We start from the raw sequence: 72,089 nt of genomic DNA on the forward strand, positions 1-72,089 counted from the left end.
GCCGCCCTTGCGCCCCCTTTCAAGGGTAACGCAACAATATGATAAATATTAGCTTTATTGCTTTGCACAGAGTGCAGTGCACCCACTGCCGGACAGGTTGCCACAGGTGCACTCTTACGGTTTCAGCGAATTACATTTTCAGCCATTAGTGCTTATAATAATCACAGTCTATGCTGTTTCAAATTCAAAATGTGCCTTTAGGACAAGAGAAAAGGATGTTATGTTAAGACAATTTGTAGAGCACTCATTCAAATAGGTTGCTTAGCTCTAGATTAACCGGAAGAAGATGGTGTCTGGGATAAAGCCTAGAGGAATAGCCAAGTGTTCAGAGCTTTGGAAAACTGTTCCTGTTCAATCCAGTGAAGAAAACTATTTGTTCAGGTCACGTTTTCTGAGTTTGGTATATATCCCAGAAGTGCGAGGGGGGTTTAGCCAGTGTGAAAAAAGTCTCAGGCTGTGCTCAGATTGGCTCCCTCTCTGATATCTCTGCTCTAAAAGTTGAGGTTTCCTGGGACCAACATTGGGCAGTTTGTTAGCTGCAGCATTTTGCGGATTAAAGTTTATAAATGTCTTATGCTACAAAGGGGTGCAGTAGGAGCCTGTATGGAGTTGCTAGAATGATTCCTGGTAGTGTGGTGTTTATGAATGCATGCATTGGTATTTTATAGTGTAAACGTAGCTGGTGGGCAAGGGAACAGCGAAAAGAAGGCATGAGCCCAAGATCCGAGTTCGGAGCAATTTAACAGGGGTTTCCGATCACAAAGGGGTGGTTCTGCTCAATAAAGTGAAGGATCAAACCCATTCTGAATCCCAAGAGGGAGATGGTTTTCTGATTAGGCCTTTGTGAAATTTAAATTACACTGATGTAATTTATGTAATTTCAGGGATTTCGTGTTATGCTTGTTAGACGAAATTCCTGAAATCACTCTACTTTCCATAATTATGTACAATTCGCAGTAAAAATTTACAGCGAATGAGCCAAATGCACAGAAAGAGCAGAAAACGAGCAGCTGATATTCCCATTGCTTTTGTTTCTTGCACTTTTTTAGCGTGAAATGCATTCTTGCGTAAAACATTGAGCAAAGGATGCCTTTTAACGCCAATCTAGAAAGCTAAACAACGGATTTGCATTTCATGCATTTACGTGTAACTTAGTGTTAATTTGCTAAAATTTCATGTGATTACGCAAAAACAAATGACGTAAATTTCACACACTCCCAGTCCTGCTATTGATGGAAATGTTGTTATAGATCCTGGGGCTTATTTATGAGCCCCTTGCGTCACTTTTATGCCACCAATCGGTCACTTTGTTGACGCACTAGTGCCGTACATAATACTCCACATTGTGCCATATTTACAAAGTGACGCATGTAGAAAGATGCGTCACTTTGTAAACCCCTACGCTACATTATACCTGCATCAGGTATAATGTATGCAGTGTGGGCGTTCCCCCACAAGAAAGCCTCGTAGAAGTGGCTTAGTGAAATCTATCAGATTTAACTGCGCCACTTCTATGACGCCACTGCGTCAAAACCTTATACCTGCCTCACAGCAGGCGTAAGGGTGACGCAGGCCCTTTCACATGGGGCTTGGCCCATGTGAAAGGACACATTGTCGGAGTTGCGTCTGTTTTCAGACACACCCCAGCAATGCATCCGTTATGCGCCTACGGATACGTCAGGATTCATGACATATTTGTAAATCCTTGCGACATGGAGCGCAGGACAGTAAATTTGGCGCATTCAAGGTGTCGCAAGGAGGACGCACTGAAAAGTGTTGCATCGCTGATTTCCCCCAACAATGCAACACTTTGTTGATGCACTGGTGGCATAAGTAATGCGCCACATTGCGCCATATTTACAAAGTGACGCATGTAGGCAGATACGTTACTTTGTAAACCCCTGCGCTACATTATACCTGCATCAAGTATAATGTATGCAGGGTGGGCATTTCCCCGGAAAGAAAGCCTCGTAGAAGTGGGTAGTGAAATCTATCAGATTTAACTGTGCGCTTCTATGCCGCCTTTGCGTCAAAACCTTACGCCTGCCTCACAGCAGGCGTAAGGGTGACGCAGGCCCTTTCACATGGGGCTTGCCCAATGTGAAAGGGCACATTGTGGGAGTTGCGTCTGTTTTCAGACACATCCCAGCAAAGCGTCACTTTTGGGCCTACAGATACATCAGGATTCCTGACATATTTGTAAATCCTTGCGAAATGGAACGCAGGACAGTAAATACGGCGCATCAAAGGTGTCTCAAGGAGGACGCACTGAAAAGTGTTGCATCGCTGATTTCCCCCAACAATGCAACACTTTTCATAAAAGAGGCCCCCGGGTGCAAAGTTGAAGAAGACTTGCCTTCTGGTCTCTTCTTTCCTGTACTTCTTCATTTCAGTTTGGCTGTACCCCAACTCCAGGTTTGGCTGTGTCCTCCAGAAGAGGTGGGTGCCTTTAGAGGTTGACTTTTATGTGCTGCAGCTGGTCTTGAATATGATGCTGGTTTGGAGGAGGGGGGTCAATGCAGTTCCTTCAGTGTTGAGTTAACTAATCTGAAGGCGGCTGAACCACGAAGCAGGCATTAATTATGATGTTGTTAAGGAATGGTCATCACTTGAAGGGTGGCAGTCTCTATGCTTAAGTGTGGTCTGAAGCTGGACTGGTAGAACTGCAAAATGTTATTCTTGTTAATTTGGCCCTGCAATTGGGTCAAAAGTGCTTTTTCAACGACCTTTCCTGCAAAAAGTAAATTGGTGCTAGGCAGTAGTTGGGTTTAATTTGCCATTTTAAGGTCGTTGGAGAAGGTTCTTAGGCTGAGGGAGGAATTGACTAGACTGAGGAGAGATTTGAGTGCATTTTCTTGTATGAACTTTACAATGGAGTGTATGCAAGCATTTGGTGGCATCTCCTCTTTCAAAACAAAATTTGAGGTCATATATAAGACAACTCGTCCTTTCTTGCCATTCAGAATGGCTTCCAGAGCTAGTCTGACAGATGAAACTGAAAACCTGCTATGGATAGAGAGGGAGTGTGAAATTCAAACCCTTGAAAAATATATTCAAACCTTAATAATTGTCTTTGTGGAACTCAATTAATGTAGGTCATTGCCATGTGAATAAAATGCCACTGTTCCAATGGTTCAGCCTTGGGCATCACTAATTTGATCTAGATCACTGATCGATACAGGGTTCTAATGGAATTTTCTCATACTTGGTAGTATGGTTCACTGCTGCAGGAGAAAACCCACCGCATGCATAAATATCACAAATTGCAAATATATGGTTTATCAATGGATAGCTACAGAGTAGGATAGGTTAGTGTTTTTGCTGGTAAGACTTTAATTTGTACCATCTTTTTATTGATATTGTAAGAAGGTGAATTATAATTTGTGGTGGAAGAGAGTGCACTAGAAGTAATACAGTCCCTACCCTGTTAGGTCCAGACAAAGGTTTCAGTAATTTAAATCTGAGCTTAGCAATTGGTAGCTATGAAACAGAGTAGAAAGGCTTAACTTAGAGAAAATGTGTAAAGCATTTAGAAGTAAGAAAACAATTAAAAAGTCAAAAACACAACACAATAAAAATCTCAATAAAATTCCTGAAGATACAGAAAAATCTAGAAAACGAAATGTCTCTAAAACACCAACAATCTAAAAAAGGGAAAGTAAGACACCATTTTTTAAAAAGTTTTAAGGCAAAATGTGCTCAGAAAAGTAAAGCACCTATCAATAGTCACTGTTTGTGGCGTGAATTAAGGCAGACAGGGATTGGAGCTGTTGGATACACCAACGGGTACTTCCTGTTCGAAGATTTTACCTACTGACTTTGGGGCATATATACAATAGAAGTGACGGAGCACGGCGTTAGACTTCTTGGCTTAACGCTGCACTCCGCCACTTCTAAAATACAGGGCTGCACCATATTTACAACAATTTAATAAATTTAGCTGCCTAGTTGCCCTAGTTGAGACGCAGATAGTGGCAGTATCTGCACAGACTTCGCAACAGGGGTAAACGCGTGCATCTTTTACTTTTATTCGAATCACAGCTTTTTAACTGATTTTATTTGGGGGCTATAAAAACGAGATTTGACTTTTACTTACTTGCACCTCAGTTCTTCTGCTTCTCCCGCCCTCGTACGCCGTGGCTGATAACACTGTTTGTGCAGAGGGCGGGGATCTGTTTTCACTCACTTCCGCTTCCCCACACGGAGCTGAAGTTGGCGCGCTAGCTTGGGGAGGCCCTACGCCTACTTAACACACATGCCTGAGTGGATGCGCGCAGCGGGCGTGCCGCTGGTGCGCCAAAGGCAAGCCCGTCTGCATCCGTCCGTGGTCGGCCGGGGCCAGGGGCCAGAACCCCTGCCCGTTACGCAGGAATTCGGAGATATGCTGCGGATCAATTACACAACTTATGCCCACCGATACGAGACAAATGTAAACACAATTTATCTATGGTTTTCAACTGCCCTGGAATGCATTCACTGCCCATATAAAATGAATGCTCACACGTTAGCGTCTGAGGCAAGACACAAGCTCAATCTATACTCATCAATTGTAGATCTCTCGATAAACACAAACATGAAATCCATGATTACATTGTAGACAATCAGCCAAATGCTCTATTTCTGACCGAAACCTGGATGAATGAGGACTCAGCCCCAGAGATACTCGAAGCCCTTCCACAGAATTATGGCATCCTCAGATTAGACCGCCAAATTAAACGTGGGGGTGGGGGGAATAGCCATTATCCATAAACTGTCCTTGCAATGCACCTTGGAGATGGCTAACATTGAGGCAAACTAAGCAGCCTTCTTTTTGATCACGGCGGCCATGAATTGCATTATAAAGGGATTCCTGATTTACAGGCCACCAGGTCCTGCTACTCAGTTCATGACCAGCCTAGTGGAGCAGCTGATTCAACCGGCACTCCGTTATAACAAAGTGCTGGTCTTGGGGGATCTGAATTTACACTTCGACGATCTGAGGAATTGTGAAGCCCAATCTCTCTGTCAGGAAATGGCCACTCTTCAGTTAATTCTGAAATCGACTCGCCCAACACACCAACATGGCCACATATTAGACCCGATCTTCGCCAACTGGGCTGAGCTGGAAACTGAACCTCCAATGTCACTCTCATGGTCAGACCATCATCTTATTCCCTTCACTGTCCCCATAGCTACCATTTCACCTATTGGTACTAAAGGTTCAGCAGGCCACATAGGAAAGGGGCGAAATTTACTCCTGCAAGCTTCAGTCACGCACTCCAGCAGAGTTGCCCTTCTATGGACAATGATATTGAGGTGGCTTGTAGCTCAGTAGATGAATGGATCACGGAAGCATTGGATAGAGTGGCCCCTTGGTCCTCCAGTGCTCCAAGCAGACAGTCAAAATGTGCTCCCTGGTTTAATGAAGAACTAAGAATAGCAAAGAAGTCCTGTAAGCATCTAGAGTGGTTATGGAGGAAAGATTTCTTAGTTCACAGAAAGGCCGAATACAATTAAATTTAAACACTACCACACAATTATAAGAAGAACTCGCGCTTCCTACTATAGTGATAGATTAGAGCAAGCTGTGAGCTCCTCCAAAGAACTTTTTGTCATTTTTAAAGACATCTCCTCACTTGCAAGAACTGTGCCTCCCACGGCGAGCTCAGTGGAGTCATGCAATCAAATAGCGGATTTCTTTGCGGAGAAGGTAGCAGAAATGTACACTACCTTTCCGGATGAGGCATGCACTGGGATCTCCTGCCAGGCGGAGAACCAACGTGGAGGAGGCATTCCGCCTCTCCAAATGTGATCCTCCCTCCTGTGAAGATCTCAAAGGCATAGCCTTAAGTATTAAATCCGGCTCTCCCAGAGACCCCACAACACCCAAAATCATGTGTGATGGCCTGGAGATCCTAATACCTCATATCAGGCAGCTCCTTGAACTCTCCTTTGCAGATGGGGTGATCCCAAAACGATGGAAACAAGCAGTTGTCCTAACATAAAAAAGAAGCCGGGTGCCAACTTGAGTCAGCTGTAGAACTTCTGCCCTATTTCGCCAAAATAGCCGGAAAAGTGGTTAATACTCAACTAACCACTCACATTAAACGGCATAGTTTACTTCACCCCACTCAATCGGGTTTCAAGGCTACGTACTCCACAGAGTCTGCGCTGCTCCTGACAAATGAGACAATACGCAAACAGGTAGATGAGGGCCAGACAGTAGGCCTGGTCCTTTTGGACCTCAGTGCGCCCTTCAACACTGTATCTCATAAAATGCTCTTACAGTGCTTCAGTGAAGGTGGGCTGGACATAATGGCACTAAAATGGATGGCTGCCTTCTTGCAAGACCGGAGCTTTCAGGTGGCCCAGGGACCACAGTATTCCAAAAGTATTGTGCTGTCCCAGGGGGTCCCTCAAGGCTCCATACTGAGCCCCACACAATTTAATCTTTATATTGCCCCTCTGGCAGAGACTATAGAAAGATATAGAGTCACCGTCGTGTCATACGTGGATGACACGCAACTGGTGGTCTCATTGTCACAGATCTCAGAGGCAGCAGCCACAAATTTCTCTACCTGCCTACAGGACTTATCATCTTGGATGACTAATAACTGCCTAAAACTAAATGGCAGCACAACAGAGATTTTAGCGGTGAGAAAATCTCTCTGTATCTGGTCATCGGCATGGTGGCCTCAAATACTGGGCCCCACCCCACCCCCTCCCCAAGCAATCAAGTTAAAAACTTGGGTGTGTGGTTAGACTCCAATCTCCCCTTTGAGGCTCACACCAAAAAGGTGGCGGGGAAGTGCTTCGGAGATTTGAGAAGTTTACGGAAAACTCTGGATGTGCTCCCCATCTCAGCTAGGAAAACCCTAGTCCATGCGTTTGTGACATCTCACCTAGACTACGGAAATGCTCTATACCTAAGCAGCTAATAAATGCCTTCATAGGCTTCAGAGCATTCAGAATGCGGCTGCTCACCTTGTTCTGATGCTTCCCAGGAGAACCTCTACCAGGAAAGCTCTCTCTGTCCTACACTCTCTACCACTTAAGGAGAGAATACCGTTCAAAACCTTGTGTATTAGCCACCGCATCTTGCAGGGGAAAGGGCCTACCTATTTACATAATCTACTTACTCCCTACACGCCAACTAGTCATCTTAGATCGACTGGAACCTACTTGGTAAGGTCCTGAGAGTAAAAAAAGCCAGAATGGGAGCGATTACTTGGCCTCTAAGCGCTGGAATGCACTTCCTCTCTTCCTACGTGCTGAATCATCGGAGTTACTCTGCCGGAGGAAACTGAAAACTTGTCTCTTCCGTGCATAAAGCCCTCTGTCATGCCCCTGAACCTTACACCTGACGAGTCTGTGTCTCAGCGCGGGGACACACCAGTGGGTGTAACCATGCACTTTACAAACTTGCCTATTATTATTATTAGTATTTAGCGCCAACGCAGGCACTCTTGCAACATAGTGCAAGGGTGTCTGCGGTGCAGTGAAAGATTGTTTATGTGCAGGAAGGTGTCCCTTCCTACATATAAACAATCTTTATATGTTGTTTTAAAGATTGTTTATGTGCATGAAGGGACACCTTCCTGTATATAAAAAATCAATGGTGTTTTGGTGTTTCCATGTGTGCTGCACAACGCAGCACACATGGAAACAGCAAAAACGAGGAGAAATTAAACCTTTCTCCTTTTTGCGCCAGGAGAAGAACAGATTTTTCCTGGTCTTAATTTTGGTGCTGCCCCATACATACACCACCTGGGTAAATATGGGGCAGTGTCAAAATCAATGGGTGTTGCGGTGGAACGACCACCACAAAACCCATTGCCCACCCTTTCACACTAAGTATAGCGTGAAAGGGTGCTTTATTTAGCGTTAAGCCCCATTAAGTGGCTTAACGTTGCCTTGTAAATAAGGCGAAGCCCCTATCGCCATCACCACGTCATGAAAAGTGACGTTGTAGTGGCAACAGGGGCTTGTAAATATGCCCCTTTGTCTCTGAAATGGAAGTTGAAATCCTCCAGCGGGGCAAAGTTGTAGGCTGTATCTGCTGTAGCCTTCGTGAAGCCAGATAACCGCTGGATGAGATCTCGCTGAACATGTTGATTTTGGTGGCAAAAGCTCAAAGTGGGAGAAATTCACGCACTTGCTTCATATTTACTGTTGCACTTCTCTGTTACAAGACCTCTTAATGTGTGTCCTTGCTGCTGTACACTTGGGTGTATATTTAGCATACTTCCACGCAGCACGACGCAGCAAGCTGCTTGCTGCCCTGCGTGAAAGAGAATGGGCAGGAATGCAGCGGATTTAACAAAATACGGCACATTGCTGTCTTTTCCTTGCGCTGGCCCACTTTTAGCTGCCTAGCGCCAATGCATGCACGCTGTAAGCAGGATTGTTTTTGTACAAGAAGGGATATCCTCAGAGGTTCTGCAGCACACATAGAAAGTGGAAATAATGAGGAGAAATAAAGATTTTTCTCCTTGTTATGCCTCCCCTGGGAAGGTATAGCATTTGGACGCATTCCCAGGTCTACCACTAATGGTAAATCTGGGAATGTGCAAAAATGCATTGGTGGATGCGTTGGAACACCCACGCTCCACCCATAGGACGCTTGCCTGGGGCAGAGTAACGAAAGGCAGCAATTTGCGTTGCTTTTTCTTACTCCAGATTTATCAAGCCATGGAGGGCTGCGCAAGGTAGGCTTGCGTGGCTTGATAAATCGGACTTTAGTGTTGTGTCGCTATTGTGCTCCCTTGTGTGGTACAAGGGTAACACAGCATTATGATAAATATGGTCTTTATTGTTTTGCACAGAGTGCTGTGCACCCACTGCCGGGCAGGTTGCCACAGATGCACTCTCACGGTTTAATCTATTGGCACTTTCAGCCATTAAGGGCTTATAAATATCGTACTCTATGCTTGTTTCAAATTCATAATGTGCCTATACTCTAGGACAAGAGAAAAGGATGTTTTCTTATATGTTATGTTAGGATAATTTGTAGAGCACTCATTCAAATAGCGTGAAATGCGTTCTTGCGTAAAACAGTGAGCCAAGGATGCATTTTTCGCTAAAATATAAAGCTAAACGACGGATTTGCATTTCATGTATTTACGTGTAATTTAGTGTTATTTTGCCAAAATTTCATGTAACTACGCAAAAACAAATGACGTTAATTACACATACTCCCATTTCTGCTATTGAAGGAAATGTTGTTATAGATCCTGGGGCTTTTTTATGAGCCCCTTGCCTTGCTTTTATGCCGCCGGCTCGTCACTTTGTTGATGCACTGGTGGCATAAGTAATGCGCCACATTGCGCCATATTTACAAAGTGACGCATGTAGGCAGATACGTTACTTTGTAAACCCCTGCGCTACATTATACCTGCATCTAGTATAATGTATGCAGGGTGGGCATTTCCCCGGAAAGAAAGCCTCGTAGAAGTGGGTAGTGAAATCTATCAGATTTAACTGTGCGCTTCTATGCCGCCATTGCGTCAAAACCTTACGCCTGCCTCACAGCAGGCGTAAGGGTGATGCAGGCCCTTTCACATGGGGCTTGCCCAATGTGAGAGGGCACATTGTGGGAGTTGCGTCTGTTTTCAGACACATCCCAGCAATACGTCACTTTTGCGCCTACAGATACATCAGGATTCCTGACATATTTGTAAATCCTTGCGACATGGACAGTAAATACGGCGCATCAAAGGTGTCTCAAGGAGGACGCACTGAAAAATGTTGCATCTCTGATCTCCCCCAACAATGCAACACTTTTCATAAATGAGGCCCCTGGGTGCAAAGTTAAGAAGACTTGCCTTCTGGTTTCTTCTCTCCTGTACTTCTTCATTTCAGTTTGGCTGTACCCCAACTCCAGGTTTGGCTGTGTCCTCCAGAAGAGGTGGGTGCCTTTAGAGGTTGACTTTTATGTGCTGCAGCTGGTCTTGAATATGATGCTGGTTTGGAGGAGGGGGGTCAATGCAGTTCCTTCAGTGTTGAGTTAACTAATCTGAAGGCTGCTGAACCACGAAGCAGGCATTAATTATGATGTTGTTAAGGAATGGTCATCACTTGAAGGGTGGCAGTCTCTATGCTTAAGTGTGGCCTGAAGCTGGACTGGTAGAACTGCAAAATGTTATTCTTGTTGATTTAACCCTGCGATTGGATCAAAAGTATTTTTTAACTACTTTTCCCATAAAAAGTAAATTGGTGACAGGCAGTGGTTGATTGAATTTGCCATTTTGAGGTCGTTGGTGAAGGTTCTTGGGCTGAAGGAGGGATTGCATATACTGAAGAGAGGTTTGAGTGCATCTCCGTGTATGAACTTTACAATGGAGTGTATGCAAGCATTTGGTGGCATCTCCTCTTTCAAAACAAAATTTGAGGTCATATATAAGACAACTCGTCCTTTCTTGCCATTCAGAATGGCTTCCAGAGCTAGTCTGACAGATGAAACTGAAAACCTGCTATGGATAGAGAGGGAGTGTGAAATTCAAACCCTTGAAAAATATATTCAAACCTTAATAATTGTCTTTGTGGAACTCAATTAATGTAGGTCATTGCCATGTGAATAAAATGCCACTGTTCCAATGGTTCAGCCTTGGGCATCACTAATTTGATCTAGATCACTGATCGATACAGGATTCTAATGGAATTTTCTCATACTTGGTAGTATGGTTCACTGCTGCAGGAGAAAACCCACCGCATTACGCATGCATAAATATCACAAATTGCAAATATATGGTTTATCAATGGATAGCTACAGAGTAGGATAGGTTAGTGTTTTTGCTGGTAAGACTTTAATTTGTACCATCTTTTTATTGATATTGTAAGAAGGTGAATTATAATTTGTGGTGGAAGAGAGTGCACTAGAAGTAATACAGTCCCTACCCTGTTAGGTCCAGACAAAGGTTTCAGTAATTTAAATCTGAGCTTAGCAATTGGTAGCTATGAAACAGAGTAGAAAGGCTTAACTTAGAGAAAATGTGTAAAGCATTTAGAAGTAAGAAAACAATTAAAAAGTCAAAAACACAACACAATAAAAATCTCAATAAAATTCCTGAAGATACAGAAAAATCTAGAAAACGAAATGTCTCTAAAACACCAACAATCTAAAAAAGGGAAAGTAAGACACCATTTTTTAAAAAGTTTTAAGGCAAAATGTGCTCAGGAAAGTAAAGCACCTATCAATAGTCACTGTTTGTGGCGTGAATTAAGGCAGACAGGGATTGGAGCTGTTGGATACACCAACGGGTACTTCCTGTTCGAAGATTTTACCTACTGACTTTGGGGCATATATACAATAGAAGTGACGGAGCACGGCGTTAGACTTCTTGGCTTAACGCTGCACTCCGCCACTTCTAAAATACAGGGCTGCACCATATTTACAACAATTTAATAAATTTAGCTGCCTAGTTGCCCTAGTTGAGACGCAGATAGTGGCAGTATCTGCACAGACTTCGCAACAGGGGTAAACGCGTGCATCTTTTACTTTTATTCGAATCACAGCTTTTTAACTGATTTTATTTGGGGGCTATAAAAACGAGATTTGACTTTTACTTACTTGCACCTCAGTTCTTCTGCTTCTCCCGCCCTCGTACGCCGTGGCTGATAACACTGTTTGTGCAGAGGGCGGGGATCTGTTTTCACTCACTTCCGCTTCCCCACACGGAGCTGAAGTTGGCGCGCTAGCTTGGGGAGGCCCTACGCCTACTTAACACACATGCCTGAGTGGATGCGCGCAGCGGGCGTGCCGCTGGTGCGCCAAAGGCAAGCCCGTCTGCATCCGTCCGTGGTCGGCCGGGGCCAGGGGCCAGAACCCCTGCCCGTTACGCAGGAATTCGGAGATATGCTGCGGATCAATTACACAACTTATGCCCACCGATACGAGACAAATGTAAACACAATTTATCTATGGTTTCAACTGCCCTGGAATGCATTCACTGCCCATATAAAATGAATGCTCACACGTTAGCGTCTGAGGCAAGACACAAGCTCAATCTATACTCATCAATTGTAGATCTCTCGATAAACACAAACATGAAATCCATGATTACATTGTAGACAATCAGCCAAATGCTCTATTTCTGACCGAAACCTGGATGAATGAGGACTCAGCCCCAGAGATACTCGAAGCCCTTCCACAGAATTATGGCATCCTCAGATTAGACCGCCAAATTAAACGTGGGGGTGGGGGGAATAGCCATTATCCATAAACTGTCCTTGCAATGCACCTTGGAGGTGGCTAACATTGAGGCAAACTAAGCAGCCTTCTTTTTGATCACGGCGGCCATGAATTGCATTATAAAGGGATTCCTGATTTACAGGCCACCAGGTCCTGCTACTCAGTTCATGACCAGCCTAGTGGAGCAGCTGATTCAACCGGCACTCCGTTATAACAAAGTGCTGGTCTTGGGGGATCTGAATTTACACTTCGACGATCTGAGGAATTGTGAAGCCCAATCTCTCTGTCAGGAAATGGCCACTCTTCAGTTAATTCTGAAATCGACTCGCCCAACACACCAACATGGCCACATATTAGACCCGATCTTCGCCAACTGGGCTGAGCTGGAAACTGAACCTCCAATGTCACTCTCATGGTCAGACCATCATCTTATTCCCTTCACTGTCCCCATAGCTACCATTTCACCTATTGGTACTAAAGGTTCAGCAGGCCACATAGGAAAGGGGCGAAATTTACTCCTGCAAGCTTCAGTCACGCACTCCAGCAGAGTTGCCCTTCTATGGACAATGATATTGAGGTGGCTTGTAGCTCAGTAGATGAATGGATCACGGAAGCATTGGATAGAGTGGCCCCTTGGTCCTCCAGTGCTCCAAGCAGACAGTCAAAATGTGCTCCCTGGTTTAATGAAGAACTAAGAATAGCAAAGAAGTCCTGTAAGCATCTAGAGTGGTTATGGAGGAAAGATTTCTTAGTTCACAGAAAGGCCGAATACAATTAAATTTAAACACTACCACACAATTATAAGAAGAACTCGCGCTTCCTACTATAGTGATAGATTAGAGCAAGCTGTGAGCTCCTCCAAAGAACTTTTTGTCATTTTTAAAGACATCTCCTCACTTGCAAGAACTGTGCCTCCCACGGCGAGCTCAGTGGAGTCATGCAATCAAATAGCGGATTTCTTTGCGGAGAAGGTAGCAGAAATGTACACTACCTTTCCGGATGAGGCATGCACTGGGATCTCCTGCCAGGCGGAGAACCAACGTGGAGGAGGCATTCCGCCTCTCCAAATGTGATCCTCCCTCCTGTGAAGATCTCAAAGGCATAGCCTTAAGTATTAAATCCGGCTCTCCCAGAGACCCCACAACACCCAAAATCATGTGTGATGGCCTGGAGATCCTAATACCTCATATCAGGCAGCTCCTTGAACTCTCCTTTGCAGATGGGGTGATCCCAAAACGATGGAAACAAGCAGTTGTCCTAACATAAAAAAGAAGCCGGGTGCCAACTTGAGTCAGCTGTAGAACTTCTGCCCTATTTCGCCAAAATAGCCGGAAAAGTGGTTAATACTCAACTAACCACTCACATTAAACGGCATAGTTTACTTCACCCCACTCAATCGGGTTTCAAGGCTACGTACTCCACAGAGTCTGCGCTGCTCCTGACAAATGAGACAATACGCAAACAGGTAGATGAGGGCCAGACAGTAGGCCTGGTCCTTTTGGACCTCAGTGCGCCCTTCAACACTGTATCTCATAAAATGCTCTTACAGTGCTTCAGTGAAGGTGGGCTGGACATAATGGCACTAAAATGGATGGCTGCCTTCTTGCAAGACCGGAGCTTTCAGGTGGCCCAGGGACCACAGTATTCCAAAAGTATTGTGCTGTCCCAGGGGGTCCCTCAAGGCTCCATACTGAGCCCCACACAATTTAATCTTTATATTGCCCCTCTGGCAGAGACTATAGAAAGATATAGAGTCACCGTCGTGTCATACGTGGATGACACGCAACTGGTGGTCTCATTGTCACAGATCTCAGAGGCAGCAGCCACAAATTTCTCTACCTGCCTACAGGACTTATCATCTTGGATGACTAATAACTGCCTAAAACTAAATGGCAGCACAACAGAGATTTTAGCGGTGAGAAAATCTCTCTGTATCTGGTCATCGGCATGGTGGCCTCAAATACTGGGCCCCACCCCACCCCCTCCCCAAGCAATCAAGTTAAAAACTTGGGTGTGTGGTTAGACTCCAATCTCCCCTTTGAGGCTCACACCAAAAAGGTGGCGGGGAAGTGCTTCGGAGATTTGAGAAGTTTACGGAAAACTCTGGATGTGCTCCCCATCTCAGCTAGGAAAACCCTAGTCCATGCGTTTGTGACATCTCACCTAGACTACGGAAATGCTCTATACCTAAGCAGCTAATAAATGCCTTCATAGGCTTCAGAGCATTCAGAATGCGGCTGCTCACCTTCTTCTGATGCTTCCCAGGAGAACCTCTACCAGGAAAGCTCTCTCTGTCCTACACTCTCTACCACTTAAGGAGAGAATACCGTTCAAAACCTTGTGTATTAGCCACCGCATCTTGCAGGGGAAAGGGCCTACCTATTTACATAATCTACTTACTCCCTACACGCCAACTAGTCATCTTAGATCGACTGGAACCTACTTGGTAAGGTCCTGAGAGTAAAAAAAGCCAGAATGGGAGCGATTACTTGGCCTCTAAGCGCTGGAATGCACTTCCTCTCTTCCTACGTGCTGAATCATCGGAGTTACTCTGCCGGAGGAAACTGAAAACTTGTCTCTTCCGTGCATAAAGCCCTCTGTCATGCCCCTGAACCTTACACCTGACGAGTCTGTGTCTCAGCGCGGGGACACACCAGTGGGTGTAACCATGCACTTTACAAACTTGCCTATTATTATTATTAGTATTTAGCGCCAACGCAGGCACTCTTGCAACATAGTGCAAGGGTGTCTGCGGTGCAGTGAAAGATTGTTTATGTGCAGGAAGGTGTCCCTTCCTACATATAAACAATCTTTATATGTTGTTTTAAAGATTGTTTATGTGCATGAAGGGACACCTTCCTGTATATAAAAAATCAATGGTGTTTTGGTGTTTCCATGTGTGCTGCACAACGCAGCACACATGGAAACAGCAAAAACGAGGAGAAATTAAACCTTTCTCCTTTTTGCGCCAGGAGAAGAACAGATTTTTCCTGGTCTTAATTTTGGTGCTGCCCCATACATACACCACCTGGGTAAATATGGGGCAGTGTCAAAATCAATGGGTGTTGCGGTGGAACGACCACCACAAAACCCATTGCCCACCCTTTCACACTAAGTATAGCGTGAAAGGGTGCTTTATTTAGCGTTAAGCCCCATTAAGTGGCTTAACGTTGCCTTGTAAATAAGGCGAAGCCCCTATCGCCATCACCACGTCATGAAAAGTGACGTTGTAGTGGCAACAGGGGCTTGTAAATATGCCCCTTTGTCTCTGAAATGGAAGTTGAAATCCTCCAGCGGGGCAAAGTTGTAGGCTGTATCTGCTGTAGCCTTCGTGAAGCCAGATAACCGCTGGATGAGATCTCGCTGAACATGTTGATTTTGGTGGCAAAAGCTCAAAGTGGGAGAAATTCACGCACTTGCTTCATATTTACTGTTGCACTTCTCTGTTACAAGACCTCTTAATGTGTGTCCTTGCTGCTGTACACTTGGGTGTATATTTAGCATACTTCCACGCAGCACGACGCAGCAAGCTGCTTGCTGCCCTGCGTGAAAGAGAATGGGCAGGAATGCAGCGGATTTAACAAAATACGGCACATTGCTGTCTTTTCCTTGCGCTGGCCCACTTTTAGCTGCCTAGCGCCAATGCATGCACGCTGTAAGCAGGATTGTTTTTGTACAAGAAGGGATATCCTCAGAGGTTCTGCAGCACACATAGAAAGTGGAAAGAATGAGGAGAAATAAAGATTTTTCTCCTTGTTATGCCTCCCCTGGGAAGGTATAGCATTTGGACGCATTCCCAGGTCTACCACTAATGGTAAATCTGGGAATGTGCAAAAATGCATTGGTGGATGCGTTGGAACACCCACGCTCCACCCATAGGACGCTTGCCTGGGGCAGAGTAACGAAAGGCAGCAATTTGCGTTGCTTTTTCTTACTCCAGATTTATCAAGCCATGGAGGGCTGCGCAAGGTAGGCTTGCGTGGCTTGATAAATCGGACTTTAGTGTTGTGTCGCTATTGTGCTCCCTTGTGTGGTACAAGGGTAACACAGCATTATGATAAATATGGTCTTTATTGTTTTGCACAGAGTGCTGTGCACCCACTGCCGGGCAGGTTGCCACAGATGCACTCTCACGGTTTAATCTATTGGCACTTTCAGCCATTAAGGGCTTATAAATATCGTACTCTATGCTTGTTTCAAATTCATAATGTGCCTATACTCTAGGACAAGAGAAAAGGATGTTTTCTTATATGTTATGTTAGGATAATTTGTAGAGCACTCATTCAAATAGCGTGAAATGCGTTCTTGCGTAAAACAGTGAGCCAAGGATGCATTTTTCGCTAAAATATAAAGCTAAACGACGGATTTGCATTTCATGTATTTACGTGTAATTTAGTGTTATTTTGCCAAAATTTCATGTAACTACGCAAAAACAAATGACGTTAATTACACATACTCCCATTTCTGCTATTGAAGGAAATGTTGTTATAGATCCTGGGGCTTTTTTATGAGCCCCTTGCCTTGCTTTTATGCCGCCGGCTCGTCACTTTGTTGATGCACTGGTGGCATAAGTAATGCGCCACATTGCGCCATATTTACAAAGTGACGCATGTAGGCAGATACGTTACTTTGTAAACCCCTGCGCTACATTATACCTGCATCTAGTATAATGTATGCAGGGTGGGCATTTCCCCGGAAAGAAAGCCTCGTAGAAGTGGGTAGTGAAATCTATCAGATTTAACTGTGCGCTTCTATGCCGCCATTGCGTCAAAACCTTACGCCTGCCTCACAGCAGGCGTAAGGGTGATGCAGGCCCTTTCACATGGGGCTTGCCCAATGTGAGAGGGCACATTGTGGGAGTTGCGTCTGTTTTCAGACACATCCCAGCAATACGTCACTTTTGCGCCTACAGATACATCAGGATTCCTGACATATTTGTAAATCCTTGCGACATGGACAGTAAATACGGCGCATCAAAGGTGTCTCAAGGAGGACGCACTGAAAAATGTTGCATCTCTGATCTCCCCCAACAATGCAACACTTTTCATAAATGAGGCCCCTGGGTGCAAAGTTAAGAAGACTTGCCTTCTGGTTTCTTCTCTCCTGTACTTCTTCATTTCAGTTTGGCTGTACCCCAACTCCAGGTTTGGCTGTGTCCTCCAGAAGAGGTGGGTGCCTTTAGAGGTTGACTTTTATGTGCTGCAGCTGGTCTTGAATATGATGCTGGTTTGGAGGAGGGGGGTCAATGCAGTTCCTTCAGTGTTGAGTTAACTAATCTGAAGGCTGCTGAACCACGAAGCAGGCATTAATTATGATGTTGTTAAGGAATGGTCATCACTTGAAGGGTGGCAGTCTCTATGCTTAAGTGTGGCCTGAAGCTGGACTGGTAGAACTGCAAAATGTTATTCTTGTTGATTTAACCCTGCGATTGGATCAAAAGTATTTTTTAACTACTTTTCCCATAAAAAGTAAATTGGTGACAGGCAGTGGTTGATTGAATTTGCCATTTTGAGGTCGTTGGTGAAGGTTCTTGGGCTGAAGGAGGGATTGCATATACTGAAGAGAGGTTTGAGTGCATCTCCGTGTATGAACTTTACAATGGAGTGTATGCAAGCATTTGGTGGCATCTCCTCTTTCAAAACAAAATTTGAGGTCATATATAAGACAACTCGTCCTTTCTTGCCATTCAGAATGGCTTCCAGAGCTAGTCTGACAGATGAAACTGAAAACCTGCTATGGATAGAGAGGGAGTGTGAAATTCAAACCCTTGAAAAATATATTCAAACCTTAATAATTGTCTTTGTGGAACTCAATTAATGTAGGTCATTGCCATGTGAATAAAATGCCACTGTTCCAATGGTTCAGCCTTGGGCATCACTAATTTGATCTAGATCACTGATCGATACAGGGTTCTAATGGAATTTTCTCATACTTGGTAGTATGGTTCACTGCTGCAGGAGAAAACCCACCGCATTACGCATGCATAAATATCACAAATTGCAAATATATGGTTTATCAATGGATAGCTACAGAGTAGGATAGGTTAGTGTTTTTGCTGGTAAGACTTTAATTTGTACCATCTTTTTATTGATATTGTAAGAAGGTGAATTATAATTTGTGGTGGAAGAGAGTGCACTAGAAGTAATACAGTCCCTACCCTGTTAGGTCCAGACAAAGGTTTCAGTAATTTAAATCTGAGCTTAGCAATTGGTAGCTATGAAACAGAGTAGAAAGGCTTAACTTAGAGAAAATGTGTAAAGCATTTAGAAGTAAGAAAACAATTAAAAAGTCAAAAACACAACACAATAAAAATCTCAATAAAATTCCTGAAGATACAGAAAAATCTAGAAAACGAAATGTCTCTAAAACACCAACAATCTAAAAAAGGGAAAGTAAGACACCATTTTTTAAAAAGTTTTAAGGCAAAATGTGCTCAGAAAAGTAAAGCACCTATCAATAGTCACTGTTTGTGGCGTGAATTAAGGCAGACAGGGATTGGAGCTGTTGGATACACCAACGGGTACTTCCTGTTCGAAGATTTTACCTACTGACTTTGGGGCATATATACAATAGAAGTGACGGAGCACGGCGTTAGACTTCTTGGCTTAACGCTGCACTCCGCCACTTCTAAAATACAGGGCTGCACCATATTTACAACAATTTAATAAATTTAGCTGCCTAGTTGCCCTAGTTGAGACGCAGATAGTGGCAGTATCTGCACAGACTTCGCAACAGGGGTAAACGCGTGCATCTTTTACTTTTATTCGAATCACAGCTTTTTAACTGATTTTATTTGGGGGCTATAAAAACGAGATTTGACTTTTACTTACTTGCACCTCAGTTCTTCTGCTTCTCCCGCCCTCGTACGCCGTGGCTGATAACACTGTTTGTGCAGAGGGCGGGGATCTGTTTTCACTCACTTCCGCTTCCCCACACGGAGCTGAAGTTGGCGCGCTAGCTTGGGGAGGCCCTACGCCTACTTAACACATATGCCTGAGTGGATGCGCGCAGCGGGCGTGCCGCTGGTGCGCCAAAGGCAAGCCCGTCTGCATCCGTCCGTGGTCGGCCGGGGCCAGGGGCCAGAACCCCTGCCCGTTACGCAGGAATTCGGAGATATGCTGCGGATCAATTACACAACTTATGCCCACCGATACGAGACAAATGTAAACACAATTTATCTATGGTTTCAACTGCCCTGGAATGCATTCACTGCCCATATAAAATGAATGCTCACACGTTAGCGTCTGAGGCAAGACACAAGCTCAATCTATACTCATCAATTGTAGATCTCTCGATAAACACAAACATGAAATCCATGATTACATTGTAGACAATCAGCCAAATGCTCTATTTCTGACCGAAACCTGGATGAATGAGGACTCAGCCCCAGAGATACTCGAAGCCCTTCCACAGAATTATGGCATCCTCAGATTAGACCGCCAAATTAAACGTGGGGGTGGGGGGAATAACCATTATCCATAAACTGTCCTTGCAATGCACCTTGGAGATGGCTAACATTGAGGCAAACTAAGCAGCCTTCTTTTTGATCACGGCGGCCATGAATTGCATTATAAAGGGATTCCTGATTTACAGGCCACCAGGTCCTGCTACTCAGTTCATGACCAGCCTAGTGGAGCAGCTGATTCAACCGGCACTCCGTTATAACAAAGTGCTGGTCTTGGGGGATCTGAATTTACACTTCGACGATCTGAGGAATTGTGAAGCCCAATCTCTCTGTCAGGAAATGGCCACTCTTCAGTTAATTCTGAAATCGACTCGCCCAACACACCAACATGGCCACATATTAGACCCGATCTTCGCCAACTGGGCTGAGCTGGAAACTGAACCTCCAATGTCACTCTCATGGTCAGACCATCATCTTATTCCCTTCACTGTCCCCATAGCTACCATTTCACCTATTGGTACTAAAGGTTCAGCAGGCCACATAGGAAAGGGGCGAAATTTACTCCTGCAAGCTTCAGTCACGCACTCCAGCAGAGTTGCCCTTCTATGGACAATGATATTGAGGTGGCTTGTAGCTCAGTAGATGAATGGATCACGGAAGCATTGGATAGAGTGGCCCCTTGGTCCTCCAGTGCTCCAAGCAGACAGTCAAAATGTGCTCCCTGGTTTAATGAAGAACTAAGAATAGCAAAGAAGTCCTGTAAGCATCTAGAGTGGTTATGGAGGAAAGATTTCTTAGTTCACAGAAAGGCCGAATACAATTAAATTTAAACACTACCACACAATTATAAGAAGAACTCGCGCTTCCTACTATAGTGATAGATTAGAGCAAGCTGTGAGCTCCTCCAAAGAACTTTTTGTCATTTTTAAAGACATCTCCTCACTTGCAAGAACTGTGCCTCCCACGGCGAGCTCAGTGGAGTCATGCAATCAAATAGCGGATTTCTTTGCGGAGAAGGTAGCAGAAATGTACACTACCTTTCCGGAGGAGGCATGCACTGGGATCTCCTGCCAGGCGGAGAACCAACGTGGAGGAGGCATTCCGCCTCTCCAAATGTGATCCTCCCTCCTGTGAAGATCTCAAAGGCATAGCCTTAAGTATTAAATCCGGCTCTCCCAGAGACCCCACAACACCCAAAATCATGTGTGATGGCCTGGAGATCCTAATACCTCATATCAGGCAGCTCCTTGAACTCTCCTTTGCAGATGGGGTGATCCCAAAACGATGGAAACAAGCAGTTGTCCTAACATACAAAAGAAGCCGGGTGCCAACTTGAGTCAGCTGTAGAACTTCTGCCCTATTTCGCCAAAATAGCCGGAAAAGTGGTTAATACTCAACTAACCACTCACATTAAACGGCATAGTTTACTTCACCCCACTCAATCGGGTTTCAAGGCTACGTACTCCACAGAGTCTGCGCTGCTCCTGACAAATGAGACAATACGCAAACAGGTAGATGAGGGCCAGACAGTAGGCCTGGTCCTTTTGGACCTCAGTGCGCCCTTCAACACTGTATCTCATAAAATGCTCTTACAGTGCTTCAGTGAAGGTGGGCTGGACATAATGGCACTAAAATGGATGGCTGCCTTCTTGCAAGACCGGAGCTTTCAGGTGGCCCAGGGACCACAGTATTCCAAAAGTATTGTGCTGTCCCAGGGGGTCCCTCAAGGCTCCATACTGAGCCCCACACAATTTAATCTTTATATTGCCCCTCTGGCAGAGACTATAGAAAGATATAGAGTCACCGTCGTGTCATACGTGGATGACACGCAACTGGTGGTCTCATTGTCACAGATCTCAGAGGCAGCAGCCACAAATTTCTCTACCTGCCTACAGGACTTATCATCTTGGATGACTAATAACTGCCTAAAACTAAATGGCAGCACAACAGAGATTTTAGCGGTGAGAAAATCTCTCTGTATCTGGTCATCGGCATGGTGGCCTCAAATACTGGGCCCCACCCCACCCCCTCCCCAAGCAATCAAGTTAAAAACTTGGGTGTGTGGTTAGACTCCAATCTCCCCTTTGAGGCTCACACCAAAAAGGTGGCGGGGAAGTGCTTCGGAGATTTGAGAAGTTTACGGAAAACTCTGGATGTGCTCCCCATCTCAGCTAGGAAAACCCTAGTCCATGCGTTTGTGACATCTCACCTAGACTACGGAAATGCTCTATACCTAAGCAGCTAATAAATGCCTTCATAGGCTTCAGAGCATTCAGAATGCGGCTGCTCACCTTGTTCTGATGCTTCCCAGGAGAACCTCTACCAGGAAAGCTCTCTCTGTCCTACACTCTCTACCACTTAAGGAGAGAATACCGTTCAAAACCTTGTGTATTAGCCACCGCATCTTGCAGGGGAAAGGGCCTACCTATTTACATAATCTACTTACTCCCTACACGCCAACTAGTCATCTTAGATCGACTGGAACCTACTTGGTAAGGTCCTGAGAGTAAAAAAAGCCAGAATGGGAGCGATTACTTGGCCTCTAAGCGCTGGAATGCACTTCCTCTCTTCCTACGTGCTGAATCATCGGAGTTACTCTGCCGGAGGAAACTGAAAACTTGTCTCTTCCGTGCATAAAGCCCTCTGTCATGCCCCTGAACCTTACACCTGACGAGTCTGTGTCTCAGCGCGGGGACACACCAGTGGGTGTAACCATGCACTTTACAAACTTGCCTATTATTATTATTAGTATTTAGCGCCAACGCAGGCACTCTTGCAACATAGTGCAAGGGTGTCTGCGGTGCAGTGAAAGATTGTTTATGTGCAGGAAGGTGTCCCTTCCTACATATAAACAATCTTTATATGTTGTTTTAAAGATTGTTTATGTGCATGAAGGGACACCTTCCTGTATATAAAAAATCAATGGTGTTTTGGTGTTTCCATGTGTGCTGCACAACGCAGCACACATGGAAACAGCAAAAACGAGGAGAAATTAAACCTTTCTCCTTTTTGCGCCAGGAGAAGAACAGATTTTTCCTGGTCTTAATTTTGGTGCTGCCCCATACATACACCACCTGGGTAAATATGGGGCAGTGTCAAAATCAATGGGTGTTGCGGTGGAACGACCACCACAAAACCCATTGCCCACCCTTTCACACTAAGTATAGCGTGAAAGGGTGCTTTATTTAGCGTTAAGCCCCATTAAGTGGCTTAACGTTGCCTTGTAAATAAGGCGAAGCCCCTATCGCCATCACCACGTCATGAAAAGTGACGTTGTAGTGGCAACAGGGGCTTGTAAATATGCCCCTTTGTCTCTGAAATGGAAGTTGAAATCCTCCAGCGGGGCAAAGTTGTAGGCTGTATCTGCTGTAGCCTTCGTGAAGCCAGATAACCGCTGGATGAGATCTCGCTGAACATGTTGATTTTGGTGGCAAAAGCTCAAAGTGGGAGAAATTCACGCACTTGCTTCATATTTACTGTTGCACTTCTCTGTTACAAGACCTCTTAATGTGTGTCCTTGCTGCTGTACACTTGGGTGTATATTTAGCATACTTCCACGCAGCACGACGCAGCAAGCTGCTTGCTGCCCTGCGTGAAAGAGAATGGGCAGGAATGCAGCGGATTTAACAAAATACGGCACATTGCTGTCTTTTCCTTGCGCTGGCCCACTTTTAGCTGCCTAGCGCCAATGCATGCACGCTGTAAGCAGGATTGTTTTTGTACAAGAAGGGATATCCTCAGAGGTTCTGCAGCACACATAGAAAGTGGAAAGAATGAGGAGAAATAAAGATTTTTCTCCTTGTTATGCCTCCCCTGGGAAGGTATAGCATTTGGACGCATTCCCAGGTCTACCACTAATGGTAAATCTGGGAATGTGCAAAAATGCATTGGTGGATGCGTTGGAACACCCACGCTCCACCCATAGGACGCTTGCCTGGGGCAGAGTAACGAAAGGCAGCAATTTGCGTTGCTTTTTCTTACTCCAGATTTATCAAGCCATGGAGGGCTGCGCAAGGTAGGCTTGCGTGGCTTGATAAATCGGACTTTAGTGTTGTGTCGCTATTGTGCTCCCTTGTGTGGTACAAGGGTAACACAGCATTATGATAAATATGGTCTTTATTGTTTTGCACAGAGTGCTGTGCACCCACTGCCGGGCAGGTTGCCACAGATGCACTCTCACGGTTTAATCTATTGGCACTTTCAGCCATTAAGGGCTTATAAATATCGTACTCTATGCTTGTTTCAAATTCATAATGTGCCTATACTCTAGGACAAGAGAAAAGGATGTTTTCTTATATGTTATGTTAGGATAATTTGTAGAGCACTCATTCAAATAGCGTGAAATGCGTTCTTGCGTAAAACAGTGAGCCAAGGATGCATTTTTCGCTAAAATATAAAGCTAAACGACGGATTTGCATTTCATGTATTTACGTGTAATTTAGTGTTATTTTGCCAAAATTTCATGTAACTACGCAAAAACAAATGACGTTAATTACACATACTCCCATTTCTGCTATTGAAGGAAATGTTGTTATAGATCCTGGGGCTTTTTTATGAGCCCCTTGCCTTGCTTTTATGCCGCCGGCTCGTCACTTTGTTGATGCACTGGTGGCATAAGTAATGCGCCACATTGCGCCATATTTACAAAGTGACGCATGTAGGCAGATATGTTACTTTGTAAACCCCTGCGCTACATTATACCTGCATCTAGTATAATGTATGCAGGGTGGGCATTTCCCCGGAAAGAAAGCCTCGTAGAAGTGGGTAGTGAAATCTATCAGATTTAACTGTGCGCTTCTATGCCGCCATTGCGTCAAAACCTTACGCCTGCCTCACAGCAGGCGTAAGGGTGATGCAGGCCCTTTCACATGGGGCTTGCCCAATGTGAGAGGGCACATTGTGGGAGTTGCGTCTGTTTTCAGACACATCCCAGCAATACGTCACTTTTGCGCCTACAGATACATCAGGATTCCTGACATATTTGTAAATCCTTGCGACATGGACAGTAAATACGGCGCATCAAAGGTGTCTCAAGGAGGACGCACTGAAAAATGTTGCATCTCTGATCTCCCCCAACAATGCAACACTTTTCATAAATGAGGCCCCTGGGTGCAAAGTTAAGAAGACTTGCCTTCTGGTTTCTTCTCTCCTGTACTTCTTCATTTCAGTTTGGCTGTACCCCAACTCCAGGTTTGGCTGTGTCCTCCAGAAGAGGTGGGTGCCTTTAGAGGTTGACTTTTATGTGCTGCAGCTGGTCTTGAATATGATGCTGGTTTGGAGGAGGGGGGGTCAATGCAGTTCCTTCAGTGTTGAGTTAACTAATCTGAAGGCTGCTGAACCACGAAGCAGGCATTAATTATGATGTTGTTAAGGAATGGTCATCACTTGAAGGGTGGCAGTCTCTATGCTTAAGTGTGGCCTGAAGCTGGACTGGTAGAACTGCAAAATGTTATTCTTGTTGATTTAACCCTGCGATTGGATCAAAAGTATTTTTTAACTACTTTTCCCATAAAAAGTAAATTGGTGACAGGCAGTGGTTGATTGAATTTGCCATTTTGAGGTCGTTGGTGAAGGTTCTTGGGCTGAAGGAGGGATTGCATATACTGAAGAGAGGTTTGAGTGCATCTCCGTGTATGAACTTTACAATGGAGTGTATGCAAGCATTAGGTGGCATCTCATCTTCCAAAACAAAATGTGAGGCCACATGAAAGACAATTCATAGACCTTACTTGCCATTCAGAATGGCTTCCAGAGCTAGTTTGGCAGTGAAACTGAGAACCTGATATGGATAGAGAGGGAGTGCGAAATCCAAACCCATGAAAAATATATTCAAACCTTAATAATTGTCTTTATGGAACTCAATTAATGTGGGTCATTGGCATGTGAATTAAAGGCCACTGTTCCAATGGTTCAATCTTAGGCATCACTAATTTGATCTAGATCACTGATCGATCCAGGGTTCTAATGGAATTTTCCCATACCTGGTAGTGTGGTTCACCACTGCAGGACAAAACCCATCACATTACGCATGCATAAATATTACAAATTGCAAATATATGGTTTATCTGTGGATAGCTGCAGAGAAGGATAGGCTAGTGTTATTTGTTAGTAAGTCTTTAATTTGTGCAATCTTTTAATGATAGTGTAAGAAAGTGAATTATTATTTGTAGTGGAAGGGAGTGCACTGGAAGTAATACAGTCACTACCCTGTTAGGTCTAGACAAAGGTTTCAGTAATTTAAACCTGAACTCAGCCCTTGGTAGCTGTGGAACAGAGTAGAAAGGCTTAACTTAGAGAAAATGTGTAAAGTATTTAAAAGTAACAAAACATTTACACCTTAAAAACACAACACAATAAAAATCTGACTTCAATTTCTAAAGATACAGAAAAATCGAGAAAACAAAATGTCTGCAAAACGCCAAAATTCTAATAAAGAGAAACTAGGATATTTTTTTAAAGATTTAAGGCAAAAAGTGCTAAAAAAAGTAAAGCGCCTATCAATAGTCACTGTTTGTGGTTGACCAGGACCTAGGCGTGATTTGAGGCAGAGAGGGATGGGAGCAGTTGGATACACCAATGGGTTCTTTCTGTTTCAAAGATTTTACCTTCTGACTTTGTCTCTGAAATGGAAGTTGAAATCCTCCAGTGGGGCAAAGTTGTAGGCTGTACCTGCTTAAGTCTTCCTGAAGCCAGATAGCTGCTGGATGAGGTCTCGCTGAAGATATTGATTTTGGTGGGAAGAGCTCAAAGTGAGAGAAATTCAAATTTTGCGGCTGACATAATCCTCTTGTTGTACGTTAAAGCAAAGGGTAAACCCACAAATCACTGGGACCTGGGTAATAGAGCAGTATAAGGGAGAGGGTCCCAGGATATACAAACTTTTTAGAAAACAAACACAAGCTCAATCACAGAAAAATGCAAAAAGAATGCAAAGAAAAACTTACCAAAGTGTTATTTAATCACACTTTGGGAAGGTACACATTTACTAATAAATACAGTAGACTTTGATCAAATAGTGCGGGGTGCCAAGGAAGGGAAAGAGGTGGATGGTGATTTGAGTGAGGTATGGGGGGTAAGTGACATATAAATTATAAACACGTCACAATTTAATTGCAAGGCAGAACAATTTCAAGCCAAAACATCCAGATCAAATTCATTGGAATGAATAGCAAAATTATTTACAACAACCATGTACAAGCAAAAGCACAGTGTGCATTACACTGTTGGCAGTACTGGCAATGAAGTATTGTCGACGTTTCGACCCCTGGACATAGGTAGGTAAGTCAGCTCCTTACTAACGGGGTCTTCTTCAGGACAAAGACAATGTGACAAGGGGAGTGGCACCTAAAAAAATATATATATATTATTAAGAAAATTAATTCGAAATCCCAACTGGATTGAATCAAGGGGACTCAAAATGGGGCAAGTAACCATATTTACCCAAGACAAGGGTGAGCAAGTAATCGGTAACTTCTTGGCGTCAGAAGGCGCAGGGGCTGGAAAGCTCCAGAAGGGGGTAGAGTGAGTGACACCTAAAAGGAAATTATAAGGTGTCTGAGTAGAGATCCAAAAAGCACATATAGGATTCAAAAATTAATTCAGTGAAGAGAACTTACTTAATTGCCAGTCTCGAAAAAATCGGGGAATATGATATCTCCCGAATCAGACGCCATGGCGCATTCTCAAAGGCGACAGTGGAATTAATCACAGGAGAATCCAGTCTCTAAAGGTAAAAATAGAGGAGTAATAAAACTAAAGTCTTAAAAAACCCAGCCTAAAGGAAGTACAGCTAAAAGAGCAAAGAAGCCACGCCATGTCACCAAACGACATTGCTTTACAAAGTGTGCTAATAATCGGCCCCTAACAAAAGGGTATCAGCAGAGATGATAAAAGTTTATATAAGGTATTTGGCCAGCAAGTTACATGAGTAAAGTCAGGTAGGCTAAATCCACTGTTAGATGCTAAGCAGGTCAGCGGAGGCCGGAAGAGGTTAACTCAATAAACCGCGTAAAACGGGAATTAAATTGATTTAAAATAGCCCGTACGAGCAGGCAGCCGGACAAATGAAAAGTATCTCGGCAACTCGGCATACAGTAGCAGGGGAGGGGTATGACCCTTACCGTAGGACGCGGCAACACCGACTCGCCTCGTAATTCTTCGGAGGTCACAGAGAATGCACCGTTTGTGCATGGAAATAGGCAGACGCTCCGCGTGACGCTAGACGCGGCGCAGACGCTAGATGCCTGCGGTCTTCAATGTATTAGAAGAAAGACAACGGGAGTTGCTTTCTCAGGACGATTTCAGCTAAAGTCAATGTTACGGTGAACCAGGGGGGAAGGACACATTATTGATGATTTGATGTTCATGTACTCATCAATATTTATATTGTACACAATTAACACCTGAAATGAACAGTGTCAAACGAATCATTGGGACATATACATGACTAACCAAGATGGGTCTGATTAAAGAAACATCGTGCCAAAACATGCATTGGTAAACTTGAATTCACAATCAATTGTCATGTCAGTGAATAAACAGCAGTAATTGAACCTTGCCGGAAAGGGTACAAGGGTAAACATGAAATCGAAAACAGTTAACATAGTCAGCAATGTAAACACCGTTAGACTGAGTATATATAGAGACACATATTTGTATTTATGGCCCTCGAACAATGCCAGAGATAGTAAAAGGAGGAAACCATGGTTAACCACAATAGACATTTGTAGGTAATTGAATTAGTTGTTGAAAACCAAAATATATACACGAATCGATCATAGGTGAAATACACAGGGTTGTACAATGAGCGAGTACACAGACCTAAAGGGAAACCTTTAAGAGGTCTAACTCAGCATCAGGCTAATTTGCAGAAACCAAAGAGGCCCAGGAACCCAAGGTACCTAAGTGTTTAAAATAGCTAGCTGAGCATTGCTAAGGTCCTGCTCATTCAGACCCGAGTTAATTGTATCAAAACGAATCATCCATTTGCATTCCCTGACCGTAAGTATAGAGGATATATCTCCTCCCCTTGGCCCCAGTCTTGTTTTTTCTAATACAGTCCACTGCATTTGGTCTGGGCGGTGTCCCACCTGTTTGTAATGTTCGACTAGAGGTGCCCCAATGACCTGGCATCTTATTCTGCTTTGGTGCTGTAATATTCTCACTTTTATCTTCTGTTGTGTCTGGCCAATATACAGTTGGCCACACGGACAGAGGATCCCATAAATAACGTCAGTAGAGTTACAGTTAGTGTGGGAATCAAGTGTGACAACATGATGTTTGTATGCAAAAGTTTTAGCTTGAATCGTTGTTGGACAGGCCTTGCAAGATCCACATTTGAAATGGCCTATGATAGGTGGCAGGTTCCACAGTGACTGTATCGTTGGTTCCACTGGGTCTTCAAGAAATGAATGGACAACATGATCTTTAATACTCATTCCTTTTTTGAAAGAATGCATAGGTAACGATGGTTGATCAATTTCAGTGGACACAAGGCTCCACTGTTTGTTTAGGAAGAGGATAATAAACAAACACTGGAGCCTTGTGTCCACTGAAACAAACATCATGTTGTCACACTTGATTCCCACACTAACTGTAACTCTACTGACGTTATTTATGGGATCCTCTGTACAGCACCAAAGCAGAATAAGATGCCAGGTCATTGGGGCACCTCTAGTCGAACATTACAAACAGGTGGGACACCGCCCAGACCAAATGCAGTGGACTGTATTAGAAAAAACAAGACTGGGGCCAAGGGGAGGAGATATATCCTCTATACTTACGGTCAGGGAATGCAAATGGATGATTCGTTTTGATACAATTAACTCGGGTCTGAATGAGCAGGACCTTAGCAATGCTCAGCTAGCTATTTTAAACACTTAGGTACCTTGGGTTCCTGGGCCTCTTTGGTTTCTGCAAATTAGCCTGATGCTGAGTTAGACCTCTTAAAGGTTTCCCTTTAGGTCTGTGTACTCGCTCATTGTACAACCCTGTGTATTTCACCTATGATCGATTCGTGTATATATTTTGGTTTTCAACAACTAATTCAATTACCTACAAATGTCTATTGTGGTTAACCATGGTTTCCTCCTTTTACTATCTCTGGCATTGTTCGAGGGCCATAAATACAAATATGTGTCTCTATATATACTCAGTCTAACGGTGTTTACATTGCTGACTATGTTAACTGTTTTCGATTTCATGTTTACCCTTGTACCCTTTCCGGCAAGGTTCAATTACTGCTGTTTATTCACTGACATGACAATTGATTGTGAATTCAAGTTTACCAATGCATGTTTTGGCACGATGTTTCTTTAATCAGACCCATCTTGGTTAGTCATGTATATGTCCCAATGATTCGTTTGACACTGTTCATTTCAGGTGTTAATTGTGTACAATATAAATATTGATGAGTACATGAACATCAAATCATCAATAATGTGTCCTTCCCCCCTGGTTCACCGTAACATTGACTTTAGCTGAAATCGTCCTGAGAAAGCAACTCCCGTTGTCTTTCTTCTAATACATTGAAGACCGCAGGCATCTAGCGTCTGCGCCGCGTCTAGCGTCACGCGGAGCGTCTGCCTATTTCCATGCACAAACGGTGCATTCTCTGTGACCTCCGAAGAATTACGAGGCGAGTCGGTGTTGCCGCGTCCTACGGTAAGGGTCATACCCCTCCCCTGCTACTGTATGCCGAGTTGCCGAGATACTTTTCATTTGTCCGGCTGCCTGCTCGTACGGGCTATTTTAAATCAATTTAATTCCCGTTTTACGCGGTTTATTGAGTTAACCTCTTCCGGCCTCCGCTGACCTGCTTAGCATCTAACAGTGGATTTAGCCTACCTGACTTTACTCATGTAACTTGCTGGCCAAATACCTTATATAAACTTTTATCATCTCTGCTGATACCCTTTTGTTAGGGGCCGATTATTAGCACACTTTGTAAAGCAATGTCGTTTGGTGACATGGCGTGGCTTCTTTGCTCTTTTAGCTGTACTTCCTTTAGGCTGGGTTTTTTAAGACTTTAGTTTTATTACTCCTCTATTTTTACCTTTAGAGACTGGATTCTCCTGTGATTAATTCCACTGTCGCCTTTGAGAATGCGCCATGGCGTCTGATTCGGGAGATATCATATTCCCCGATTTTTTCGAGACTGGCAATTAAGTAAGTTCTCTTCACTGAATTAATTTTTGAATCCTATATGTGCTTTTTGGATCTCTACTCAGACACCTTATAATTTCCTTTTAGGTGTCACTCACTCTACCCCCTTCTGGAGCTTTCCAGCCCCTGCGCCTTCTGACGTCAAGAAGTTACCGATTACTTGCTCACCCTTGTCTTGGGTAAATATGGTTACTTGCCCCATTTTGAGTCCCCTTGATTCAATCCAGTTGGGATTTCGAATTAATTTTCTTAATAATATATATATATTTTTTTAGGTGCCACTCCCCTTGTCACATTGTCTTTGTCCTGAAGAAGACCCCGTTAGTAAGGAGCTGACTTACCTACCTATGTCCAGGGGTCGAAACGTCGACAATACTTCATTGCCAGTACTGCCAACAGTGTAATGCACACTGTGCTTTTGCTTGTACATGGTTGTTGTAAATAATTTTGCTATTCATTCCAATGAATTTGATCTGGATGTTTTGGCTTGAAATTGTTCTACCTTGCAATTAAATTGTGACGTGTTTATAATTTATATGTCACTTACCCCCCATACCTCACTCAAATCACCATCCACCTCTTTCCCTTCCTTGGCACCCCGCACTATTTGATCAAAGTCTACTGTATTTATTAGTAAATGTGTACCTTCCCAAAGTGTGATTAAATAACACTTTGGTAAGTTTTTCTTTGCATTCTTTTTGCATTTTTCTGTGATTGAGCTTGTGTTTGTTTTCTAAAAAGTTTGTATATCCTGGGACCCTCTCCCTTATAATAATCCTCTTGTTGGGCAGATGCTTTCCATGCTTTCTCCAAGTCAAAATGTCTACTTTTTAACTTAGGGCCTGATTTACAGTTTTGAAGATGAAGTTTACTCCATCAGAAGGGTGAAGGAGACTACCCTTGCCATGTCAAGGGAGCTCCGGCTGCCAAATATAGAGTTTTCGGCGACACTGTGAACAACTCTCTGCATTCATAGGAACCGCCATCATGACGATTCCTGTAAATATAGGAAAAGGTTGGCAGCCGGTATCACCCGCCATGACAGCCGTGCCATCAAAAGTTTTTTGTTTTTCTAAAAGAAAATTCCAGAGCAGGAGTTTTTTTAAAAAAAAACTAAAAATAATGGCCTTCACACCCTAAGAGTTTTGTCCAAGGGTGTGGTTGTCATTGTTTTTTTCCTGTCTCTTACTGCCAGGTTTTTGCTGGTGTTGATAGGCAGAAAAAAAGACTTTACATCGTCCACCCTAAATAGGGCAGATGGTGTGAAGTCCCTCCATCAGAAGAGGTATTCTATCAACAGAGCCAAAAGAGGCTTTGTCAATTAAATACTTATGGTTTCTATCGACTCTAAATGGGGTGGGCCGACCGTGGGTTTGGTGGATAGGGTACTCTGCTGAAAGCATGATGGAGTACCCTCTCTGCCCAACTCCACATCAGGCCCGTAGTTTTTTTTATGGAGCTCAAAATCCTCCAGCATGGAAAGCCCGAAACTGTATAAGACAAAGTCGCATCAAAATTGGACACCTTTGCTGTGATGTCCAGTTGCCCCACAGGATGTCTTGAAAGCCGAAAAAAATGTAAGTCTGAACTTTTCAGATACTATGGAGACCAGTTCCTCCTCGCCACTTCTATGGTTCCTAGGACCACAGGAACAGTACTTAGGAGCCAGACCTCACTCCAGCCAAGGTCCCCAGCAGAGTCTAGCCCAGTTGCTACTGATCAGCTGGCACTTCAGGAAAAGGCCTTTTACAGCGTGTTGTGTCCCTGCTACACAAGAGGTCAGCCAACTTACTCTTGGAATCCACTTCTTTGTCCTCAATACAAGTTGGAGCAGGTCCAGCCCTTCAGGTTTCACAGGTTTAAGACATCAGGTTCAGTCATCTTCTCTTCTTCAGCAGGTCCGGCAAGTGTTCTGAGTAGCTGGTGGTGAGATCCATTTTCATACAGTTTAGTAGCCAGTGGATAGTAGTGACTCTTGGACACTGCCTGAGCATTGTGGAAAATGTTCTCAGGGGCAACCCTACCCACTTTTACACCACATTTTTCGTGCCTTACTGAAAACTATCCTCAAGTGCACAATTCTAAAGGAAATCAATAATGGCACAAGCCCCTGGAAGGAACCTGTGGGTCAGCCAGGGGTGTATTGAGGGAAATGGGCAGTTCTCTCCTCCTCAGTTACACCAAACTCGTTCTGGGGTCAACTCCTGCTTTTACTTGGCTGGTGCCTAATTGTCTACAGAGAGCCTAAAGAACAAATGCCTTCCATTCCGCAGCTTTCCCTTTACCCCCTAACTGTGAATGGGCAGTTCTCACCCTTGCCTCTTTGAAGTATATTAAAATCCGGAACCCTCTGTCCACTCTTCCCAGGCTAATAGGTGGCCCATACCTTGCCACAGCCCACCCTGCCCACCAGGCCTAAACAACTGTCCTGTGCTGGGAGCAGTTTTCACAACTTTTTAAAATCAAGCACTGTCATGGGCAGCTGATGGAAGGCTAATGTAAATCAGACTCCAGGAGCTTTAGACTGGAAAACTTTCTAAAAGTTACCTTTTCTAAATATAAATTAAAAATCCAGCTTTGCCAGTGAATTGATGTTTTAGTAAATATTACAATAGTGGTTGAACCATTTCCCTTGCTTGTCCCAAACCAAAAAAATGAATAGATACATTTGCACTCTAGTTTTCCTCATAGGGCGAGCCTTCCACAGTGGAAATAACTTTTGGGGCCTTGTTGATGTAGGGACATGCCAGCATTTAATTTCTACATGTCCAACTTTTAAATACTAGGCACCCTATCTTTTGAGCTACAAGGCCTACTTAAAGGTTATTTGTTCAATTTAAAAGGAGGTTTTTCCCCTGTCAAATGGGTTATTTTGAGATGCCAGACTGCAGGTGTGAACTGCAGTAGTCAAGCTACATTGGTAGACCTTAAGCCATGTTTTACTTGCCACACTAGTGTATGACAGAATAAGTGCTGCCGACCAAATGTGACATTTCATTTTCCATGCTATGCATACAGTTTAGTTTCTACACCATATACTATGGCCTTATAGGAGAGTTAGATATGTCAATCTGGTATTTTGACATGTTTTAGGGGTCAGATCACATACACTGGGCAGCTCTGCCCTACTGTGCAATTTCTAAAAGAAACAGCAATAAAATTAAGCAAAAAATGGGACTGACCATGCAAAAAGTGGAATTTGTTTTCACAGATAGTACATGGCTTGCATTTGTGATAGTGGTGTTTTTTTTGCATGAGTGTGGCATACACATTTTGATCCATGCAACAGTATGTTTACTCATTACTTTACAATGAAGTAAAACAATGCTACAGCATGCCATAAATGCATTATCCTGTTGCCGCCTGCGTCCGAACAGGACCAGGGGCCAGGATCCCTGCTGTTGCGCCATGGGCCATGGCTCAGCCCGTGGCACAGCCCGCTTCATCATCGCAGGCCCAGGGCAGCCTGTGATGCCACGTGCGGCGTATCCTTTCTGTGCACGTCGCGGTGCTGCGCGGCTGCCTGCTGTTTCAACATCGCGCATACACTTCACAGCGCTTATGTCTAGTTGGGCACGGCGCAGCTCTACGTGGCGGCCCGTTAATGCTCATTAATACTCAGTAGGAACACCGCAGCTCCAATTCTAGTACTTCCATGGGGCATATTTTCACTCACCTTTTGTTTTGCACATTTCACTGTGGCTTCCAGTATATTCTCCTGGTGACATCTTGTTACTTCTTCTTTCCATGAGTCCTCAGTCTTGTTTCCTAGAGGGCATTGGCATGGTTCTTTATTTTACCCTTTCCAAGTTGGTGACTTTTCCTATTCCTTACGTTTCCTTTTCCCTATCCAAGATGGCAACTGCTTATTTCCTGTTACCTCAATTCCTGTTACATCACTTCCTGCCTATGGGTATTTAAGGGGCTGAATCCTTCATTGCCTTGCGTTTCAACACTTCTTGCCCCAACTGGTGTGTCCTCGCTCCTGCTGGTGACCTTTGCAGCTGCTTGGTGTATTTTTGCTTCCTGTTGGTGCACTTTTATTTCCAGTTGGCACTTCCTGTTCCAGTTTGGATTCCTTTAAACCTCCACTCCTATTTGGAATTCTTGCCTTCTATTCTCCTCTCCTTGCTGGTGTTTGCTCTTATTTATGGGTTCTTTCCTTCCTTTCCGCTCCTGGAGTGTTCGCCTTCAACAGAGGTTTTTCCCTATGAGTTTTTTCCTCTTGGGACTCCTTTTGGAAGGCACAGTCTGCTCTGGCTTTTCATTGTCAGCAGCACCGTGGCTACCAGAAAGGGTCGCCGTTACCTCGGACAGACCAGAACCCTCAGGAACTGAAGTCGAGAACCTCTCCAACACACCAGAACTGGTAAGAACATTACAAGTTGTGACACCTGCTCAAGTCAGTGCCCAGTGCCCGCATGCAGTATGACAGAGAGAGGCTGTTGGATTGGCACCCTAGTAAGGAAGCCTGCTGTAGTCATAGCTTCAAGCCATTGGATAGTTTCAAGGTCTGTGCTCATTGCAAGCTTCAGTTTATACCCATTATTAAGGTTAACAATTAGCCAGTTAATTTTTCCAACTAATATTTGATCTAATACCTTTAATTTTGCTAGTGTAAGTTGTCACTCCCTACCCAAACACAAATTGGAGATATTTGATTTAATCTTAGAACTCAGTTTGGATGCTCTGTGTTTTTTTAACTGAGACACAGCTTAATTCGCATTCCATATTGGAAATGCCACTGGCCCTCCCAGCTAGCGTTTTTATTACTAGACATGACTGCTTATATTGAAAGGGGAGTTTCCATTATTTATAAGTCTCACTATGTTTTTTCATATGACACCCCTTGCGGGCCAGGATTTTGAAAGTATGGAGCTCTCTCCAGTTGATTTATGGCCAGCTTGGCCGGAAAGCCAACTTCTGTGCTCAGTTGGCAAACAGTATCTCCAATTTTGCTATGAAATATGCCAAGTCCACCCTAGTGAGGGATTTTAACCTTCCTTTTGAAGACCCAAGAGATACCGTTTGGTAATCTTTTTCAGGATCTGGAGGCTCTTCAGTTTTATTCGCAAGGCAGGTCATACACATGATCTTGTCTTCTCCAGTCTTTCTATGCATTATGTGCAGGGCCCATTTCCTGTTTTCTGAACAGACCATTATGTTACCATTTTTAATATTGCTATTAAGCACAGTCCTCGTCCTTTTCGGCCATTGATGTTGCAATCGAGACCCTGGTGTAAATTTGACCCTGTCTCTTTTTGCACTACATTTCCTCCTTTGCTTCCTGCAGGGAGGACTCAGTAGTGTTACTTGACAAGAAGGTCAATTTTTCAGTACAATGTGCCTTGGATTAGACCCTGTTGCTTCCATGTGCCCCCAGATCTACAACATGTCCTCCAGCTCCATGGTTTAGTCAACGTCTTTTAGATTTTAAGAAAAGAAAAGATGTAAGCTCCTCCAACAAACCTGGCATAGATCCTATGATTTGGCTGCAAAGGTGTCTTATAAAAAGGCTAACAAACAGCATCACAAATCCATCAAGACAGTAAGAGTTGCTTATTATGCTCAGTAAATTGACGATTTCAACAAGTCTAGTAAGGAAATGCTCTTTCTTGTGAAGTCCTTGATGGATCCTACACATCAAATAAACATTTGGTCCCAAATACATAGAAGATATCAGCCCGCTGTGTTACTGAAATAGAAAGAAGTGAATTACAATGGGCAAAGAAGGTAAATAAAAGATTGGAAGACATTGCAGGAACTTTAAAATTAGAATTAAAAATAGGTGAAGTCTCACTCTATATAGCAGAAATAAAAATAGCCTGCAAAAAAGAATCTAGGTTGGCGGATTTGAAGTATGTGAGGAATAAACCCTCTGCAAAATACATGGTAGATTCATGGGAAAATATGAATGTATTTCCGTACTTATCTGCATTTCCAGATGCCCAGTCACGATTACTACTACTAAAGTTCCGGGTTGCTTTAAACATGCATTATGTAAGAGCTGAGAAATTTAAAGCCCTTCTAGAGCAAGAGAATAACTGCACATTTGGACTGCCGTCTCATAATTTTAATGTTCGTTTTAATTGATTGGTGCCACTTTTATAGGCTTCACTGTTTGATTTTAAAACCTCTTTTTAAAAATATTATATGTATTGCCAAAATGACGCACTAGCACTTTTGTTAAGTATGGAATTCTTTGATGTGGTTTACGCACTGGCTACATTTCTTTAAAAATGTTTGGATTAGTGTCTTATAGTGTTAGATATCAGGGGTTCGAAGATTTTAGCTGAAGTATGATAAATTGGTATTTATACAGTGTAATTATATATAAAATGTTATTGATTTTAAGGAATGTATGTTTTAAAGATGGTGTCTAAACAGTAATAAAGTATGAACTGAACGACACACCAATCTCCAATTCCTTCTTTTTCGGATGACGAATGCAATGAGCTAGCAGATTTCTTTTTCTTTTAAATTACTGACATATATTCGTCCTTTAAAGACAATCTGTGCAATGACTTTCCTGAGATTGCACGTGTGAATGTTTTTGCAGAGGAGCCTACCATTTGCGCTTCGGGGCGCAGTCAAATTAGAACCTTTAGCTATGTCCCTTAAATCTAGTTCCCCACTTGACCCCTCTCACCCGTGGATTAGGTGAGTTCTGTTTTATTTCCAGCATTTCTTAAGCTTTGGAACTTATCTATGACCACTGCGACAGTCCCTCAGGCCTAGAAGTATGCTATGCTTCTTCCATTATTGAAGAAGCCTACGCTTGATCCATTTAAACTTGAGAAGTATCGCCCGATTTCTCTACTTTCATTCATAGTGAAAATTCTTGCAAAATATCCAATTATGGATTATCTTGAGCATTATAGTCGTCTGCATGCTTCTTAACTAGGTTTTCGCCCAGGCCATAGCACTGAGTTTGCTCTTCTCAAGGTGACTGAAGAACTTAAAAGCCACCCCAGATCAAGGTAGGATTGTGACCTGGATACTTATGGACCCGAGTGCAGCCTTTGACACGTATCCCACCGGGCGCTACTCAGGAGATATCAGGGCTTAGTTCTATGTTGGTTTGTTTAGTTCCAGGGTGATTGTTCGTACCAGGTGTCATCTGAACCTTTTGCTTCATGTGTCCGGATGATTCATCATGGTCGTCTCTAAGCACTTGCCTTTAACGTATATGTTTGTCCTCTGGCGGACATAGTGGAAGCTTTTGCCTCTTCTATAGTTTCCTACACTGATGACACCCAGACAGCTGTGGCCCTTGCAGGTAAGAGCGGTGGGGCCGGGTGGGGGGGTGGTTTGTGGGTTCGACATACGACGGTGAGGGAAAATTAATTATTTATTTAATTTTCCCTTGTAGTCGTATGTTGAAATCCCCCACCACCCAGCCTCACCGCCCCACCACTCTTACCTGCATACCTGCACGGACCGCAGCTGCACCCAGACCATCATCAGTTTGTCCCGATTCTGGCAATAAACCTTCTCAATTTATGAGCTGCTTTGGATATATGGACAAGTGGGTGTACAGCAATTATCTGAAATTAAATGGAACCAAAATCGAAAATCTGATGGTTGGAAATCAGCCCAGTCTCTGGGGGCCCCAAGGTGGCCAGCTGATCTAACCTGGTACCGGCTCTACATCCATGGTTAACAAGCATTGGCATAGCCAATAGGTCTCGCTTTTGGGACCTTATAAGTGTTTAGCCATGCAACAGTTGCATAACTAAATACTTATAAGGTCCCAAAAGCGAGACCTATTGGCTATGCCAATGCTTGTTTCTGTTTATTACTGCTCTGTAGTAATGGCGGCACATGGGTGCCACCATTACTACATAGAAGTAATAAACAGGAAAAAAAGTGATCGCGATCAGATATCAAAGCGGCCGCGAAAGTGAGGCGCGTGTGCCCGCGCACATGCACTGTAGCTCTAGGCTACAGTGGAAGCACTTTTTTGAGCCCTCACAAAAAGTCTCGCCAGGGCAGCGCATGCGCTGGGTCAAGCGAGACCTAAAAACGTGGGCATTTGGATTGACAATCTGTTTAAGGGTGATAGTGAGATCAACATGGCGGCAGTATGTTGTCTCGGTCTCCTTAGGCTGTGATCATATCTCGCTTGGATTACGGAAATGTACTGTAGCTGGGAATTAATAAAGCTATCCTCAATCGATTACAAATCAATCAGAATACCGCAGTCCGTCGTCTGCCCAAGCATTCCCATATTTCTGCCCAATTTAGGGAACCCCACTGGCTCCCAGTTGCAAATCACATTCAGTTGAAAACGCTTTGTTTTGGTTATGGAGCCCTCACTATTCGGGCCCAGTAGATCTGCCGATTGATCTTACCATATTGCCCTACCAGAGCACTCTGCTCTTCTCATCACCATCTGCCTCAGGGTCAATGTTCTAACGGGGCCAATTCGGGTTGGGCACTTTTAAATATCCGTCTCCGAAACTGTGGAATTCCCTCCTTTCTCAGTTAAGGAGCTGCCCAACGGAGAACTGCTTTCGTAAGCAACTCAAAACATGACTCGTATAACTTTTCTTTTTGAGGCTTTTACGGTATGTTTTTGGTCCGCATAGCGCAGGGAAACCCTGTTTGGGTATCCATGCGCTTTATAAATGTTAGAAATAGAGATAACACTGCATCCTGTCGAGACACATGAATAGAAGAAACTGTGGACGTCTGGTGCTCGGTTTTATTGTTCCAGTGCTTTATCAGTTTTTTGTATACCCTGCCCTCTGCGCGAAATGGAGACCCAACATTGTCTACTCCCAGATGCACAATAACGCAACCCCGTCAGGTGTACTCTTTTCACAGTGGAATGTTTGTTATGTCAATCCTCTGACCAACGCCACTACCAGCGTTCATTTTTGTAGAGGAATTATACGCAAAGATTGTTTTAAAAAATAGATGGTTAACCTATCGACGTGCAATGATAGAATAAGTAACACTCGACAGCGTATTTACATATTAAAGTAATGAGGAGCAAACATAATGGGTTGCTGTTAAAAAGGTCTGAGAAATGTGGCAGACAGTATGAAATGAAATTGAGATTTATAAAGCGCACTCGACCCGTGGGTGTCGAGGCGCTGAACTCACAGAGAGGGTAGGAAGATTGTAAAATAAAACCAGAACGTCACGAGTGGGCTAGCATGGCATGTCCAGCTGTCTGACAGGTCAAATTCAAAGCCAAATCATGACGACAATATGAAAATAAAAAACTCTTGTTCAGCTCCTTTTCTAAAAATGTGCCTGTAAAATCCATTATTGCTTTTAACATCAATATTATTTCCAGCTTTAAATTGTTGATCTGCATTTGTCTTGAACTAATTAACGTAACTAATTGAATACAGTAAGCAAATGCTGCCTGGTTGAACTTTGGTCCACATCACCCCTCCTTTAAATCCTGTTCTTCGAAGACAGACGGAGACCAAAAATGACATTTGTTGGGCTAAGGTGCCATCTTGTGGCTACTTTCGAGAAGTGCAATCGCAATGATTTCTTAAACGTTCCCACATCATGAAAGTGCTGCACCTCCATAATCACTAACAAGGGATGTTATAGAATACTTATTTGATTATGTCAGCCAGGGCTTTGAGGTCTATCACACCACCATTCGCATGATGACCCCTTTAAAGGGAACTTCAAAACACTAAGTCAACCAAACCTCGCGCAGGTAACGCTGAAAGCAGGAGAGTGTGATAAGACTAGTACACGTAACATTCCGAAGGCAGAAAGATACAAAACGTGTGGCGCACGCATTTGCTAAATTGTGCCTCACTGATCATTAAACATAAACCACTCTTCATTGTTTGTGTATCCAAAGGAAACAGACAAATATTTTTAGGCAGCCAGTCCCTGTCCCTGCACTTTATGCAAAATTGCACTCATTGTGGCATTAAGAAAGGTGTCGTGAGGTATAGGCTGACCTGTGTTATAGTGTATGTGAACCAGAGTGTACTGCTAAATGACTATCAATAACATCCACTGCTTTAGGCATGCTTCCTGGGGTCCCCTTTAAGGGGTCTTGGGGAAGACGCTCACAGTCCTGTGTCTTACAACTCACTGTAAGACCCAAACATGGCCCCAAATCCGACCCCTATGTCTCTTTCCAATGACCTTGGGAGTGACTGCATTTTGTAAACTATCTTCTAGTTAGTGTATTCTACAACAGGAAATGCACAATCAGTAGGAGAGAGCAACTTATTTGTGAGGGCCCCTGTGAAATCGAATCCACCTTAGGGCTATGGTTGCCACCTTTCCCAGACAAAAATACCAGCCATTTGTTCACGTTTCAAGATTCCACACAGGCCCAGGCATGATTTTATTTAAAATCCACTGTAATCATTTTTAACATGGCCTTTCTGTCTTTGTTTACTTTAATTAGCAACAACAAAGAGATTCCAGAGATACTGGTCCTGCATACATTCTATCCTGTCGAAGGTGGTGGGTAGAACTGTTGCAGCCAACCCCAGTGACACGTTTGAGGCTAATGTATGAATGGGGGAGCCCACAAGCCATTAGAACCCTGGTGCCGCTCGGACACCACTTACCAAACGCGACATAGCTCGCCACTGGCATTGTGCCAGGGCTTTCCCTCTGCAGGAATGGATACACAGGATGAACTGATGTGTCAGAGTAGGAGAATATGAGTATAAATCTAGGGGCTGTCCCCAAAAACACATGAAAATATGGGGCATGTGGTTAAACTATTCCTCTGCTGCAGTGGTTTAGGCAATGGACACTTTTGATGTATGTGCTGTAATACGGTTTTATTTCTTCATGTACCAATTTGTACAGTGTTGTGATGCCAGATTTTGGTTTGTTCATGATTTTCTAAACAATAAAGAATGTAGTAAAAAAACTCAGGTCCTAAGCAGAACCAATTGCCTTGAGTACATCAATAAATGTCAATAACTTTACAAAACAACATAAATGAGGACAAAGAATAGCTGGTACAAAATATTTACTGCTCCAGAATGTACTCAAATGATCACACAGTGAAAGATTAGAAACAATTCAGTGTGGGGCATATTTACAAACCCTCTATCGCCACTACAGAGTCACTTTTTGTGACGTTGTGGTGGCAATAGGGGTTTTGCCTTATTTACAAGGCAGCATTAAGCCACGTAACGCGGCTTAACTCTGCCTTCTAAATAAGGCCCCCTTTCACACAATACTTAGCGTGAAAGGGGTGGGCAAAGGGTGTTGCGGAGGGCATTCCACCGCAATGCCCATTGATTTTTTTTATAGGGCAGTGTGAATATGGGACAGGTGCTAAAATTAAGGGAAGACCTGGTCTTAAACAGGCGCAATGAGGAGAAATGTTTCATTTCTCCTCTTTTTTGCTGTTCCTATGTGTGCTGCATTTTGCAGCACACATAGAAACATCAAAAGGCCATTGATTGTTTATGGGCAGGAAGGTGACCCATCCTGCACATATCAATCAATAAAAAATTAAAAAAACATTTTGCAACTTTTATGTGTGCTGCATTTAAATGCCATTTCAGATTGTTTATGTGCAGGAAGAAACACCTTCCTGAGAATAAACAATCTTCCCCTACAATGCAGGCACCCTTGCACTATGCTGCAAGGGTGTCTGCGTTGGTGCTAGGCAGCTAAAATTAGAGCCAGTGCAGGGGGAAATGAGGTTCTGCATTGTATCCTTGTAAATACTGTGCAGCCCTGCATTTGGAAGTGACGGAGAGCGGCGTTAAGCCAAGGTAGCTAACGTCGTGCTCCACTGCTTCCTAGTACATATGCTCCTTATCTGTATTTTAGCCCCTGATTCCAGATATTTCAGATTACGAGCAGCACCTATTCCGCTATTATAGTTATCTGTCAGATATCATTAAGGAATCTCTAGAATGCATTTCAAACTGCCTTATTCTTATCTTTAAGGTTTGGAGATGTACTGATAAGGGAAAAAAATACCAGTTTTAGGTGATGTTCCTAATTTTTGTACTGGCTGGCACATTAAAATATTGGCCATTCCAGAAAAAAACCTTTCCTATGGCAGTGGTTAACTTGAGCCAGAACTGTGTTTTGGAAGTAATTATCTGACTGTTTTGAATGGCACTGTTGGAACAGAGTGAGTACCTGCCAGATTCCGATTCTGTGGCTGTTTTTGAGCCAGGTATTCACAAATTTGGAGAGTAACCATTCAAACAGCTGAAGGGGACACGGGTCATTAACCCTATTACAAAATAGTGCTCCCCTTCAAGCAATACCTTGAGATTAGCAGGTACTCCCTATGTATCTTTATTTGTGAGATTATTTTCAGTAGTAATATGAACTACACTTGCACACTTGTGTTTAATTAAAAAATAGTATCTCGTCAAGGAAAGATCTTCCTGTAATTATCAAGCACAAGGGATTGTGGTTGTGGTCACGAGAGGGAGGGTAGGATGTAAGTACTGGAATGAAGAAAAGTAAACATTCAATGCACATTAGCGCCTCAATTCTCCTTTATCAAAGTGTTAACATTTTAATTCATGACCTCTAAACTCTTAATAAAGTATAATAGATACAAATTGATCAAGATTTAATCTGCAATTTGCAAACGAAGCATGGACCATAGGTGGAGTTAAGAGCAGCCCAGGCCTAAACTACAATCTCTAGTGTAGTCTTACAGGTAGCACGCTAGAAACAAGAACGGTCAAAGCTACATTCCCTATTCTAAGCCCAATGGGTATTATTTGCAGATGCCAGAGTTTCTGAGGCCTAATACACCATACTCCATGCCCATCATGGAGTGAAAAGGACGGATAAACCATGTGAGACTGCCATCTCCAGCCCAAGACCAACACTGAGTACAAGAGGAAACTGTACTGCTTAAGAATTAAATCACAATTCCAGATCCAGCCAGGAGCCTTCTCATAACTCAAAGTGACAATGGGCTAATTCACACTCAATGGACAGCAGGGAGTACAAAAGAAATCCAAAGACATGGGATCTAATTCTTCAATCCCCAAGTCCAGCAAGGAGCACAAGAGTACACTTAAATGTTCAAGACTTAAATCACAACTTCAGACAGAGCACAGAAAACTATCATTCTAAGTAGACATCGTCAAATACCTAACACTCCCCATGCACAGAGGGAGTACAAGAGCAAGGCAAAGCGACCAGACTCCAATCCAGCAAGGAGAACTATAGCAGCCAAGCCTAACTACACAAGCCCCCATCCCAATCAAAAAGGAACACTCACAATAGCCAGAGTGTCCATGTCTTCACACCACACAGTCCGTGCCCAGTATGGGGTACAAGGTAGGCCAAAACAACCAGGTTCAACCCCCTCATGTTCTAATCCTAACAGTGAGCATAAGAACCAGATTAATCAAGGATGAATCCACAAGAATCGGACTCTGCAGGGAGCACTCACCAGAACCAAAGTGTCTATAGCTCAGCACTCTACCATGCATGCCCAGCAGGAGGTACTAAAGTGAGTGAAAAGCAAGCTGGTCCATAGACCTCCAGCCCCAAACCCAGCAGGGATCCTCAGAGATAACTACGTTGACCAATGGTTTAATACGTGGGCTCCTGACTCTGTAGGTAGCACTCACAGAATCCAAAGTGTCTGTAGCCCAACACTCCACCTTCAAAGCCCATCAGGACATAGAGAAAGCCAATAACAACCTGGTCTAACACCTCAAGTCCTGAGTTGAGCAGAGAGTATGAGAGAGAATCTATTTGGTCAATAATTAATCCCCAAACTCCCAACTTGCCAGGAATACTCATAGAAACCAAATGACTGTAGGCCAACAACTTCCCTGCGCAGCAAAATGTCCTACCGGAAAATATATTGAGCCCTTTCTAACACCTCAAGCCAGATGCTCAAAAGGGAGCAACAGTGAGAATCAGATTGGTCAAGGATTAATCTTTGACTTCCCAACCTGATAGAGAGCACCTTCAGAAGCCAAAGTGGCTAGAGCATAACACAACATCCTCCATGCCCAGCAGGAAGTATAAGGTGAAGCTAAAGCAACCCGGGTCATAGACCTCAAGCTCCAAGCCCAGCAAGAGCATGTGATTGAACCAGATTGACCAAGGATTCATTTGTGAACTCCAGATACGATAGGGAGCACATGCAGAAACCAGAGTGGCTACTGCCTTAGCCCCACACTCCATGTCCAGCATGGAGTACACAAGACCCCAAAATGATGACAGTCTTAACATCTTGATCCTAAGAAGAAGCAGGTAGCACAAGAGGAGACAATATTGAACAACGATTAATGTACACATTCCCTGCTTAGCAAACACTACTTGTAGAAGCTAGAGTACCTCTGGTGTAAAACCCATACTCTATGCCCAACTGTAAAGAGGGAGTATGAGAGGGAGCCCAAACCGACTGACCAATACTTATTCCACAACTTCAAGACCATCAAGGATCACTTCAGAAGCCAGTGTGACTGGGGTCAGAAAGCTACTACTCCAAATATAACATAACTATAAAAGGCTCCTAAATATCCAGCAGGTAAAAGAATAGATTGTCTCAATTCTATAATGTATGGCTCTTAATTTATTGAATGCAAAAAGAACAACTGATGGACAGAATGCTGAACAATGTCATACATTCACCCCGGCACAGAAATCTGGGCCTAAATCCATTGTTTTTTCCCTCCCATACCATTCCAGTTTAGACCCAGCCATATGCAAATCAGTTTAGTCCCTGTTCCCCATGGGACCAGTCCAGCCTGAACTGCCAAGCCAGGTCTTCCCTGAATTGGAAATAAGCATCACAAACAAAGTCTTATCCTGAGCAAATGTCCATTCCAAAGTAAATCCAGCATTCTGTAGTTATGGTAATTTCTTTGTTTTATTCAGTCGCCAACCCCAAAATGACCCTAACAGTCTTTATGCCCCCCCCAGGGACAGATAGGAGACCTTTACCTCCAATCTGCACCCCAGAGTAGGGGGGTAGGGGCATAAAGCCCGCTAAACACTAGGGATTTTTTTCTGCCATATAAAAAAGGTGTTGGGGATGTTTACCCACAATCTGGCCCAGGGGATCAGGGGCACCTCACAGCACCCCCACTGACCTTGGTTTGATGCCTGCTTGTCACTGGCACTAAGTCCAGCCACCACAATGAGGTACCATTTTTATCAGGACAAGTGGGAGAAGGTGGGTGGTAGAAATTTGGTGGATCCCTTAGGTGTCCGGAAGTTTACGTCGCAGAAATGGAAGGAAAATGTGTGGTTTTAGGCAAAGTCTGAGGTTTGCAGGGCATTGTGGGTAAGAAAATGCTATGGGATTCATGCGGGGCACACCACCCTCCACTCCCCTGTGTGTCTAGTTTTCAGACATGGGTGGCTGCCAAGCCTGGGCCAAAATACCTCAGCTACCCCCATTTTCAAATTAAATAATTTTTTTACAAGAAATGTTCATGTCTCCTCATTGCTGTTGGGGCCCTTTTCTGTCACGGACACTAGACCCACCCATACAAGTGAGATACCATTTTTATCTGGAGATGGGGGAATGCTGGGTGGTAGGAAATGTATGGCTCCCTTTCAGATTACAGAACTTTCCCTCACAGCAGAAATGTGAGAAAAATATGTGTATCTAGACAAAGTTGGATGTTTGCAAGGGCTTCTGAGTAACAAACCTGGTGAAAAACACACAAGTCATGTCACCATGGACTACCCCAGGTGTCGACTTTTCAGCAGTGACTGGGATTGGTAGATTTCCCTGGGCGCCAGCTGACCTACAGCCCAAAATCCACAGCTACCCAAAATGCAAAAAAGGGTCGGTGAGCCATTTCCTTTCATTGGCCCTAGGCCCACCAACACAAGTGAGACACCATTAATATCAGGACATTTAGGGGCACACTGGGTGGTAGGAACTTTGTGGCTCCCTGCAGATTCTAGAACTTTCCAACACAGAAATGTGAGGAAACTATGTGTTTTTAGCCAAAGTTTGAGGTCTGCATGGATTTTTGGGTAGGAAATTCTGGTGAGAGCCACACAATTTACACCACTGTGGACTCCCCTGGGTTTCTTCATTTCAGAAATGTGTGGCTTTGGTAGGTTTTCCTTAGTACCAGCTGATCTTGGGCTGAAAATCCACACTTGTCTAAAATGCAAGAAAAGGGTTGGTTTGGAGTGGAACATTTTGATCTGTTCATGTTGTGTTTTGGTCCCTTTCCTGTCACATGCTCTAGGTCCACCCACACAAGTGAGGTATCTTTTATCAGGAGATGAGGGGGAACATTGGGAACATTTGTGGCTTTCCACTGATTCCAGAACTTTCTAACACCTAAATGTAAGAAAGATGTTTGTTCTAAGTCAAAGTTTGAGGTTTGGAAATGTGCCTGGTTAAGAAAACGTTATGAGAGCCACACAAGTAATGCCACCCTGCCCCCCCACCAGGTGTTTCTTTTTCAGAAATGTGTGGATTTGCTAGGTTTCCCTGGGTGCTGGCTGATCTATGGCACAGACCCACAGCTACCCAAAATGCAAAAAAGGGTCGATTTGGAGTGGAAAAATGCAATCTGTCCATGTTGCCTGCCGGGCTCATTCTTGCCGCAGGTGCTAGGCCCACCCACACAAGTGAGGTACCATTTGTGTTGGAAGATGTGGTGAAACGCTGAGTGGTATGAAATTTGTGGCTCCCTGCAGTTTCCAGAACTTTTACTCACAGAAATGTGGGAAAAAGTGTGTGTTAGCTAAAATTTAGGGTTTGGAAGGGAATCTGGCTAAGAATGCCTGGTGAGAACCACACAAGTCATGCCACGCTGAATGGCCCCTGTGAATACTTTTCAGAAATGTGTAGGCTTGCTAGGTTTCCCTGGGTGCTGACTACTCTAGGGCCCAAAATCTGCAGCTACCCACTTTGTAAAAAAGCTAGTATTTTGCTGGGTAAAATATGATGTCTGTTGGTTGCATTTTGGGGTGTTTTGTGTCACAGGTGTTGGGGCTGGCCATACAGCTAGGGTACCATTTTTATCGGGAGATGTGTGCGTACACAGATTAGTAGAATATTTGCCAATGGAATTTCTCTACATTTTTGCCTTTCAAAAGTAAGCCAGTTTTGCAAAATGCCCTCTGAATTAAAAGCTTGTATTCGTACCCACAAAAATTAGGGATGTACGAATAACTACTGCTCCTAAACACAGCATCTAGTGTCATTCGGAAAACATAGGCTTCATTCATGCCCATTTTTCACTCTTTATATTTTACCATATAAATTGCTCTGTAGACTGTACAGAGGGAAAAACCATTGTTATGTGCAATTCAGTTGTTGGGTATGGGACACTTTTTTTTGCTGTTAATTTGCTTCCTAAAACCCCAAAATGTAGCTATATTTTGGCAATTTTCTCAGAAATCTACAAACCCTGGGTATCCTTAGAATCCCCATTATTTTTGGAAAAAGGACGTAAATTTGGCATGGATACCTTATGTAGAAAAAAAGTTATGGCGGCATTAACGCGAAGTACTCCGAACATCAAGAAATACCAGGCTATTCATTCCAGGGGGAAAAGGCTTAGCAGTCAAGGGATTAATAATAAACAATTTATACAATAAGCTACTATATTTTTTAATGTACAAAACAAAAAATACTAATGAATGCTAACAATTTATGAATATCACATTTGCTATTCCCAATAAAATCGTACCCACATTGGAGAATGTGTTATAATTTGGGGAAAGTCTAATTTACTATTCCCCCTCTGAGCTTCACCAAATTGGGAATAATGAATGTTGTGGGGGCTGGGGAAGGGGGACAGATTTACTATTCCCACTCCAAACTAAATCACATTGGGGAAAACGTTGGATTTGAGTGGGTCCATATTTACTATTCCCACTCCAGACAACCAAGTTCAGAATTTATTAGACTTTGCAGGGTCAAATGTTAGTATTCCCACTCCATACCTAACCACTTTGGGGAATTTGTTAAACTTTGGGGATTTCATATTTAATATTCCACCTCCAAACTTAAGCTCTTTTGGGAAAGTGTTGAACTTTGGATGGTTCATATCTAATATTTCCACTGTGGGGAAATTCTTTGGTTTTGAGGATTTCATTTTTACTGTTCCCACTCCAAACTTGGGGGAAGTTTTGGACTGGGGAGGTGCGTCAAGCTCATATTTACTGTTCCTACTCCGAACTTAACCACATTGGGGAAAGTATTGAACTTTGGGTGGTTCGCATCTAATATTCCCACACCAAACTTTACTACATTGGGGAAATTCTCTGGCTTTGAGGATTTCATTTTAACTATTCTCTAAACTTAACCAGATTGGGGGAAGTTATGGACTGGGGTGGTGGGGCAAGTTCAAATTTGCTGTTCCTACTCCGATCTTAACCACATTGGGGAAAGTGTTGAATTTTCGGGAGTTCATATTTACTGTTCCCACTCCAAACTTAACCACACTGAAGAAAGTGTTCGCCTTTGGGAGATCAGATTTAATATTCACACTCCAAATGTAATCAAACTAGTGAAAGTGTTAGACTTTAGGAGGGGGTAGATTTACTATTCCCACTCCAGACGTCACCACTAACTACATCAGGGAAAGTACTGGACTGTTAGGTATCATAATTAACTACTCCCACAAAATTATAGTTGATATTACAAACTTATCACACACACATACAAAGCCCTACACAACACAGGACCAGAATACCTTAACCACCACATACACTTTCACCAACCCACCAGACACCTACGTTTTGCCTCCCTGTCACTTACACACATTCCCTGCATCTGCAAAAGTAAGGCTGGAGGTTGCACATTCTCCTACATCGCACTCAAGACTTGGAATGACCTCCCTCAACACATCAGATCCTCCTGCTAAGCTTCTTGCATTCCGCAAGAAGCTGAAGACCTGGCTCTTTGTATAAGCACCTTAGGGACCACACACCTACACACCTATCTAAGTACCTGGATACCCTCTTGGGTGATTAGTGTGCTATACAAATCAATATAACATCACATAACATAAAACATGTGAGACATGGGTCCTGTGCTCACCATGCCACTGGATTCAAGCTAGCCTGACTGATGAGGGGTGATACCCTGAAACTGGTCCCAGGATGCTTGTTTCCGGTCCAGGAAGGACCTGGCCTGGCAGTACGGCCTGGACTGTTCCCATGGGGAGCAGGGTCAAGACTGATTTGCATATGGCTAGGTTTAATCTGGAATGGCATGGTGGGCAAAAAAAAGATAGATTTAGGCCCCAATCTTTGTACTGGGGTTAATGTTTGACATTGTTCAGCATTCCGAGGTCTTTTTGCGTTTCTGTCAAGATTACTGAGTGGTGGTTCTGAGATGATACAATGCTGCTATGGTGCCATTCTGAAACAGGGTCTCTTGTGTCCTATTCTTCCCCCATTTTACCCCAGATTCCTAACTGACGTATTTTTATTCTGTATGTTGGTTGGAAGTGGTGGACAATTGGGACTGTTGGCTGTATTCTTTTGGGATTTCAACTCTAACCCAAATCCTGACATATGAGCACAAGAATAGAGGACTGTTTCGTATGATGGCTGTTAGACCCAGGATCCCTGGTTGGCTGAGGTAGGTACCTTAGGCCAAATAGGGACCCTCGTTTCCAGGTCAGGGAAAGGAAGGACACCTTCTCAGCTAGCCCCCGCTCACCCCCTTGGTAGCTTGGCACGAGCAGCCAGGCTTATCTTCAAGGCAAATGTGTAAAGTATTTGCAACCACGCTCACAGCAACCCAATGATGACACCACAAATGGACTCCACACGAGTTTCATAAAAACGAGTGTAAATTTATATAAAAAGATATACGATAAGACCACACAATATGAATCCAACATATGCGTATTTATAATATTCCTCCTGGCCGGTTGTTAGGCCAGCCAGCCCTTGTAAGTTCTGGCGATATTAATGAGCACTTCTAAACGATCCACTGCAGTCCTACTGCAATGCTATGCAGTTCGTAATGCTAGAATCAGCCACCTTACAATGTAAAAATAATGCAGTTCGTAATGCTAGAATCAGGCACTTTGCAATGTAAAAGTAATGCAATGCGTAACGCAACAATCAGGTACTTCGTTATGCAGAAATAATGCAATGCGTAATACACTAGTCAGGTAGTTCGATATGCAGGAATAATGCAATGCGTATTACACGAATCAGGTAGTTCGTTATGCAGAAACAATGCAATGCGTAATACGACAATCAAGTAGTTCGATATGCAGACATAATGCAATGCGTAATACACTCCAGAACCGATCACGGTGCCTTAGGCGCCACTCGTGCTGATTCGCAGTCAGCCTCTGTCAACAGTTGCCCCCGCACGGGTATGGGGAACAAAAAGTGCAGCTTCGCACTCTGGCCCCGGTACTGCCACTCCTTTGGCAAGTATGGACCGCGATACAAGCCGAAGCAGAGGCTTGCGCTGCAGGAATGGGAGAAGCCGAGACCATCTCCCTCCGAGCCCGCACCCCGCCCCAGGCGTCGACACACGTTACCTGGGGGGTGAGACTTCACTCTCCTCTCCTCTTCCAGCGACTTGGGCCTCCGATGCAATCTTTGTGAATTCCGGGCAGTGGGACTCAGGCCCTCCCTCGACGAGGTTGGTTTGAGGTCCCGCTCTGGCAACGGCAGGCTCGGGCCGGCAGCTCAGCTCTCCGCGGCTGTCGGTCCGGGCCGTTGATGCTACGAAGATCTCAGGCTGCAACAGGGCACATGCACACAACTTCGCCGAGACTCACTTGAGTTTCGGGTGCACAATCACCGGGCACTCCACACAAAAGTCTCAGGCTGCATGAAGCACACGCACACAGCGTTGCTGAGACTCACTTGAACTCTGGGTGCACGATAACAAGGGAATCCTCACGAAGGTCTCAGACTGCACAAAGCACACGCACACAGCGTCGCTGAGACTCACTTGGACTCCGGGTGCCCACGTTCACAGGGCTCTTCTTAAGAGGGTCTCAGGCTGCAAAAAGCACACGCACACAGCGTCAATGAGACTCTCCTGGAAACGTTTGTGTTCCTGAGTTTCCGTAACAGGGAGCCAGCTCACCTCGGGCCCTTGGGGATAAGTTACTTCCGGACACAGCACACAGCAAAGTCCTTTCAAGCAGGGGGACACAGCACACAGCAAAGTCCCTTTAGCCTCTCCTTGGTTAAAGCAGCAATCTGCAGGCCAGTCCCAGAGCACACAGCAAGGATCAGTCCTTTCCTCCAGTCTCTTCAGTTGTTTCCTCCTTGGCAAAGGTTCCTCTTGACCACGAAGTAGCTTCAGTCTTGTTCAAACTTGATCAATCCATTTCTCCAAAGTTCAGGGGCTTCAGCTCTCATAGTTATACCCCTAAATGTATTTGAAGTCTTTAAGTTCAGGGGAGCACTGACCCCTGTTCAAACCAATTCTGGGCGCCTCCCTGTCAGTGACACCTTCTACCTTTGATTAGTGGGGGTCTGGATTCTCAATCACTAAGCAGGAGATGGGACCATTGTCTTAAGCAGCAACCCAGGCCTCTTCACCTCTAGGGGCTACTCATCCCCCTACACTCCAGATGTAGGTCAGCCTGTTGCTGTCTCACCTCCTCCCCTGGGTCAAGTTTGGTACATTGGGCCTACCATAGGGGTGTCTGATGTGCATAGAAAGGGAAGGGTAAGGTCTAGAAAGTGGGTGCACTTGTCCGAACAACATGGCAGTTTAATAAACTGCGGGCAGGCACTGCAATGGCAGGCCTGAGTTCCCTCTTTAAAGCTACTTGTGTGGGTGGCACAATTAGTGCTGCAGGCCCACTAGTAGCAGTTGCATTACCAGCCCTGGCACACATAGTGCACTTTACTAGGGACTTTACTAGTAAGGCCAACATACCAATCATGGACAACCAATTACCATTACACTTTATACAGGGAGCACTTGCACTTTGACACTGATCAGCAGTAGCAAAGGGCCCAAAGCATCTAAGCCAGTAAAAAGGAAATCCATCACAGCATCAAAAATAGAGGAGGTAGAGGCAAAAAGTCAGGGGTAATAACGCCAAGAAATGCCAGGTCTAACAATGGCCATTTAGAAGAGCACAGAGAGCAGGGCAGTCTTAATAGAACTATCTGGACAAAAAACAGATTGAATTGGGGAAATATTATTAGCCAGAAGTCAGCTGACAAAAACGTTTTTAAAATTTCTAAAGTATTGGATTGATCATATTTGGGTAGGTGCCATATTTGGTAAGTCTCTATTTGTCAGGTACAGTTCCTAAGGCCTTCAGTTGTTTGCACATAATTAATGTACCAATAAACTACTAGTTTCACTCTATTAGTTTATGTGCAGCATATGTTATTTTACTTTATTTGGTATATTTATAGAGCAAAGACCAATGGACCGTGGTAACTGTCAAGCGTGACTACTCTAACGTCCAACACATGACTGGGCAGAGGGGGTATTTCAGAGAGCATTTACATGTACAGAATAATGCTGTGGAACTTGTTTACCCAAGAAGAGGAAGGAAGCTGTTAAGAGTAGAGAAGACAGAAGCATTAGAAGATAGTTCTTGGTTTTTCTCCACGCATAGTGCAAAACATCACACTGATAGTACAAAGGCCCTGTATATCTCTATTGATTCATTTATTCACCCATCTAGAGAAGAAGCAGGAGCATTACACTTACTAACGTTCACACTCAGGAACTCGAGAGATAAGTAAGAACTCAGGTTGTCTAATGTCTGACCCAACATGGAATTATAGCATTAGTTCCCTCATTTCAATATAAATTCTATATTTATTTAGTGGATCTCACATTAGAACCACAAAGTTCCAGAATGGATTCATTGAATTGCAGCGTTCTTTCTCCTCTACAGTGGTCAGTATAAAGTTCTCTGGTTCCACAATGCATTGAATGTTTGGTTCTTTCAGAAATGGAGTTGTCTACAAGGAAGCTCACATTTGGTCAGATTTTATGGATCATTCATAGCCCAGTTGGAGCTATAAAACAAACAAAGAGTAGAGTTTTATAAAGGTTTTTTGCTTCCAAACTATAGACAGTATATATATATTTTTTAATTACATATAACACAAATGTGAAGAAATCTGATACCATTTTAAAGAAATATATGATTAGAGTTGATATGATTGATTTCTCTCTCTCTTCTTTGTCTAGTGTTTATGTTGTACTATGTTATGGTTTAATGTGGGAGTGAATTTAAAATGCCGCCCCGAGGTTTGCACTCAGGAGAGCTTCCAACTTGCGAGATTGGTTGGTTCACACCCGCCCCATCCAACGCACTAAAGAATCTGGCATTCCGTCTGGTCACTATCCATGTGGTGGTTGCTCTGTGTGTGATCTAACGGAGACAACAAAAAGTGTGCAATTAGTGAACGGAAAGACATGGTACCTGAACAAGTTTAGCAATTGTAACACCACCAATGTGATATATAGGCTAACCTGCGCTTGCGGATTGCATTATATTGGTTTAACATCCCGCAAAATCAAAGTTAGGATTCAGGAACATATTAGCACACTGAAGGCAGGAAAGCTAACCACAGGCTTGGTCCGCCATTTTGAAGAATAGCGACACAACTTCAGGGACGTGAGATGGCCGGTGCTAGAAGGAGTAGTTGGAGATGCACACAGTGTGGAAAACATACTGGCTAGGAAGGAAACACGATGGATTTTTTCAGAGAGGGTGGACCAAGTGGGCTTGAACGACTATATTGAATGGAATAAAGTGGGCAGGTAGTTTACTCGTGGTTTGGATAAGAGCAAAATAAAGGTACTTCCTGTGTGTAGATTCCATAGCATTACAGTGTTCCAAATAAAATGTTCTTAGCGGTTGTCTATATTAATATAATCTCTTCGCTAACATAGAGAGACATCTGGGTAGGACCCGGATGAGTAGCTTCTGTTTTAACACACCACATGTATGGCAGTAAAATAGCTCTGGGACCCACGGTACCTAGGGTGTTGCAAGGAGGGCCTCCAGGTAGGTGAACGAGGGATTATGCAGTGAACGCATTGTGAGTGGAGTCGCATAATCGTTGTGTTGATGGTAGGGCCCCCCGATATCATTTTTAACGGTCACGCATTTGAGGTAAATGAAACACCACTGTGATATCATTGAGGTAAATCACTAAGTAAAACACCAAGAGAAGTCACTGTACCAACACTACATATAAGGTAGTTGTAAAAACAATTCTTCGAAATTTTGTTGGTTCTTTTCATTTGGACGTTGAGGCAGGAGATGGGAGGGACTTCCCACTGAACTGCCAATCTGGCTTTCCGTGAGGCAAACTGTTCATGTTACACATTGTGGACACATTATAAACAACTTCAGCATTAGAAACTACTTTCACAATACTATTTCAAGATGGCGCTGATGAATGCTTCTCTGATGTGGTCACATTGATAAGAGGTTACTGGGCGTGGCTTCGTAGGTCCTTCTGGTGCATAATCTTGAAGTAGAGCACGATCGCGATGGGCGTGTGAGCGGAGCTAAGCCGAACTCGCATCCCCAAGTGTGTGCCTGGTTGCAGGGCTGTGACAGAGCCCGTCGGTCCTTTTGATGCACGGGACGAGGCAGTGTGAATGCCGGGGACACTATATTGTGAGTGGTCCAAGAATCGGGGTGAGGAGAATCTCCCTAAAATATCAGAACACTAGCGTACAAGGGGGTTAGAGGTAGTAATGTCTGTCGGCATATTAATTACTATACCGAGCAGAATAAACCAGTGAAGGAGGGGTAAATGATTCCGCTTTAGACGGGGAACATGTTAAACAATTAACAAAGTTCATGTATATAGTGATCCACGTGTGAGCATGTACCCACTGGTTGACGGGCAGCAATTGCGTGTGTATACAGGGGTTGTGTGGCTAACGATTGGAGAACACCCCCTAGGAGGTGGGTTGCCGGTATGAATGCTGATGGCAACCATCTGGTAAATATACCATGACTACCGAGTAATATATGTTGCCCGCTGGGCAAATATGCCTGGTAACATTTTAATGTTTTTAGATGTCCTTATTGTTTGGCACCATCTTTTTCTCTTTTTTCTGTTTGTCAGTCACCCCAGCCTCAGATTGAAATACCAGTGAGGTGAAGACTGACACCGAGCCCTGATAAAATTGCCGCAAGGTATTTGGCAATGAAACATGTTGGCCTTTCCTAATTGAAGTGGTCTGCAACATTTTGTCCTTTTTTTAACCTGAGTGGGCTCACGGCATCCAATAAAGTAGGCTTATTTGCTAGTGAGTCCCAACTCATTTTAGCTTGGAGTAGCGAGTTTACCTTTTTTCTCACTACGGGGTCTTAGTGGGATAGCACGAAACAAGCACTTTTTGTGCATTCTTTCACATATCACTAGTTGGCTCTTCTTTTTCTTCACCTCCTAAAACTTATCTTTGACACTCATTTCATTTCTTCACGGTCATGAAAGTCACCAATGATGAAAAACGTGAGCAAACTGGTGAGTACCTACCAGCAGCTCCCTTGGTGATGCTTACGTGAAGTACTTTCTGACCTCTCACACATTATTTTTTCTTGAACACACTAACAAGTGGGGGACAAGTGAGGAGGACTGACAAACACTGAAATTCGGACACCTTGATCCCTGCCCTTAGGATCCTTGAAAAAGTTTGTGTCCATGCACAATCAGTTCTTTTTTGATATATTAATGTGGGTTGTGACAAAAATGTTCCTGTATATGTTTTATAGTTGTTGGCTTGGATCAGGATAAAAAATATATATATATTACTTACTAGTTATAGGTTATACTTTGATGTTCCACAATCTGGAGGGTGAGGGCAACAAGTAGAATACAGGAACCTGTGTATAAAAGTTGCAATACTGACTTGACCCTCGGTGATTTAGGGAACCAAAATGCTCTGAGTAGCTTAGACCTTGATGACGTCAGATTGCCCGACAATCAGGACATTTATGGAAACATACTTGTTAAACGGATTATTATAAATGAAATGGGCATTAGAACTGGCTGGCTGGGTCGGAGCAGTTTGAAACCAAAATCAAGATTTATGCTCCACTTACCAAGAGATATAATTGTCATTTTTGGAGATTATTTCTTAGGAGATAATTCATTTTAGAAAACAAGGGCCCCACTATCACAATAGTACTTGCAAAGATTATAAAGCAGCGGTGAGATGAGGAATGTTAAATTATCATTAAATTCCCTGACAAGGGGGGAAAGGTGGTGATCTTACCAAATGTGAAATACATACAAGAGACCTAAGGCAATTAAATGAGCCCCATGTTAAGATAAGAACGCTTTGCATTATTATTCAGTCGAGTTACCACAGAAATTTTAGGACATGTTGACAGGTTGGAAAGACAGGGGCGTATTACAGTTGGAAGAGGTTTTTGATCTTAAAAATCATTACCCTTGGGTTCCCACTCTATTACCTTCCACCCAAGGTGCATACAAATCTGACTAAACCATCAGGCATGTATATCATGCCATCAAAATAAAACCTATTGATTAACACTACTATTTATATTGACCATTACTTGCTTCCCTTTGTAGAAAGTTTACCATCGTATCTGAGCAACACCAAGGATTATTTTATCCAAAATACAGAATATCCATTGGGAAGGTACATTTATCATGGATAATATGGATGTTAATTTCTTGCGTGCTAGTATCACACACACAGATTGATGGGCAGCAACACTTTCTAAGAGAAAGGTATTTGAATTTGTTGGAACACTCAAGCATGCTCTTACAAATGATTGAATTTCGTTTGAATGAAAGTGTGTTCATATTTCATTATCAATATTAGATAAAAATACAAGGGAATGCCAAGGGTACTTGCTTTGCCCCAGCTACACTAATTTGCTAATGGGCTGGTTAGAGAAGAAGGTGGTATGGTCAATGGAAATTGAATAATTTACTGATGATGTAGTAGTTTGGTTATGTTACATTAAAAACCTGTTTTTCATATGGGATGGAATCTGAAATATTTTAGATGAATTTGTGATCACTCTGATTACAAATAATTTGAATATTACACTTTCAGCACATATGAGTGGGACTGAGATAGATTTTCTGAAGACTGAATTAAAAATTTTAACCAATAAATAAGAGACTTCATTATTCAGAAAATCGATGGTTTGAAATGTAATAGTATGTGCTTCTAGTTGCCATTCTTGTAAATTGAAAGCCAATGTTCCATATGGTGAATTGTAATATGCAAGCTTATATTGCAACATAAAAGTGGCTTATAAATAGGTCATAATAGATATACAATATTTAAAGCAAGGGATACTCAAAGCATGTGCTCTTACAACCCAGAAAGAAAATGAAAGAACAAGAAAGGGAACAATAGCTCTATGAAATTCCCATAAAAAATATAGAGTATAGCAAGACTAAGGGCCATATCAGCAAGCTGGCGATGAAAAATTATCGCCGCTTTAGCGTCCGTTTTTGGACGAAAAGCGGCGATAATTTTATCGCTTAATCAGCAAGGTCACGCTAACGCGTGATTCCTTGCTTTAGCTCCCTTTCCCATAACGCCCACCTTTGCATCTGTAATGAGATGCAAAGTGGGCGTTCCGTCCCAAAATAACTGGAGAAATGTCGCTAACCATCATTTCTCCAATTATCAAGGGAATCGCTAACAGGCATAGCGATAAGAAAGTAGCGCTAACCACAGTTAACGCTACTTTCCTTACGCCTGCTTTCACCCTGACTTAGCCATTATATGCCCTGCCTTATCAGCAAGCTAATGCCAAAATGTGTGAGATTATCGCTGGATTTCCAGCGATAATCTCACTTTTGGCTGTTAGCGCGAGGAATTTTATCGCTTCTGAGATAAGCGTTGCTGATAGCACGCTATCTCAGCGATAAAATTCCACAATAGCCAGCGATAATTATCCTAGCGCTAAGTGCGCTTAGCGATAATTATCGCCGGCCCTTGCTGATATGCCCCATAGTTTTATTACTACTTTCGAGAACAATTCAAATCCGATACGAAAAGATTTTTCAAAACTTTGAAATGTTCTGAGGGCTGATTTACAGATAAAGGAGATGGGGCATATTATCAAGCCAGGCGATAAAATTATCGCCGCTTTAGCGGCAGTAAACTGCCGCTAAAACGGCGATAATGGGCTTGATAATATGCTCTATGGAATTCCATTTGAAGCCCATGTTAGATGTGAAGGACATCTAACATGGGCTTCAATTGGAATTCCATAGAGCATATTATCAAGCCCATTATCGCCTTTTTAGCGGCAGTTTTCTGCCGCTAAAGCGGCAATAATTTTATCACCTGTCTTGATACTATGCCTCATCGTGCGACTGGTTACGTTGATTACCAGGTCTTTACAAATGTGATAACAGCAAAACAGGCAAACGTTTTGCCAAAGTCAAAGAATGCACTGCTTCTCATGATACTACACAAAGGTGAATTGTGAAAAATATTACTTGCACGTAAGACTTTGTTGTCTATGTCACAGAGTGCCAGTTTGGAAGTAAGTATTTAAGAAGTACCATTTTCAAGAGAAACAAGAATTTTTGAATACATTATGGCTATCAGGAATGGGGGTACTAGTTAGAGCACCGCCAGACATTTAAGGAACCATCATCGTAAAAGGCAGTGGGATGAAGTGAAGTATGGTGGGACTGGCAGGGTTTGATGGAATCGTAGCAGCTGTGAAAGAATAAGGACACTCAGACGTTCGGAGTCCAGCTACATTATCGATTTGGGAAGTCCCCAGCTGTAGGGATAACATCGGGTTGAAGACTTATCTGTACATATTTGATTGATACGTGACACCAAAAATTGCCTTTCATTTCTTCACAGTACTTACAGATGCATCTGGAATTCAGCATATGGGGAATGGGAGTTCCTTGTGGGCTGGTATATCACGAAAGTAAGAACAATTTTCCTTTGCCTACTTGGTCTATATGTAGGATAGAAAGATTGTCAGAAAGACTCCTTTCACTTTTCACGGATTGATGTGGTTAAAATTAGGGGTGAGCGGAATTTGCGAAATCCACTTACGCAAATTATCGCGAAAATGTTTAAAATTATCGCAAACAAGCGGAAATATCGCGAAGATGCAGAAGTTTTTTTCCCGCATGTTCGCGAGATTTTCTGCATGGTTGCGGGTCGCCAACTTACCCATCTGGTTGCTCGCGGGCGCGGCCATCTTGTTTTGAGTTGTCTCGCGGTGCATGATCGTGAGAAGAAAGACGTGATCGCGCGACGCATGACATCACTGCGGGCGCGAACTGTCGCGAGACAGCGCAAATGGCTAAAAACAATACAACATCTCATGGAGAACGCGACCGGATCAAGAAAACTTGTCGGCGAACGCATGGATTCAGGTAAGGCGATCGCGCGCGCGCGAGAATGTATTATTTTACAGCGCGAGCAAGAAACAAATTATCGCCAAGCTGCGGAAAGCGGAAATTTTGACATTTTCGCGCTCTCCGCGGAACGCGAAAATGTCAAATTATCGCAATTTCCGCGAACGGAACGAAATTTTAGCCCAGGCCTAGTTAAAATGATGACCAGAGATGATGTGGCTTTGCTGTGAAGAAGGGGAACATAGCTGAAACGCATTCGCGGCGGCTGCACAAATAAACACGCAGCGCTAAAGGGTGGGCTGAGCGGATGGCTTATACTTTCCGTTTGTTACAACGAACCACTGAACTTTAAATCCAATGGCAGTTTCGGGAAACGGTTTACGAGTCCCACCTCTGACAGGCCGAGAGAAAAAGAGAGAGAGAGAGAGAGAGGTGTGTGTGTGTGCGCGTGCGTGCGCGCGTGTGTGGTGTGTGGGTGTGGCCTCTTGTAGCCTCACATAACAACTCCCCTGTTAGTTCTTTCAGTCCACTTTAGAACTACAGCAATAGTTAATTTGTCCGGTTATATATTCCCTCACATGGTCTCATAGAACGGAAGCTCTTTAAATGGAGATGCCCGAGGGAACTAATTCTGACATGAAAGTTTAACATGTACAGCAGGAGTTCTATGTGTTAAATGATTAAAGGGTAATTTAGACCCTGGCGCGCAGGTATCAGCCGGGCACGTCATCAGAGGTCCTGGCCTCCTCTCCTTTGGTGAAGGACCGCTCACCATCATTAGAAATCCCCGCCTGCCCTCGGATTTAAAAAAAAAAGATTTTTTTTTTGCCTTGGGCCACTAGAGCTCGCAGCTTAGGCCAACATATTGCTGTAAAATTAAAATAAATAATGTTATTGCACAATAACATTTGTCTTAAAGCAATCAGGGCGAAGCTAAAAGCTTTCCCCCTAATTATTTAAAGCAATTTACTGGCTCCATTATGTAAGGCATTGCTAAGTGCTTGAGCCTCATTTACAGAGCTGTTTTTCTTGATAATGACTAATTGCGTCTTAGTCTGGGAAATTTAGGAGTAACTCTGAAGTACGACACTAATCACAGAAAAAGATTTCTGAATTGGCCCGAAAATGCAATATCAGTCCCGACTGTTAATCCCCTTTCCACCTCCTGTCAAATTATGATTTGCCTTTTTGTAGCTGGAATATTGCTGTGTGGACAAACGAAATCTTAAATTTACAGCCATTTACAAATGCCAAACAAATGTTTTTCTGCAGGAATCCTAGCCTCTCCATTCAATTTATCAAGAATGAAGCTTAGATTTCACTACCCTTGTTCCTAACCAGGGCAAGGGCTATGTATCTAGGAGTTCTTAATATGTTTTTAGGTGGTTACTTCGAGAATGAGAGGTGACCTACTATTTTGGCGGGGTTCTGGAGATGCCAATGCATGAGGAAGATGCTGCTGTGAAGGAGCGGGGCTGCAAAGAAGGCTAGGCAGTGCCAGCTGATACATAACGGGGTGGCGGGGCAGGGGGAGGTTAACAAATAAAATTCATTAACCTTTCCACGGCCACCATTTTTCTCCATCATCTGTCCTCGCTTCTCTGCCTGGAAGCACACCTGCTCCCCTAAGCCAATCGCAATACTGCTGTCACCATGACAGCAGCGTCGTATTGGTCTGAGCACTGTAGTTCAGCGCTCAGATGGGGACTGCAAGCATGTACATGATCTCCACCCAGGCTGTGCATTACAGCCCGGTGGAGAACATGTTAAGTGCGCATGACAGCCGGGCAAACCGCCATACGCACTTAAATGCATATACCACTCCTCCCCCTGCTGGCTGAGACGACAGTCAAGCCCTACCCCGCCCCAAAAACTGGCGTCAGCAAGGAAAAATAAAATGATAATAACAGCGAGTTAGTATCTTTTTGTTTTTCCTTTTTTACACTGCTGAAAAGCAGTGGGGCGACGCTCCTCTACCATAGCGGAGGAGCTGCCGCTGAGGCTAGGGGAGGTGCATTGGCATCAGTGCTGTGGCAGGGGGTGAGGTCTGCATCTTTGTGCTACAGGTGAGGTCTGAGACCTGGACATGCCCACACTATTGAAGCAGCTACACTGATGCCTGAGGCTGAGGACTTCATGGACTCTGAAGAGATACCAGTTTTGCTGCATCAAGGAAGAATCTGAATTGCTAAGTAGAACCAAAGCTGTCCATAGTCAAGATAAACAAACAGTTGCAAGCACCAGAAGATCAGTGACCAAGGTCTGTTCAGTGCTGCAAACTGGGGTGGGCATCTAACTTGTTTAGGTAGAGGTTTTGAGATAGGTAGATCCTCAACGATGAGTTGCCCTGAATGACGAACACTGTCACTCTTGCTGCAAACTCCTCTGCGCTGGTGCTGGCGTTGCTGCCGTGACTTCCTCAAGGCTGCAGGTTCCGGCGCCTCTCTTCATGAAGCGGGATCCTCTCAGCTTAATAAAAGCAAGGACTGTTAGAGTCCTGCTCAGTGGACCTTGCATGGTGCGCACCACCAAGGGCGCATTGTTTCTTCCACTCAACAGCTGTGCTGGTAGCCACTGCCTGCTTGGAGGACTTCATAAACAAAGGGGCATATTTACAAGCCCCTTGCGCCACTTTTTGCGTCACTTTTAACATGGGAAAAGTGACTCAAAAGTGGCTTGTAAATATGCCCCTCAGTATGGGTGTGTGCATACTTGTTTGGAGGGGAAAATGTGAACACTATCCCGCCTACAGACTCAATAGGAATCCTCTCACTTAAGACTGCACTGGAATTACCATGGGTACTGCCTAATTGCTACCAAAGGCAAATGCACTCTTTTGATTGAGTGTACAATTGTATGCCTTGTGTAAAGCAGTAGTAAGGATTGATTGTTATTTTATGTGTGTTGAGTTCTGAGTCTCTACACCCTCTCCACTTCCCTGAGTAAGACTTGGATGTCCCGATTTCGGTATCCTGAGTGCCGAGTTATAAACGAGTGTACTTGGTGCTCAGTTTTGGGCTCAACAGTAAGGTTAAGTCCCAGAATCTGATTGTTACAATCTGAACTTAACCCCTGAGTGCCTCTGGACTCCCTCAAAAGTTCCAGAAGTATCCAAATATTAAGAGACCTATGATTGTGAGTTTGCTGTCGGGGTAATAGAATTTTAAATACAACTCAACAAATGCTTTCAGTGTGCCTACAGAGTGAAAAACTAATTTCCACGTTGGTTTGTAAATATGCAAAATATTGTCCTGTCCCTTGAAACCATTATGGACTTAGGCTACGGTCTTGGCCGTCCTGTCACCCTCCTCTAACATTTTAGCCTGAGCATTCCTGCCCAAGAGTGACAATACCTGGCCAGTAGGTCGCCTACGTCCCGTATTGTGTCACTGACTTCCAAATTGCGTGGCATTATCATGCATTCTCTCATAATTTGATTTTACGTTTAGTTGTTTGGTTTCAAGAGAATGCTGGCCTTGGTGGATAAGCAATACATACACCTCGAATGTAGACCATAAACACTTCCCAAAGTGTCTCTGGTCTAGGTATCAAGTGAGAATTTATCTCAACGTATTTAGCTATCTGTTGGCAAAATTCTATTTTAAATACTGTGTAATGAAATCTTCAGATTTTATTCTTTGGCAAGTTTGGGGGTTTCGTTGTATGTTATGTTATGTTAATTGGGTTTATAAAGTGCATAGCTGCCCCAGCAACGGGGCTTCCCAGCGCTGAACCACCGTACCACCGTACCACACCAAAAGTGCAGTAAAAGGGATAAGAAAATCCTCCTAAGTGAAAGGCCAGGTTTTAATTTTTTTCTAATATCATAGTAATTCTGGATATCTCTTAGCTCGAGAGACAAACTGTTCCAGAGGGTCATAGCCAAAAGTCGAAAAGGGCGGCCACCTGTGGAACCGTGGAGTCACCGCTAGATTTAGCTCCAACGAGTGAAGTGCTCTAGTTGAGAGATAAGGTCGCATTAGATCAGACAGGATGGGTGCACCTTGGGCTTTCAAGATCATATGCGACATGCTAAAGGCTTTAAATTGGATTCGACTCTCCAACAGCAGCCAGTGGAGCTTGCGAAGAAGCCCAGAAGAGGAGCAAAACTTCAGCAGGGAAAACAGCAATCTGCCCACCACGTTTTGGACCGCCTTTAACCTCTTAAGGATAGATTTCTTACAACCTAGATAGAGGATGTTGCAGATGTCTTGGAGGGATAAAATGAGGGATTGAATAATTAAGCGATGAATATGGAGTTGTAATAGGCCAATAATAAGTTTCAATCTTCTCAGAAGATCAAAACAAGTGCCCGGCAGATTGGTTACTTGTTTCTCTGGTCTACGGGAGCCCTCCAGCCATATGCCTAGATTTTTCACAGAGGATTTGGAACAGGGGGGCCCTAGGCTGTCTGGCCAACAAATATTTCCACACAACTGAGTGTGTTTACCAAACAATAGGATCTCTGTTTTACTGGAATTTAATTTTAGACAGTTGTCATTCATCCAACTAGCCACTGACAACATGCAGCTCTGGAATTTAGTCATATCCTTAGAGAAGTCAGCAGAAAAAGAAAAGATAAGCTGGGTTTCATCTACGTATGAAACAGTAGAGGCTCTAAGGTGTTTAACTATCTCTGTCAATGGTCTAACATATAAGTTAAATAGAGTGGGGCTCAGAGAGGAGCCCTGAGAAACCCCATGTTCCAAGAGACTGGGAGAGATGAAGAGAAAGTGAGAGAGACAGCCTGGAAAGAGTGGTGGCTAAGTTAGGATTTAAACCAGGAAAGTGCTTTACCCCTTATGCCTAGGTTGTGTAGGTGCTGTAAAAGCATCTTATGAGTGGCGGTGTCGAAGGCTGTACTCAAGTTTAAAAGAATGAGGGCATCAGAGCTGCCTTAGTCCACCTCTCTGTGAATTGTCTCTGTGACAGACAAAATAGCAGATTCTGAGCTATGTTGGGACCTGAAGCTGTTTTGAGAAGAGTCCAGAATGCCTTTGGCTTCTAAAAACTCAGCTAAAAGTTTGTTAACATGTTTTTCCACTACTTTGGCTAGGAAAAGGAAATTGGGCTGCAGTTAGCAGGACTGAAAGGGTCAAAGGAGGGCTTTTTCAGGAGTGGAATAACTTTTGCTTGCTTTCAAGCCCGGGGAACTGTGGCCGAGGACAGTGATAGATTGGGTAACTCAAGGTAGCGGGGAAGAACAATTTCCTGCAGTTTTAAGATAGAATCTGGTTTGAAGGGATCATCAAGCTAACTTTAGTACTCCTAAACTGAGAAAAATCCTAACTTTAAGACTTTCGGTATTCACAGAAGGCATTTAGGAGCCCTAAAGTTAGGAGTCATAACTTTACTACTCCTAAACTGAGAAAAATCCTAACTTTAAGACTTTTGGTATTCACAGAAGGCATTTAGGAGTCCTAAAGTTAGGACTCCTAACTTCTGTGAAAACCGAAATGAGTAAGTGCCTTCTGTGAATACCAAAATGAGTAAGTGCCTTCTGTGAATACCAAAATGGTAGTAAGTTTAGGATTTTGTCTTGAGTTAGTTCTGTGAATCTGGCCCTCTGTGTTTTCTGCGTAGTTATGGATTTGCCGCATTTGTCCCATAATCCATTGCCTGCTGCATAATATGTCGATTTTAACACAAACAAAATTACTCCTAGCTCAAACGGATCAAAAGTTACAATAAAGGTCGATAATAGGTGTTCTGCAAAGTGGAAGGCCCTTCACAAAAGTTAACTGGTCACCTTTCAGTTGTATATTGCTGTATCTGATTGTTAAATTGGTACTAATGAGGTGAAATCTTTGCCCAGACCGTGCGACCATGCGTAAAAATTACAGCCCGCGCATTCCTCGGTAGTAATGTGCATGCGCGGGCTCCCACGCATGCGCAGTTCGGAGAAGAAGACGCGCTGGAGGAGGATGGAAGCCCGGGGACGCCGCCAATAAGGTAAGGTTATTTAAAAATTGCTTTATTAATGTATTTAATACTGCGGGCGGGAGGCGGGCGGGAGGCAGGCGGTATGTGTGTAACGGAACTATGCAGAGAGTGCGGAGATTGGTTCCATCTCCGTGCCTCTCCGCGTAGGTCCCTTACGCACATTACACCCACCCTTACGGGATAGTTTCTCTTTCGGCAGCAGCACACTTTCCAGACACTACCTGTGAGACTGTGAGGGCATTCACGTAAATTGACCCCAATCGGATTTAAAGAAAAATCTTTTTTTGCCCTGGGCCACTGGAGCTCGTAGCTTAGGCGACCATGTTGCTGTGAAGCTCTCTGGCACCCTCCTTCTCCCATCAAACTTCTTTTTAAAGGAAGTCAGGGGCATATGTACGAGGAAGTGGTGGAGTGAGGCGTTAGCCGTCATGGCTTAACGCCTCACTCCGCCACTTCAGAAACGCAAGGCTGCATCATATTTACAAGGATATGGTGCAGCCTTGCATTTCCCCCTGCGCCTGCGCTACACTTAGCAGTGTAGCGCCAACGCAGGCACCCTTGCACCATAGTGCAAGGGTCTCTGCGTGCAGGGGAGGATTGTTTATGTGTAGGAAGGTGTCCCTTCCTGCACATAATCAATCTTAAACTGCCATGTTGTTACTTTTATGTGTGCTGCTTCATGCAGCACACATGAAAGTCACAAAATGGCATTGTATTTACAGATTGTTTATGTACAGGAAGGGGGACCTTCCTGTACATAACCAATCCATGGCAGGTTGCTTTTTCCATGTGTGCTCCACAGATGGAAAAAGCAAAAACGAGGATGAATAATGCATTTCTCCTCGTTTCGCCAACTTAACACCAGGTTTTCCCTGGTCTTAATTTTGGAGCTGCCTCCTATGAACGCTGCCCTTGTACATAGGGGCAGCTTCAAAATCAATGGGTGTTGCGGTGGAACACCCACCGCAACACCCATTGCCCACCCCTTTCACGCTAACCATAGCGTGAAAGGGGCCTTCTTTACAAGGCAACGTTAAACCACGTTAAGTGGCCTAACGCTTCCTTGTAAATAAGGCTAGGCCCCTATCGCCACCACAGCGTCGGAAAAAGTGATGTTGTCGCGGCTATAGGAACTTGTACATATGCTCCTCAGTCTTGTTGGGGAAGGCTTACTATTACTGAACAAAATATTTTCCCAACTCAAGTTACCTTTTGGATCAATAAATAGCGCCTGTGTCATCTTAAGAATTTTCAGAGCCCCCAGCCAGGCATCTTTTGGGGTCCGCTGTTGCAACAACTATGAATTTTATTTCCTTTTTTTTGCTAATTCAAGACACACACACACACACGCACGTGCATACACACACACACACACACCTCTCTCTCTCTCTCTCTCTCTCTCTCCTTAAAAGACAGACACAGAGTCAGAAGTAGAGGTAGAGAGCTTCCGATACAAAAATTGACAAAGTTAAGATACAGTGAGAGAAAGATTACATTACCAGTGGGTCGCTTGAAAGGTGGGAGCCTTGGACAATTGTCCCCTTTGCCCATTCCTTAAAACGTCTCTAAATTGCGCACCAGCTGCAAAATTCTCTTGAAAATGATGCCATTGCAGACTTGCAGATATACCAACAGACATTCTTGATATCAGGTTGATTACATCGCTGTAATACATTCCATTCCATGGCATATATATTATTCAGAGACAATAGCTAACAGGGTAGCTTCCTAAAGGTACTGGGGTACCTGCAAGGAAGGTATCGATGTAGATGATTCAGGAGCCACTCTGGTAGTCGGAAGCAACTTCTTCACTTCATGTTAGGCTATTAGGCTGTTAGATACAGTGTTTGCTCCATGGCTCTTACCAGTAGTCATCCTCCTGCTTAGGGTAACTAAGTGCCAGGATTCCCCAAGCACACACACATCAACAATCCATGCATCATCCCATTCTCTCAACCACATACCATTCCGCAGCATCTCAGGCAGAGCACATACTAACAGTATGACGCGAAGCCTCTACAGATACAGGTGACATAACTGTGCACCCACAAACAAATCCATTTTAAGATTACACACAACACACACATGCATGCGTACACACATGTATCTTTAAGATTTCACACATATATTTGACGGATCACAAACATGCACATGCATTTACATGCACACCAGTATCTTAAAGATCACAATCATCGACACACACACGAAAAACACATGCACACACATACACACACACACACACACACACACACGTATCTTACAGATAACACACAAAACCCCAGATATCACACACGTCTCTTGATGGATGGCAAGCTTGCATTTCTGAGACTAGAGTATCTTGTATTAGCTTAAACTTGTGTTGGCAAAAGGTTGATGCAGATCACACTGGAAGTTGTGGTGAGGCTGCACAGTCACTATTGGGGAAACTAGTACGCTTTGATCAAATGCTTAAACTTAACTGCCAGAGGACCGTTGCATGCGCTGTCTGGAAGGACCTATGTCTCACCTGCTGCCTTTTCATTGGTTAAATGCATTGTCCCTCTTCTTTGCTGCTTCCTAATTTTTCAAGCAGCACTACCTCACTTTCGTTTTTAGGTCTCGCCTAGTATTGCAGCTCGCATGCGTTGCTCGCTCTGCGAGGGCTATTGTGATCAAGGAGATTTCAGAAGGGGACTTGAAGCCACCCCCATCATTTTCATTGACTGGCGTCATCGTTTATGCTAAACGGTGGCCTCTGATTGAAAATGAGGCTTCTTTGTTCTTGCCCTGTCTCCTTTTGGGACAGCCTATCCGGACTGGATCGTTTGCTTGTCGGCTGTCGTGAGGGTATTTCTTATCTTTAGGAGGCGTGTAGTGACGGATCAAGGATAAAGCAATTGACACATTCCAGCCTTCCCTAGGCACTACATCAAGGGAGATGGGTTGTGATAGGTTGGAGTGCTGCCTCTGACAGAGTACTGTTCGTGTCTGTCTTCTACCCTTGTCTTGTAAAGAGGTTTAGAGCTCCGGCTTGAGGGTTGTCATGTTTGTTTTATATAGTGCTTAATTTTGGTAATTAACATGTTTTTAAGCACTCTTTTAGCACTTCAGAGGCAAACTGGTGACTGGAAATGAAGGAAAGTGTTTAAGATCACAAGATAAAGTCAAGTTAGGAAGGTGGGATTAAAAATCAACCCCCACCCCGTTGCACAGCTGAAAACTTCACCGCTTCTTTTCCCAGCCTGTTCCCAGAGGCTGTTAATAACATGCTCCATTTTCATTGCGCAATTTAAAAAGAAAGCAGATAAAACGTACCCCTTGGGAGTAAATTAATGGTGCCCAAGTGCTATACAAACGGTCATAAATTCACTACGAAATAAACAAAAAACGTCTTTAGCGTGAACTATTTAATCCCCACTGGACATTCCAGTGCCTGCATACCTTGCGTGTTTGAAGTAACTGTGCTTGTATTCTAATGGTCTGCTTTTGTTACACGTAGCGCTCAACAGTCGACCCAGCTTTGTTTCGAAACACACTCAATTGCTGCAGATGAAGCCCGTACATGAAAGCAATTTGCCCAGGAACACATCTTTTTGTAAACAGAGAAAGCCGGGATTGGAAGTCAGGTGTGCTCGACTCCCTGCCGACAACATTCTCCCATGTTTTACTGCTTTACAATTATTTTCAGGGTAACATGAGCCATATTTTGTTAAGAGCAACAGAAGTGCAATGGACACATTAATTTGGAAACCCACGAGCGAGTGATCAGAGCATTATTCTCGCGACAGAAGGGGGACGCACACATAGTTTAGTATGTCTCTCCCATTGTTAGTGAAGTAGGGCCACCACTACCCCTCCTGCCTGCTTTGCAGCTATCCCTTCCCCTCCCTCATCCTGCCAGCACCCCAGTAATACATCTCAAACTTTGACACTCAGGCGAGCTTGTCAGAAGGTAAATTATAATCCAATGTAAGGAAAACTATTGGTCGCTCGTGTAGGACGGCAGCAGGGGGCAGTGGACGATGCCTTGGGCCCCTCCCGGGTCTATAACTCCACAGAGAGACTTTACGGGTGTCCCACATGAAGTTTAATGAGTGAGTGCAGAGGTAAACCGGAGGCGCCCCGCCTGATCTGAAAATAGCGGCCACCTTTTCCCTTTGCAGCAACTACACAGTGGGCTCCCCATGAGTCCCTTGGAAAAGGTGTGGTGGTTCCGGAGGGGTCCCAAAGTCCATGTCTACCACAAAGGGTTTACACCACTGCAGTTGGAAGACAAACAGAATTACTCTCGTATTTACGAGAGTTTAAGTTATTAGCATTATAAATGACAATGCCATTTATTATGTTTTAAAAATGAAAATAAAAATAAAAGGCATTGTCATTTACAATGTCAATAGCTCAAACTAGTGTCAATGCGAGACCTATTGCATTGCAAATGCTTGTTCATAGAGCTGCACCGACCAACTACAGTTACCTTCCGCTTGAAATCTTAATCTCTTTTTTCTGGAGTGCTCTTTTACCTGTTTTCTGCTCGCTACAACTTAAACTGCAGCTGCTTTACTTTAGACCCTTTGCGGTCGATGCAATTTGATGTTTTTTTTTTTAATAAACCTATTGTATTGCGGGGAGGGGCGTGGCTGTTTGTGTGCATTCCTCATGCTACTGCGAGGTGGAATGGGCAAAGTGGAAACTCTGCTGCTGCTGAACGAGCTGCTCACTTGGCTGGCGCTGGGTTGTCCTGCATGTCTTGTTTGTTTCTCCCTGTCCGGCCCTGCCAGTAAGGCCACCCCTGCGTCCTCTGTCCTATGGCGGTCCTTTGGCGTCCAAGCGTTAAAGAGGTCCGCATCAGTGTAGGGGGTGGCATCCCAACGAGGTCTTAGTGCATTATTACATGACCCCTGAACCTGGGCTTATTTTTACCTCTGCAGTGTGTGCCAAAGATGAGCAGAAGATCCGCTTACTACATCTGTCCATTGATGGGTGGGAGCAGGGGGGCTATTGTCCTCTATCTTATCTTACGTGAGCAGATGCGGTGCAGAGTGCTGGGAGAGAGAAAGTAAGTGTGCGCAGATGGCGTGCTGGAGGGGTTGAGCAAAAGTGCCTGTGTGCTTTGTGTGTGTCTAATAGAAAGAGCTGTGCATCATCTCTGAGTTTCTAAACGTGTGTTCTGTGAGAGAATAGAAAAAGTGTGTACTGTGTGCTTGTACGCACTATGGGGCATATTCTCAAGAAGCTATCACCGAGTTAATGGCACTTTATCGCAGCCAAAGTTGCGATAAATTTATCACACCATTCACAAGCCGGTGCTAACAACCCACAGCACCAGTTTACCTGCGATAGCAGCCGCAAAAAACATCGCCACAGATGACCCCGGCAGCTAACGCTAATGAGATGCAGTGTAGGTGTTTTCGAGCAAAAAGCTGCAACAACACCACTCCACAACATTCTCAACGACCAGCCACATAGGCGAAAAGACCACGAAACATGCGATAAGGCGCGTTAGCTGCAGGAAATTAACACCTGCTCTGACCTGGTGCAAAGTCAGACGACAGCTTGCACCAGAAAAGGGAGCCCAGCCCAGAGCCACACCTGAAGAACAACAGATGCCATGGAACCACTGAACATGCGTGCCGGACACCCAAGAGGGCAACAACACCCACCACCACCCACAGGACCACCCCCGCCGGGCCCCACCCCGGCCCCCCCACCTCCCCCGGACCAAGACACTGCACATCAACGGCACGAAAACATGAACAAAAGCACCCGCCTGATGTTGCACAATCGCAACAATCAACATACATGTGAGCACTGAAACCCTGATCCATACATTCACCATTGAAAGACCAAACAAAATGTCACATCCTAATTTGTCACCAAACAACCATTTTGAAGAGTCATGGCGGGGCATCCCTGGACAATCTGTGACTCACAGCCTGCAAGACAATATCCAAGATAAGAAGGTGTGTCAGGCACTCATCAAAGGACAGGGAGGGAAAGAAAGAGAGAGAGAGAGAAAGAAAGAGAGAGAAAGAGAGAGAAAGAGAGAGACTGCACAAGAAGCGCACGGCCAATCGGGCCCTTGGCTCATGCAAACTTACTAACAGCTGCGTGTGTCTCGAAATCTGTGCACCCCAAATCACAGGCCTGGCATCAAAGTCAGCACGAAGTCCACATCACATT

This window comes from Triturus cristatus, chromosome 5_2, assembly GCF_964204655.1.
Source record: "Triturus cristatus chromosome 5_2, aTriCri1.1, whole genome shotgun sequence".
Taxonomy (NCBI): Eukaryota; Metazoa; Chordata; class Amphibia; order Caudata; family Salamandridae; genus Triturus; species Triturus cristatus.